The sequence below is a fragment of the Vombatus ursinus genome, unplaced genomic scaffold (assembly GCF_900497805.2).
Source record: "Vombatus ursinus unplaced genomic scaffold, bare-nosed wombat genome assembly UNPS02011767.1, whole genome shotgun sequence".
Lineage (NCBI taxonomy): Eukaryota > Metazoa > Chordata > Mammalia > Diprotodontia > Vombatidae > Vombatus > Vombatus ursinus.
The window spans coordinates 5,159,112-5,222,721 of NW_020951545.1; the positions used below are offsets into that span (position 1 = coordinate 5,159,112).

General features: G+C 36.5%; 1 protein-coding gene across 1 annotated transcript; it reads left to right on the forward strand.

Moving 5' to 3' along the window:
• The first annotated feature begins 20,104 nt into the window (after positions 1 to 20,104).
• TMEM64 (transmembrane protein 64) lies at positions 20,105 to 54,725 on the forward strand. The gene is made up of 3 exons (XM_027856970.1): positions 20,105 to 20,914; positions 42,253 to 42,408; positions 52,372 to 54,725. The coding sequence occupies exons 1-3, from the start codon at positions 20,105 to 20,107 to the stop codon at positions 52,561 to 52,563; spliced, it is 1,158 nt and encodes a 385-aa protein (XP_027712771.1). The 3' UTR covers positions 52,564 to 54,725.
• Positions 54,726 to 63,610: the final 8,885 nt, after the last annotated feature.

The window sequence follows — 63,610 nt, forward strand, 5'->3', positions numbered from 1 at the left end:
GTGTAGTAAATTTGATGCAACATTTTAATCAAGGTTCAGTGCTGAACAGAAACAATTGTTATGCGATATAAACATGCTGAAGAGTAGTATTTATATTATACTTCCAGATTCTATAATGTGGTGAGTTATTAAACTATATCTCTAATTGCTGATTCATATTCAGCTATGATTTGCTAAGATTTCCAAATCTCCACAAAATCAGTCTTTTCCCATCTTATATATATAGAGTTACTTTCCTCCTCAGTACTTCAAATGCAGGATTAGAAATCTAGAGCTCGAAGGAAGCCATTTAGCACAACCCTCTCATTTTACAGATAAGGACACTGGGACCAAGGCAAATTAAGTGACTTACCCAAGGTCAGACAAGTTCTAAGCATCAGAGATGGAACACCAACCCAAATCTTGTGACGATAGACCCAGTGTGTTTTTTCTACTATGCCACACTGACTCAAAATCCACTGTAACATTTTTATGTACTTGTTTTTCCAGCTAATCATGGCCAATTTCCATTTAAATTATAGATCTTTGTAGTACTAGATCCTCCATCAACTTTGGGTTGTCATAATATCTGGTAAGCACATTTTTCTTGTGCAAGTTTTAACAAAAAATATGGAGTAGAGGCATCTAGGTGGTACAGTGTACAAAGAGCTAGACCTGGAGTCAGGAAGGCCTGGGTTCAAATTCAGCTCAGATGTTTATTAGCTGTGTGACTAACTTAACTTATTCCTTCCTATAATATACTAAAGTCTAATTAGTAATAATAATAAAATAATAATAGCTAGCACTTGTGTAGCACTGTAACATTTGCAAAGACCTCTACAAATATTCTCATTTTATTCTCACAACCCTGGGAGTTAAAGGCCATTATTATCACCATTTCACAGATGGTTAAACTGAGGCAGAGAGACAAAGTGACTTACCTGGAGTCACACAGATAAGTATCTGAGGCTGGATTTAAATTCAGGTCTTTCTGAATCCAGATCTAGTGCTCTATCTACTATGTTACTTAGAAATCCTATTTTTTTTATAGATATGAATTGAAGTTCCCTGTGAAGTTTTAGCCTGAGATATAGGAGTTAGGGTTATCAAACTGCAATACAAACATTATTATATTCTATTTCCTAAAAATATTACTAGCCTAGGATCACAATTAAAGGCAGCTTGCAGAAGTGAGGGCCATCTATCCTGACAGTTCTAAATACTTATTAAAGTTTAGTCAACATGAAAAAAGAATGTTCACTTATCCCCTTTTGAAAAATTGATTAGGACTATGGCTTCCACACTTTTTTGATCATGTACCCTCATCAACTAAAAGTTTTGAGCATGTACTCCAATTATATGCATATACTTATTAATAAGTTATACACAGGTAGTACTGTAACATGTGCATTATAAAATACACAAAATATACATTAAAAGGGATGAGATAAAGATGAAATAATATTTGATCCTAAAGCCAACAGAGAACACCTGAAATTCGGTGAGTAGAGGAGCAATATGATCAAAACTTCACTTTAGGAAAATTAATTGGGAGTTACATGGAGGATGAATTGCAGAGGGGAGAGACTTGAGGCAGGGAAAGCAATTAGGATGCTTTTGCAATAGTCCAAATGGGAAGTGATGAAGCCCTAAAACAGGTCTGTGGTCATTGAAGTAGAGAGGAGACAGATATGAGAGATCTTGTTGAAACAGAAATGGCAAGATTTTGAAAATGACTAGATACGTAGCATGAGGAAAAGTGAGGAATCAAGGACAATGCTGAAGTTGTGAACCTGGGAGATTGTAAAGGTGGTACTGTCATCAATGAGAACAGGGAAATTCAAAGGAGAGGTGGGTTTGTGAGGAGGGGGAGATAATATAATCACAACTTATCCAGATCTGCTCATCATATACTACTCAGTCCCATCAAAATTAACTACATAGTGGGGAGAGGGAGGCTTACTTACTGGTCCCATCCAAGTGCAGTCTGCCCACCAAGGGGTGTCTGTGTGTGTGTGTGTGTGTATGTGTGTGTGTGTGTGTATGTACAAATGACAGGATGTGGGGAGCCCAAAGGATTGGAATTTTGCCTGTGCAGCTGCTGTAAGTCTGGTGGGAGGGGGAAGAGCAGGGAAATGTTGAAGGGGGCATTGTTGATGTGTTGGAGACAAGCCCAGTTGGCCATGGGTTAGGGGAAAGTGGGATGTAACCTATCTTTCCACCCTCTGATTGGTTGTTCACACGTCTTGGGGTCAAGCCACAGACCTTTGGGTGTCATTCCATAGCTCCCCAGGGAACACTAGCCCCCATTTTGGAAACTATTGGATTAGCAAGCTAACAGGTTCATAAATGGTTTAACTGCACAAACTCTTTCACTGAATAAGTCATAAAATCCTAGAGTTGGAAGGGACTTTAGAGGCCATCTAGTTCGACTCATTCCTGAAAAGAAAAACCCTTTACAACATATCTGACAAGTGGTCATCCATCTTTTGCTTGATGACCTCCAGGGAGGGCAACCCTTTCCTCTCAAGGCAATCTGTTCCACTTTGGGATAGCTCTCATTTTAGGAAGTTTTTCATTTTAATTCAAATATAAGACTTTATATTCCTATTAAATTTCATCTTATTAGATTAGACCCAATGAGCTAACTTGTCATGGTTTTTCTGGATCCTGACTTAAGAGCCAAGACCTTACCTGTCCCTCTGAGCTTGGGGTCATCTGAGAATCTGATGAGCATGCTCTACACATCTTCATCTAAATCAATGATATCATGAAGGGCCAAGCACTGATCCCTAGGACAGTCAACTGAAAATATCCTTCACATCAAATCATTAATGACAATTCTTTGGGTCTAGTCATTCAATTAATTCTGAATTTATCTAATTATACTATTGACCAATTCATACCTGCCCACTTTTCCACAAGAATGGCATAAGAAACTTAGTCAAATGTTTTGCTAACTCTAGGCAAACTATATCTAAAGCATTCTCTTAAATGAAACATTCAGTAACGCTGTCAAAAATGAAATGTTTAGTCTCATCTGACCTGTTGTTAATAAAGCCATGATGACACTTTGTGATCACATTTTCCTCTTCTACATTTTTCAGAAACCATACTATTTAGTAATATATTCTAGGACTTTACTTGGAATTGAAGTTAAGTTCATAAACCTATAGTCTGAAGAGTGTTCTCTCTCCTTTTTATGATAATTAGGCCACCATTGTCATCCTACATCATGGCACCTCCCCTGTTTTCTATCATCTTTCAAAAATGAATGACAGACACTTAGTAATCACATACATCAGTTCTTTAAGTACCTTGGGATGTAATTCATCTGAGCCAGGTGACTTGAATTAATCAAGGGCAATTTGCTGCTCTTTTAAAACTTGCCTTATTTATTCTGAATATCCATTTATATAGAGTATCAATTTGCCATTTCCAAAAGAAATACCTAGAATTTTGTAAAATACTAATTACAAACGGTATTTGCACTCAAGGGTAATTATTTACATAGGAGTCACATGAATAGCACTGATTAATTATAAAAAGATATTTTCATCTAATGGAATGTATAAGAAGAGCTGCAAAGGAATAAGCACTACTAAGAAATCATGCTGACATGTTCTTTTCAACTGAAGTAATATATTTTTAGAAGATATTTTATTTGACCTTTTAACATTAGGTATAATCTTGTGGGTGAAATTTTTAAACACCTAGACTTGCTTATCAGAGGCATTTAGCGTATTTCCTATTATCTACTAAATCCTGAAAAATTCCCAGGTGATTGCACAAAAAAACACATTTCTCAAGGAAAATGGACCATACATGAGCAATTATATTATAAGTCTTTAATAATAACATTATTATGAACTGAGTTTCATGTATCCAGTAAAAGCAGAAGAAAAAGTTCTGGCAAAACACTTATTTGTACCTGAATGTATGAGGAACTCTGGCACAGAGGAAAGTGTATTTTGAAAGCCTCAGCTTGGTCTTTTTTTTTTTTACAAGTCTTTGCATTTCAATAAGCACTTACTCTTGGAAACTGGAGTATATTACTGTACTGTACGATCTTCACACTATTCCCCATAATCTGCATGATATGGAGCAATGACAGGCAAGCAAGAATGCTCACAACAGGTGTGGGTAATGCCAATAGTGTCCAAAGTTTAACTATGTTATGTATTAATTTATAGATAACACACTGTTTTTGGATTCCTGAAGATTTGATGTAAATTTGATTTTGTACTATAATGTGTTATAATTCACAATTGTATAAGAGACTGGTACTTTATTGACACTAGTTTCAGTAAAATAGTTCTTTTTAGAAAACCTGATTTTTTTCAAAGTCATGCTGTAGAGGAATGAGTGCTGAACTAGGTAGTCAGGTGAGATCTATATTAGAATCCATCTTTTCTTATTTCCTGTAGTACCAGGCTTGGAGTCAGGAAATGAGTTCAAATCTGTCCTCAGATACCTACTAGCCATGTGAGTTTGGCAAATCATTTAACCTCTGTTTGCCTCAGTTTCCTCTTCTGTAAAACAGGGATAATAGCATCTATACTTCGGAGTTGTTATGAGGATCAAATGAGATAACTGTAAAAATTCTTAGCAAAGCATCACATACTAAGCACTATATGTTAGCTATTATTTTTGTTATTATTATTATTATTACTACTACTTAATTATATCTTAACCTGTTTCCTTCTCAATAAGTCAGAGATAATACTTGAAGTAACTACCTCACAGGGCTGCTGTAAAGGGTACATATATAGTGTTTTAAACCTTAAAGCATCATATAAAAAATTGTTATTATTCACAATTCTTCAGTAGTTGCCTTGAAGGTGTATTTGGTGTAGTTTCTATTTTCTTCCATATTTCTTAGTGTCAGAAATGTCTTGGGCTGTCCCCAGGACCTCTGATTTTCCCTTTCCAGAAGCTGGATTAGTGGTATATCTAAGCACCAATCTTTGAAGATTATAACTGTTGTGAGGTCCCTATCTATTTATTTCTTCCCCCAAGGAAACATTCTTCAGTAGAACCTCAATTCACTACTGAAACAATATTTCCCTCTTTTTTTCTTCCTGTTCTTATTGATTTAACTGGGTATTCTCCCACTTGAGATATTTGGTTATTTCTGACTGTTTCTCTTATGTATCCTATTCCTCACTTTCTGACTCCTTCCCTTTGATAGAAATTTCTTTGGGTGTTAGTCTTCAAAGTTGTTTGAAACCTCTTCCAACTATGGACAATTTGCATTTCATTCTGTATATAGTGACTTCTTGGAGAAGAGGGAACAGAACTAGCCCCAAATGAATGCCAGTCCCCCTTTCTTCAAGTTTAGTGGAGTTTAGCTGAGCCATACATTACACTCATCCTGGCATCCTGCTCCAGTTCTTTGAGTATTGTTGTAGCACACACTACTGCCATGCTGAAGTCCTAGGCAGAGGAAGCTCCTGCTTTATTTTATAGATCTCTGAGGGAAAGCGAGGGGAGAAGGCAGAGTTGAATTCTCCTAAAAGCTCAGGGTTGGCTTGTGTAGCCCTGCTGAAGCCTGGTGGCAGGAGAGGGTACTGAATGAGAATTTTAGGTGTTAAGGGATTAGTCTTCTTTGCTGTGCACTGGGTTTTTATGTTGTTGGGGTTTTTGGTGTCTTAAAGTGTGGAAACAGATGAAATTGATTTATCATTTGGGCATAATTACTATTTTGGAGAGGTTTGAGAGGTTGTGAGGATCAGAGGCAATGGTGAATCCCCCATCGTGTTGTTCACATGACCCAGAAATATATTTATTCTGAGATATTATTAAATTGATTCTCTGTGAATAACCAAACTGTTGAATTGGTAGAGCAAATGTGAAAATCAGTACCAATTCTGAAACAAAAAGATAAAAATGAGAAGAAAATACAGCAATGCAATTACAACTTCAACTTGATCAATTCACAAAAGCTATTAATTCCATAGAACAGGAAATTTTAAATGAAAAAAAAATCTTAACATGTGCTAAGATCATTTTCTACAGAAGTTTAATGGATGTAAAGAAATCACCATAACAAGAAGGCTCAAAGAGCCTACAGTCTTAGTATGCAAATACTTGATCTTCTTGACAATTAGAAGGTAGTTGAGAGCAACATGAGTTTAGAGTATAAGTTTATTGTCAAAATCTTATGGAAGAAGGTTGTAAAAGACATTGAGCACTATTACCTCATAAAATAGAAACAGTAGAAGGGAAAACAAGTTTCCAGAAGGCTCAATGTGAGAATCAATTAAGGCATATTGTTACAAAAGCACTGAAGGATGAAATTGGAATAAGGATAACAAATAGATTAACAATGGGAATATATGTCAAGATTTCCATAACAATCTATTTTTCTACCAATAATAGTTACCACCACATTTCAATTCTAATGTCAGGACATCAAATATATTGCACGAGGAAGTAGAAATGCTACATAAAAAACCACAAAGCTGTGAATATTAGCTAGACTAGACTAAATATACCCAAAAGAGTTTTGTGCCAAACTCAATAAAATTTTGAGGTCAACTCTTAAGATATTTGAAAGGGGAGAATAGTTAATGATTAGAAAAATTATGAAAATTATTATTCCTGAAAAAGTTGATTTAGAGAACATAAATAACTGCTGACCTTCTCATTTCTGTAAAATAAAGATTATGAACATAGTCTGCCCTATTAAGAGCATCCTTGATAAAAATGAGAAAAAATAAGGCACACTTTTCACAACATCTACACCAGGTCACATTTTTTCAGTCAAATAAATGACTGAGTATAAGATCCCAATATCATTTGTTGATTATTTTTTTAAAAAGAGCACATTAAGTCATCATAGCAAAATTCAATACATCTACCAATATTCCTTGAAAGATTTAATAATATAATATAATAATGAACCATTGGTCATTAATGTCAAATGAGGAATAAACAAAGAGCCATATACTCACTGAATGTGTTTGCCACTATCATGGAGAGATATCTAGAATAGAGTCTAAAAGGAATGGGGATTATCTATGGATGCTGAGATCCTGCAGATGTTCCTGCAAAGTGTATGGCACTGTGATTATTGTATCATTCCCTAGAACAATGAGGAACCTCCTAAAAGAGATAATAATAAAACAATCATTGATATTTATATAATCTTTTGAAATTTGAGAAACACATCATACATGCTATTTCACTGGAGCTTCACAATAGATCTGTGAGGTAGGTACTATAATTTATAGATGAAGAAACTGAAGCTAAGAGAAATTCAGTGACTTGCTCATTGTCAAATGGCTATAAATGTCAGAGGTGGGATATGAACTCAGGTCTTCCTGCTTCTAAGTTCAGTGATCTTTCTAGTAGCCCACAACACTTCAGTGGCTTAAGAGTTCAATGTAACAAGTAACTTAGGGAAAAAATAAAACAATAAAAAATTCCTTTTGTCTAGGCTATAATATGTACTTGGACTCACAATCCATAGAGCTGGCCCATAAGTACATCTAACTTTGAGAGACAACAGAGAGCAACAATGAGCTCAATTTAGAATTGAATAGAAGGAAGAGAGTGGGTTAGTCTGCATTTGGGAAATTACGCAGCACTTTAAATGAAGAGACTCAAGCTTCTTTCTGAATCATAGATTCATTTTTTAACATCAATATTCTTTCAGTGGCCCTACATGATGTTGAATCATGGAATATGGCAATCTCCAGCGTCAAAACTGTTTACCACCTGAAGAGCAATAGAGAGACAAAGTGGCTATAAATAGGTTGTAGCTTATTATTATGAGTGAATGAATGAAATGAAGAGTCTTTATTAAGCGTGCCAGGATCTATGTTATTCAGTGGGGATACAAAAACAAGCAAACCAGACAATCCAGCCATCAAGCAACTTACGTTCTAATAGAGGAAGATAACATGTATGGAGGAGTAGTTGCCAGGAAGAGTGTTATGGACAAGAAAGTCAGAGGGAATCGTGATTGAAGCAGCTCTTTATATCATTGCAAAGAATTAGAAATTTAGGATGGTATTCACTTATCAGGGAATGGCTGAACAAATTATGGTATATAAATGTAATATTATTGCACCATTACAAATGAAAAAAAAGATGCTTTCAGAGAAACCCGGCAAGTCTTGTGTAAACAGATCCAGAGTAAAGTCAGCAGAACCAAGAAAACAACTTACAAATAATAACATTGTAAAAAAACACACAACTTTGAATGACTGAAGAACCTTGATTAATGCAATGGTCACTTGTGATTCAGGGGACAAATAATAAAACTTGCTACCCATGTTCTGATAGAGAGCTGAGGGATCCAAGATGAAGAATAAGATGTATGTTTTCAGAGATGGCTAAAGTGGAAATTTATTTTGCTTGACTATATATATATTTGTTATAGGGGTTTAAAATTTTTTGAGGGTCATGGGAGGGAGAGTGGGGTCTAAAATTAAGGAAGATAAAGAAAGAAGAAAGGAAAGAAGCAAGGAAGGAAAGAAGAGAGGAAAGGAAAAGAGGAAGGAAGGAAAAAAAGGAAGGAAAGAAGAAAGGAAGGAAAGGAGGGTCAGTGAAGGAAGGAATGTCATTGAAGCCTTTAAGAAAAACAGTACACAGAAAAGAACAGAAGTGCAGAACCTCAGACAAGCTTTGAACTTTGGAAAACTTTGAAAGTTACATGTTCATAATTTATTATATTTTTAGAAAAAGCATACATAATAGAGATTTAGGCTTTTATGTATATTCCTCTTTTTCTTTTCTATTATGTAGAGGGCAGGGATTCTTAACCTAGGGTCCACAGACTCTGAGTGGTCTGTGGATAGATTTCAAGAGGTTTATGAATGGAAAAAACCCCAACATTTTGATAACCATGCTTCATTACAATTACAATACAATAATCCTATGTATTTTATTATATGCATTTTAAAACTATTATTCTGACATGTCCATAGGTTTCAGTAGACTGCTAAAGGGGTCCATGACACTAAAAAGGTTAAGAACCCCTGATATAAGAAAACGTTAATTTTATTTGGTGTTTATTAAATTCAAGGTAAAAATATATGACAATAAAAACCATAGATGGCATTGAGGTTATAAATCTGAGTTACTTGGATAGAGGTATTTTCAACTGAAATAGGAATGTATGGAAGACATGAAAGTTTAATGAGGAAGGGGATGATGTTAATAGGCTATCCAAGTTAACTCATATAAGAAGCATTTGGAGATGTAGGACTGGAGTTCAGAAGAGAGATTTCGGATGGATAGACTGACTTGGGATACAGCTGTGTACAGACAACGTAACCCACGAAAGTGAACATAATTGTCAAAGGATGGAACATAAAAAAGAAAAAAAAATCAGGACAGAACCATGGATGACATCAATGTTTAGCAATTTGGAGTTGGATGTCCTTTGATCATGAAAACAATCCTATAAGATAGGTTGTACAGTTATAAATAACTCGTCTTGTACATGAGAAAACAAAGATTCACATGAAGAGAGATTTTAAATTAGAAAATGACTGTCAAGGCTAGTGAATATTAGAAATAAAACTAGAACCCAGGTCTAATTAGTCAGTCAGTCAATGAGCAATTATTAAATACTATTGGCCAGGCACTTGTGCTACACACTAGATACACATCTAAGGCTTTTTCCCACCATATCATATATACCTCTCTCTTAAGTAACTGAGCTAGCAAACACAAAAGACAAATAACTTTTATTAGCTGGTCTCTACCCTTTCAGAAACCCCACAGATAAAATCAACATGGGCAGAAACAGCTCAGTTGATATCAACTTTGTATAGCAGAACATCTGGGGTGAAATTCCCCTATAACAGGAGTGGGGAACCTGTAGCCTCAAGGCCACATGTGGTCTTCTAGGTCCTTGGGTATAGCCTTTTGACTGAGTCAAATTTTACAGAACAAATCCTTTTATTAAGGGTCGATAAACTCCCAAATCTCAGTTTTTCACATTACACTGAGAACTCCAGGACTGGCTAACTGAATGTTTCTTATTTCTGTCATCAATCTTGGTCCTCTACTGCCAGTGTGCCACTTCAATCTACCCTCCTTCATATTGCTTCCCCAATCCCAGTCATCTAATATTACCATCTTAGAAGCAATCTGCATGTTTTCCCGTGTTCTTCCTCTGTTTTTGTTCATACCTTTGCCTGTGGCCTTGGCTCACATGTACCTGTTGAATTCTTAGCCATTCTTGAAAACAATAAAATGCCACAGGTCAACAATAATGTTTTTCCTCTATAACCCGGCACAGAACTTTGTTTTCACCTCTCAAGTCCTTTTCACCTATTTTTTTGGATTGTATTTAAATTGTCATATTCCTGTACTAAGTTGTAAGCTCCATGAGGTCAGGAGGGACCTTGTTTTATTTGAATTTTTTATCTTTCCCTCCCCATACTCTATCACAGTACCACAGTGCTTTATATACAGTAGGCATTGAATATTTTTTGAAGTGAATTAAATACATTGAATAAATGTATTATTGTTGAAAGCATTCCTAAATCAGAGTCCAATTAATTTTTTTCATATATACATGTGTGTATAGGTGCATATATATTAGCTTTAAGTTACATAACTGTTACCATTTGTGATTTATATTTTATTAGGTTAATCAGGACTTTCTTAATTCTTATTTTTACCATATTTCATCTAATATTAATGTAAATGAACAGGAGATAGAAAGCATTTTGAGGTGTAAAAAGGATAATTTTGATTACATTAAATTAAAGGTTTTTCTACAAATGAGGCCAATGTAGCCAAGATCAGAAAGAAAGCAAAAACCTCAGAAAAATTTTTTACAGACAATCTCTCAGATAAAGGTCCCATTTCTCGTATAGAGACTGTCTAATTTATAAGAATATGAGTCATTCCCCAAATGATAAATGGTTAAAGGATACAAACAGGCAGTTTTCTGATGAAGATATCAAAACTACATATAGTCACATGAAAAAAAAATGCTCTAAATCATCATTGACTAGAAAAATGCAAATTAAAACAACTTTGAGATATCATCTTATACCTATCAGATTTGCCAAAATGACAGATGCCCTACAATGGGGGAATGGCTAAACAAGTTGTGGTATATGATCGTGATGGTCTACTACTGTGCTATAAGAAATGATGGTCTGGTTGAGTTTATGAAAAATATGGAAAGACTTCCATTAAAATAATGAAAAATTAAATGAGTAGTACCAAGTGAACATTGTTAGAAAATTTGTCCAAAGAACTTTGAATGACTAATTTATCTTGAGTATAATGAATACTAAAACCAAGTATAAAGGACATATGAAGAAGATGCTACCCACCTCCAGAGAAAGAAGTGATAAATAGAAGTATAGATAGTATGATTTTACGTGTGTGTGTGTGTGTGTGTGTGTGTATCTGTGTTTAATTGTAGCCTTCTCTAGGGCAGGATGGGGAAGGAAGAAGAAAAAAATTAAAAATGCACAGCAGAGAACAAAAGAAAACTTGGAAGGAAGCACAAAAAAGCAGGGTAGCTTTAAAAACAATGTGTAATATTTATCAGTTTTGAAAAAAATAAACATGGAAGTTCATGGTTATATAGTGAATCCTCTCACGTTGTGCTGTGTATATGGAAATGTTCTCTTTTTTTGTCTTTTTTGTATATAAGTTCAAAATTAATTAAAAAATTAAAAAAAATATTAACGTAAATGTAGTCTTAAAAGATTCTTTGATGCCAAGATTATGCTCTTGATTTTTTTTCCCTATTGTCAACACAATTGTTTAACTATTGACTGTTTTAAGAAAAACAATAAAAAATGCATCATTTGATTCTGTTAAAGCTTGCTAACAAAGGCTGCACATACAAATGGTGTGCATTGAACCTGGAAAAGTGATAAATTGTTTCATTCTTTATAAAACTGTTTAATCTTTTGTAAAAAGAAAGACTATTATCTTTTTTAAACCATTTGTTTTTGTATTTTGAGAATACCTAACCAAGTAAGATAAACCATTAGATTATGAACTAAAGCCTCAGTACAGGCATAATATATTCATTTTCTGATCTTTGATAGGCATTAGTTTTTACGTTAAAGTACCATAAAAATTATAACAGGAGAGGCTGACTCTTTGAAATGCTATATAGGCATTTGCTTGAAGACAAGTGCAAAGGTATGTGTAAAAGAGAATAGTCAAAGCATACAGATATGTCTTAATGTGGGCATATACACAAACATACATATCTGTATGTATATATTTATTATGTACATATGTATAGATATACATGAAGATATTTGTATTTGTTTATGTACACATACAAATATGTGTTACAGATAAAAAGGAAACCTTGATTTAACCATATTTCCCTCTTTCCACTGAAATTATTGTTCAAATAAAAGCCCACATTAAAAAAAAACAAAAACAGGAAAGCATACAGCGAGATCAGCCCAGACATTCTCTCTCGAAGTGCACAGAGCCTAACCCTAACATAAAGTGCAGTCAGGAAACTGGTTAAAAGAACGAACAAACAAAAACCACGAATATAAACAAGTTGGAAGCAAATTCCTATTTGAAATAATTAAGGTAAAAAATAATATAAGGTTTCATATGCATTTTAACGTAAAAAAACCCCCAAAACTTTAAGGGCCACATCCTGACCAGTAATACTCATGTGCAGAGATTTCAGACTTCAATACAAGTTACCTCTTTTGCTCTAGCCAATATATATTTTTTAACTTCTTGAGTTGTTTTTCTTTTTTTACTAGGAATATCTGTACATTGGTATCTTTCTTCAGCATTCATCTCTTTTCTTATTACTTATTTCTTGCCTAATGCCTATCTTTCATCTAATGACAAACATTCTGCCAAAGACAGTTTATTTCTAGATCCATGAACAACAGAAGTAAAAATTCAAGAGGTATTTTTGTTTGTTATGTCTTTCCTATTTTGAATGATCCATGATTTCTTCAACGTAAATAACCTCTCTTTTCCTTGCCTTCTAAGCCTGGGCAATTCACATTCATATCGTCCCAACATTTCACAGAGAATTAACCAATATGTTGGAAGCTTTACTTTTTTAAACAACCCACATTTATAAAGCAGTTTAAGGTTTAGAAAGCACTTTCAATCAGTAAGTCCCTAGGCACTGGAGATTCAAATAACATATAATGAAATAATTCCCTGTGGTTTAATATCACAATCTCACAATGTGAGATAGGGAGGGTAGGCATTATCCCAATCACTCTTTTTGCTGTCTAATTATTATTTCTCATTCTCATTCCATGACTGGCCCATCCTCCTTTTTCAGGCATACAAAATTTCAAAAAACGTCCTCGATACTACTTCTTGCACATGTCTTCATAGAAGTAGTATGGCTTCATCACTACGAATGTCAGAACTGGAGACAGAAGACCTGTGATCAAATCTTGACTCCAGTACTTATTAGCTATGTGAACACGGGCAAGTGATTCAACGTATTATTATTGCTGACGGTACCAATTCAAAACCCAACTTATTATGTGTGCTATGGGAGAAGGGCAATGGCAAAAGAGAGAAAGGCCTCTTGCAGAACGTAGGATCTGAGTTGCGACTTGAAGGACAGATAGAAGAGAGAGGAGGTAGAACATTCCAGACATAGAAGATAGCTAGTGCAAAGTCATGGAGATGGGATATTAAGTGTCACATGTCTATAATGGCTACTGTAAAATATACGGAAGAGAGTAATGTGTGTTATTCAGTCATTTTTTAGTGTTGTCTGACTCTTCATGACCCCATTTGGGGTTTTCTTGGCAAAGATACTAGAGTGGTTAGCCATTTCCTTTTCCAGCTCATTTTACAGATGAGGAAACTGAGGTAAACAGGGTTTGCCTAGGGTCACAAAGCTAGTAGGTGTCTGAGGCCAGATTTGAATTCAAGATGAGTCTTCCAAATGTTAGGCCTGGCACTCTATCCACTGTGCCATCTAGCTACCCAATATATAAGATGACTAGGGCAGCTACGGAGATAGAGCACCAGTCCTGGATTCAGGAGGACCTGAGTTCAAATGTGACCTCAGACACGTAACACTTACTAGCTCTGTGACCCTGGGCAAGTCACTTAACCCCATTGCCTAGCACCTCCCTCCCCCCCAAAAGAAAAAAATATATATGTATATACATATATAAAAGATGACTAAAAAGGTAAGAAGGTGCTAAGTTGTGAAAAGCTTTTAATGCCAAACAGGGAAATTTACTTTTTTTGCTAGAGATAATAGAAAGTTGAGTTTATTCAATGTGCGTATGGGGGGTTATATGCTCAGGTCCATGTTTCAGGAAAATCACTTTGGTGGCAGCATGAAAGATGGTTTGGAGTGGGGAAAAATTTGAAGCAGGGAAACCAATTAGAAAACTACTGCAATAGCCCAAGAGAAATATGATGTCAACCTAAACTATATTGGTGGCTATGTGAGTGGAAAGAAGTGGACATGTACTAGAGGCATTATGTAGAGAGAAACTAAAAGATTTGGCAAGTGATTGGATAGGTAGGTGACAGTGCGGAGCTGATAATATTGTGACTGGAAGGATGGTAACACCCTCAACTGTAATAGGAAAGTTTGGATATGTTGAGTTGGAGATAGCTATGGGACATTTATTTTGAAATGTCCACTAGACAGTGATTTGAAATTAAAACACAGGAGAAGAGAGTATAATACTGGATATACAGGTCTATGAGTCATCTGCATTGAGATGATTATTAAACCAATTAGGCCTATGAGATCACCAAGTGAGGGTATAAAGAGAAAAAGAGGGCCCAGGAAAGAAGTTTGGGGTATATTCACATTAAGTGGATGTGACAGATGAAGATCTAGCAAAACAGACTGAAAAGGAGTAGTAAGACAGGTAGGAAAGAGATTCACAAAAGAAAGCAGGTTCACAAAAATCCAGAGAAGAGAAATCATCCAGTGGGAGAGTATAGTGAAGTGTCAAACACTGCCGAAGGGTCAAGAAGAATGGGGATTGAGAAAACGCCATTAGAATAGGCAATTAAAGAGACAGAAGCTGTTTCATTGAGTGACAACATGGAAAGCTAGAATGCCGAGGCATTAGAAGAGGGTGAAAGAAGGGAAGGCACCAAGAGTAGGTGGCTTTTTCTAGATTAGCTGAAGAGAAATATAAGGCAATAGCTAACAGGGATTTTTATTTGCATAGTATTGGGTGAAATCAGATGCTTACTGGACTCCTATCACTTCAAAGAGGATATGACTTTTAAAACCCTACTAGTAAATATTTTTTGAGTAGTTTATCCCTAGTGCAGAAATTTATAAATGCATTCATAAGGGATGACTACTGGATTAGCATGCCATTGCCAATTCTTCTACTTCAGGAGCTAAATATTGATCCAGTTGCCAAATACTGTGATCATCTCTCCCTCCCCTTACTAAGTTATGCTGCCTCATATTCATTTCATATAAGCAATTAATAGTTACCTTTGATTACATTTTTGCTTTGTAAAACATCAAAATTAGGAAATAAAACTAACTGGGAGTTACTAAAGAACTTTTTGAATGCTTCCCTTCCTTAGTCTTTAATAAAAATGTTTATTTTTCATAATAGAGTTTGTGGTGGTAAAGTGTTTCACCTCCCTTAATCAAAAAATATATAAAGCTACATGGGTAGCAAGCCAGTGTAATGGAAATGGCTAGTCATAAATTTACACAGATCTGTAAATTTTACTAGTTGCTGCTGCATTATTTTATGATTCCAGAATCATGTGACTTCCTTACAACAAATTAGAAAGACCTCATTTCTTTGTTGTTCTGGTTTTATTGCCATTGTGATTGATAATCTCTCCTTCCATCTCTAAAATTCTGTAACATCACTATGTAAAACTAGTCTATGATTATTTTCTACTATGAGATACAACTGCTGTTATTTTTTATTAGTTGATATGAAATTCTCTTTTCCCTTTTTTCCACAAATGTAAGCCTATCATTTCCTTTTAGTTACAGGTCAGAACTCAATTCATCTATGTCCAATTTGTAAGGGAAGGGCCCAATAAAAGGGAGAGACTGGAAAGGGTTGTTGCAGGGGATAAAATAAAAGGTAAAGTGAAAGCTTGGATAGGAAAATAAAATAATTCAAAGAGAAACAAATTATAAATTACGTATGGTAATTAGTGAAATAAGACAAGAGGGAAGGTTAATGGAAAGTAGTTTTTCTTCATTTAGATTAGGTTAGCAATGAAATGTCATCATCATTATCAAGCATTTAAGTGATTACTATGTGCCAGGCACCATGTTAAGCTCTGGGGACACAAACAAAGGCAAAACCATGGTTTTTGCATTCAGGGAGCTCACATTCTAATGACAGCCACAACATGCAAACAACTCAGTAAATACAAGATTTATACAGTGTAAATAGGAGATAATCTCAGGGAAGGCACCCATTTGGGGTTGGTAGGAGAGAGACTCTGAAAAGGCTTCTTTCAGAAGATGGGCTTTGAACTGAGTTTTGAAGGAAGTAGCCAGTAGATGCTAAGCAGGGAGATCATTCCAGCTGTGGGGACAGCCAAAGAAAAGTATCACGCGATAGTATGTGGAGGGGAGTAAAGTATAAGAAGCCTGGAAAGGCGAGAGGGGGACAAATTTTGATATTTCCATTGTGTGAATTCCAGTGCTATAGTGAGTTTCCAGTTTGAACAGGTTTCTCCTCTGATTGAATGGTCTTAAAGGCAGGTAGAACACTTTAGACAGAATTTTGGAGATGGATGGAGTCTTCGATCTCAATTGCCATTTACAGATAAGAAACAGGCCCAGACTTGCCCAAGAACACATAGTAGCGCAACCCCATTCTCAAAGTCCACTGGTATGGGATTCAGTTTTCTTCAGTCTTCATCTAGTTCACTTTAACTTTACTCACACAGGGCAGAGGATTCATCACCAAAGAGGGGAGAATTCCATACCAATGAGCTTTGGGACTAGGGTTACAGTTGCAAGAGATCAAGTCTGGATCAGAACCTAGGTCTTTGACGAAGAAGAAAGTGGGGAAAGGTCTTCCCACTATACTTTGTATGCTACATACAGCCTAGCAGAGTGTACTATACATAATAGATGACTGTTGAATGAATAAATAAATGGTTAAGCTGAACAGGCATCATTTAAGTACAGTTCAAAGATGAAACTTGATTAGTAATTTCACAAAAGTTCAAGAGGTATACCAATTTCAATAGCCAGTTGCAAATACAAAGCACTTGTCTTCTACCAAATAAATTGAATCTTTCTACTTAAACGATTTACTTTCAAGGAAAGGGGATGTTTACAACCTGCTACTTACAGATTCAATGAAAAAAGGAAATTCAGCACTATTCTTTTGTAATTCCTTACTTACATGGGCTTCTCCCTTCTCCCTAACCACGGTAACTGGATTGTAGGCAGGTAGAATTAGCCTTTCAGGGTCCTATATTTGAAAGAACATCTTTTTTATTTTACTGCTTATTTTTTCTTGGAAAGTTTAAAGGTTCTGGAAACCTGATTAGATAAAAGATGTTGATTTCTATCCCAGTATCCTAAGTCCAAAGAATACACCTATAGTATATACAGATAAGCAATTGAGTATGGTGAAGGTATTTCATAGGATATTAGGAAAAGATGGGGGACATAATTTCCGAAACTAATCCCTAATCCGTTTTCCTAATGAACTCTAATATTTGCTTCCAATACAACTTTTTACCAAAAACATATATATCTAGCTTTAAGGAGCTGGGGGTCGAAATGGATAGAGTGTAGGCCTTGGAGACTCCAGTTCAAATCCTGCCTCAGATACGTACTGTGACTGGGTAAGCCACTTAACCTCTCTGTGCCTCAGTTTCTTTATCTGAAAAATGGGGACGATAATAACAGTGCCTACTTCATACTTGTTGTGAGGAAAAAAGTGGGTTAACACATATAACATGTTTGGCAAGCAAACTCACGTTAAAAAATATATCAACTCACCCTGAGATTTCTTTAAATACTAAGCTTCCTAACAACAATACTGTAAGGTAGGAAGTAGCAGTATTATCTTTATTCCACAGATAAAACAAAAACCTGAGACCAGTGTGTCAGTAAAGATTCCACTCCAGAGGGCAATTAAGAAGAATGGGTGGAAGTTGTAAAGACTGATTTTGGCTCGATGGAAAGAGAAACTTGACAATTGTACTGTTCAAAAGCGGAATGGACAACGTAAAAAGAGTTGAGTTCCCTGATTCTAGAGTCAAATAGAAAGTGGATGAGAGTTATTGGGATGTTGTAGTTAGAATTCTCAATCTTACTGGGATTGGACTAGATGAACTCAGATGTGCCTCCAAATTCTGCAGCTCCAAAACCAGTGTTTTTGCGTTTAATTACTGATTTTTTTTATCTGTCATTTCCTAATGGTTTTCCCTCTCCTAAAAGAACTCTTTGTTCAAACAAGTACAGTTAAGCAAAATAAATCCATTGGCTGTGTCTGTAAACATATGCCCGCACATTACCTTTATACTGATTCTAAAGGCATGTTTCACCACCGAATCCTTTGGGGTCATTACTGCCGGTCAATGATTGGACAGCCGGCTGAGACTGGAATCAGGGAGAACTGAGTTCAAAGACAGTCTCAGTCACTCCCCTAGCAAGTCACTTTAAGCCTCTCCGTACCTCAGTTTCCTCGACTGTAGCATGGGGATAATAATAGCACTACCTACCAGGGTTGTGGTGAAGATCAAATGAGGTATCTATAAAGTATTTCGCACAGCGCCTTGCACACTGCAGGTGCTTAATAAAGCTGCTTTCCATCCCTTTGTCCCCATTAAGCCATCGTGCCTCCCCTACATCACAATTTACCAAAATGTTGTTTCGTGAAAAGCTGTGACCTTTGTTGAATAACAGAAATAACGTTTGTAAAACCGATGTATTTCCATTTCCTGACCTCTCGCTCACCAAAGCTAGCGCAGGTGCCCACAAGTAATCACAGAGTTTAAAAAGCCGCGAGTTAGAGCCAGAGAACAAAGGAGCTGTGAAATCCACAAACTAGATAATTGACACCTGGGACCGAGCTGTTGGCCTTCCTCTGTTTGTTTATGGGGAACGAAATACCACAGCCTGGGGCAGCTGGGTAAACTCTCCACATTCCTCTCCACCGCGCGAGGGAGGAGGGAGCTCGGGTTGTCCACAGGCAGATAGCGACTCCTCCCCCCTCCAGGGCTGAAGGACACAGTTGCCCCACCCCCACCCCTGAGGGCTGCAGCTCATCCTCCCCCCCCCACAAGGCCATTTACAGATCAGGGAGGTGAGGTGGCACTGCTTTCCCCCACGCGCCCCGCCTCCGTCCCACTCCCTCGTAAACTTTTGGGTTAACGGTCTTGCAGCGCGCAAAGCTCCCTGGTCCGGGCACCACGCGACACCCCCCTCCCTTCCCCAAAGCCAACGCATTGCCAACCCGCACCCGCGGGCCTTCGCCCAGGGGCTCTGTAAGCCAAGTTCCACGAGGGCTGTAGGTTAGAAGCCTGAGGCGCGTGGCCCACGCCCCGGCCCACACGCAGCTCGAGCCAACTCCCCCTGCGCGCACGCGCACGCACGCGCCCCGCAGCGAGGCGTTCTGCGAGAGGGGGCGCGCGCGCGACCAGCTTTCCCCTTTTACCCCCTCACCTCTTCCCACCCTATCGCAGCGACTCCTCTCTCTCTCCCCGAGCCAGGAGGGGTATGGGGGATGGGTAGGGATTCATCGGGCTGGGGCCCCCTCCCTGCTACCCTCAGGGGCTACTCCTCAGCCAGTCCGCCCCTCCTCTCACCCTCTCTCCTCGCGTCACGGGGGCGGGGCCTCGCTGCGCCCCGTCCCTTTTCTCTTTGCTCAGCCCCCTTGGGGGGCGGGCTGGCCCCAGTCAGGAGCCGGGGGTTCGGCGGGACTTTGCCTTGTTTCCCCGCTGGGCCGGTCTGACGCCGCGGTGGCGGCCGTGGCTCGGGTCCTTGGCTTTCGGCTTGGTCTCTGCTAAGTGGGGGGGACTGCAGGGTGAAGGAATCCTGGAGGGGGGGGCGCGGAAGGAGGGGACCATGAGCCGCCGCAGCGGCCGCCTCTGCCTCACGGCCCCGGGAGTCGCGGAGGGGCTGGCGGGCTGAGAGGTCGGGATTTCTCGTGGGTGGGGTGGGTGGGGGTCGGCGGCCGCCGGCCACGGCATGTGGAGCTCCGCCGGGAGCATGCTCCAGTTGCTCCCCAGGCTCCTCAAGTACGCGGCTTTGCAGAGCCGGCGGCAGGAGCTGCTGACACGCTGGGGCCCGCAGAGGGCGGGGGGAGGCGGTGACCCTGCGGACCGGCTCCTTCGGGGAGGTGGCGGCGGCGGCAGCGGCAGCGGCGGCGAGAGCGCCGGGGCCGGGGCCGCGGCAGCACTTCTCAGCCCCTACCAGGAGCGCAACAGTTTGCAGTCGGACTTGGAGCTGCCAGCCTCGGGCGGCTCCTATCCGGGCAGCAGTAACAGCAGCTGCAGCGGCGGACCCGCCGCCGCCGAGGTGAGGACCTGGCGCTACTGCTGCCTTCTGGGCACCTGTTGGTGCAAGAGCTTCCTGCTGGTCTGCGCCCTGGCCGCCCTGTGCTTCTCATCTCTGGCCCTGGTCCGCCACTATCTGCAGCATCTTCTCCTGTGGGTCGAGAGCTTGGACAGCCTGCTGGGCGTGCTTCTCTTCGTCGTGGGCTTCATCGTAGTCTCCTTCCCCTGCGGCTGGGGCTACATCGTGCTGAACGTGGCCGCCGGCTACTTGTATGGCTTCGTGCTGGGCATGGGGCTCATGGTGGTGGGGGTCCTCATCGGCACCTTCATCGCGCACGTGGTCTGCAAGAAGCTGCTGGCCCACTGGGTGGCCTCCAAGATCGAGGGCAGCGAGAAGCTGAGCGCCGTCATCCGAGTCGTGGAAGGGGGGAGCGGCCTCAAAGTGGTGGCCCTGGCCCGCCTGACCCCGATACCTTTTGGGCTTCAGAATGCAGTGTTTTCGGTAAGTTGCCTCCCTCCCTCCTCCCTCCCTCCCTCCTCCCCATAGAGTCAGAATCATCTTCACTTTATTATTTTAGGTGTTTGCCCCGAGGTAGCTTTCATTTGAGTGTTTACTGGTACCCCAAAAGAGGATTCGAAATAAGTGTGTGACCCTGTGGAATCTCTTCCTTGAAGGCGAAGATACAGGTTGGGTCAAAAGTCTTTATTAATGCCTAAAAACGACACTAAGACTTTTGGGACACTCTGTATAGTCTGGAATGGAAGTGATAAACTAGAAGCATCACTGTGAGGCAAGTCTTGCTTGCTTAGCACAGTGCCTAATACTAAGTGTCTAAAAAAGGCTTGTTGACTGTTTGGGACGAGGAGTTGGGAAGATAAGAGTGAGAAAATATGCTTTGGCCACTTACTAGCTTAACTGACCTTGGGCAAGTTATTAAACTGGACAAGCCTTAATTTCCTCACTTGTTAGATGAGGATACTACTACTTTCTAGTCAACAAGCCTTTTTAAATGCCTACTGTGTGCCAGGCTCTGGGGATACAAAGAAAGGTAAAAAACAGTGTTTGTTCTTGAGGAGCTCACATTCTGTTGGGGGAGACAACATGCATTTATACTGCAATTACTAATTACTAGGTACATACAAGATACAGGATAGACTAGGGGTACTTGGAATTACTGCGTTTTGAAGCTGTGAGAATCCAATGGTTAACCATGTAAAGTGCTTTGTAACAAGTCAGCATAACCCCCCCACCAAAAAAAAAAAGTTGTGTCAAATAGATCTTGGATATTTGATCCTATAAATGGTAAGAGAGGAACACAAATGTCTTTTGAGTACCATTTTTCCTGGATTTATTTGGTAAATATCATTTAATGATAGGAAGTAATTCAGTGCTTACATATTTTAAAAAGTTCACACACATGTGTGTGTGAACTTTATATATATGCATGTATATGTGTGTGTGATGCCATCTTTTTTTTACATTCCTACTTGTATCTTTTGCCTACATTTTGACATTTGTTATTTAAAAGTACTGAAGGGAAGTGTTTGTTTAAAACAAAATTTTAGGTTTGTATTTAGGACTGGACCTGTAATTTCATCAGTGTCCAAGGAGATTTTGATGAGCAGCACTTGAAGACAGGGCTTCCAAACTCCTACACCCGCTCTCAGTCCACTTCTGTATTAACAAAATTGAGAAAACACATTGAATGATTTTAGTTTCCAGAAGCTAGATGCTTGTTGTTTGACATTTTGGTTTCTTAGAAGTAAACTTGTTTAAATTCATAACATTTCAAATGCCATTTTTGCTTGTTCAGTAAATATTTTTAAAAGTTCTAAAACTTGGGGCGATACCTAACAAATAACCCTCCAATACTATGAGATTTTTGTTTGCTTAAAATAATGTGAGCCCTACAAATATCAGATAGGAGTACATTCTCATAGGAGGGCTCCCCTCCATTTGAAAAATAAAATCTCCCCTTTTATTTTAAAATAAAATCTGATGTTTTGCTTATTCTGTTTATTTTAGTAGCTAATGCTTTTATCCATGCAGGTATGATGAGTACAGATAAAGCTAGTATAAAGAGCACTGGATTGGAAGGCAAACATAAATTCCAGTCATAGTTTTGTGATTTTTTTTTTCAGGACCCTCTGTGCTCAGTCTCCTGATCTGTAAATTGAGTAGGCCAGAATTAAATCTCTGAAGTATCTTTCAGTGATGGAATTCTGGGATTTCAAAATATGTAATTTATGCAAAACATGTTGATTTTACATCTTAGGAATGATTATTTTATGTAACTGAGGTAGACATTCAAAGTTGTAAAGTTCAAAAATTTTAAAAATATATCACATAGCAATTCTAGTACAATTGACTAATTCTGAAAGGAGGAATACTGTAAACTTACTTGAAAACTATCTTGTTGGTTTTACATGAAAAAAAAGATTCTTCATGCTATTCCTTCTTTCCCCATGAAATTGTGATCTTTTGTTAAAAAAATTATCCAATTACTTTTTAGTTTATTTGCATTTCGTGGTATTGTTTTTTGATTAGTATCTTGAATCACATGACAGGCTTGGGAGAAGCAGTAGGTAAAAGGCCTTTAGTGAAATGTAGGGATAGGAAATAGATTGGTGATTTTATTTGTGTAGGGTACTCTCCTGAGTAAGAAAATTCTCTTTACTGAGATTAATAGGCACTTTTTCTACAACTTAGAGTTTTAGAGAGTTGCCTAAGGCACTGAGAGGTTAAATGAAGTCACAGAGCCAGTATGTTTGTGGCAGGACCACCCAAGTCTTCTTCGGTTCAGGGCAGGTCCCCAATCCACTTTTACCACATTGCCCCTAGATAGTAGGCAGAAAAGAAAGATAATTGTTGCACCATGCCATGAAGTAGTCTCCTTCTCCAACTGTACCTCTCTTCCGTTTGATTCCTGCATTTAGAAATGAAAAAGGTAATCTTTGACATTTCTGGAGTTCCTTGTGCTGTCTGGAGAAAGAATAGAACCTAAGCTGCTTTATTTCTGACACATTAAATTGAATATTAGTGTACATTATTAGTGTAGATTACCTGTCTATACTGTGGAATCCACATCATTAGAGTCTGTAGGTAGAAATCAGTTAAGTTTTCATTTTAAGAATGATATGCTTTCTTCATATTCATTACTTTAGAAGGATTTTTTCAACTGACACAGAAAGCAGTCCTACATTTTAGTTGATGGTTGTGGAGAGTTACTGCAGTTGAAAAAGTTATCAACTCTGTATTTGGCTTGGCTGGTCTTTAGACAATAAAAATAGCAACAATCACCAACTAGGTCTACTTAAAGTTTGGTAGGATTTTTCAGAGCTTGCTTTATCGAACTTTTGTTACCTTGGCAGTTACTTCTAGAACACAGTGAGACTTAGGAATAGGGGATGGGAATAAGCATTTATATAGTGCCTACTATGTGTCTGGTACTGTGCTAAGCACTTGACAAATGTCTTATTTGATCTTCACTACAACCCTGTGAGGTAGATGCTGTTATCTATTCCTGTTTTACACTTGAGAAGACTGAGGCAGTGTAAGTGATGTGCATAGGGTTATACAGGTAGTAAATGATTGATCTAGATTTGAACTGTGATCTTCCTGACTCCAGACCTCATGCTCAATCCACTGTGGAATTTAGAACATTAGTGTAGATCTTTTCTATTTAATGTGTAGATAGGGGTAGTGGGAGTGATGGTAGTCATTGGTGGTGGTCATAATAATTTTTTCCTTGTCTTTCTTCCCGTTTTTAAAACAGGATAAATAATTACTTATCTAAAATAGTTGAAGCATTATTTGGTGCATTTGATAGCCTCAACAGTGTCTTTCTAGATCCATGTGTATCTTTGATTCTCTAAAAGTCAAAGGTAGTAATTTTTAAAGTATCTACTATAGATACTATTTTCAGGCTCTTAGGGATTAAACAAATTAAATGGTGAAGCACTTTGCTTACTTTTACTGCCAAGATTTTTTTTGTTTTGTTTTTAGGAGCAGGCCTTTTAAACCCATTATTGCCTTTAGCACTAGAAGCAGGAATGGGATAGTCTTTAAGAAGAAAGGAGACTGAGTTTAGGTGGTTGTGCAGTTTCACACTCTTGTTTAGAGCTTTCTCCCTCACCCCTCTTGGCTCTGCCTGAAAGCATCCAGTGAGTTTGTTTGAATATTCACTAGGTTTTAGAAGATATTTTTTTCTTAGCAATTCACCTTGAAGTGTGATATTTTCTTTTTAAATACAGATATTTTCTTTTTAAAAGGAGATGCTTTCCCCAGGTGATTCCAGGATCAGACATTTTGGGGGAGAAGGGACCTTAAAAGCCCTCTAATCAACCTTATTCTACTTAGGCCTAGAGAGTGATTATATGACTTGCCCAAGATCTTACAGGTATTAAATAGGAGGAGTGGAGTATGTGGAAATACTGGGTCCTCTCTCAAAGTCAGTGCTTTTTCATTACCCCATTTCATGCTAAAAATATTTTTTAAGTACAGTAAAGATGGGAAGAGGAAGGAGGTAACTAGTGCCTTTGCATAGTTACAGTGCCTTTGCTGGCTACTACTTTTGCCCAGAAGTCAGGAGTCATCATACTTTATTCTGCATTTTTGAAAGATTTCAAACCCTTGATAGATATTCAGAACTTTTTATTTGAATACATTTGCATTTTAGAAAGTTTTACAGTTTTCTTAAAATTTATGCTTGAATTATTTCCCGTACCATGATGATTCTTGTCATTGAAAAAAAAATCAAAATGAGTTTTTGTAATAAAGGCACGATTTATTTAGTATATTTTAAAACATAATTGTCCAGTACGTCAACTTTTTATACTTGTGGCTTGTGTTAGTCTTAAGTGCTAACATGTGTACATCAAAGTTGAACTAGTTTTTATAAACCAGGAATGAGTGCAGTAATAGACTACTTAGAAATGAGATTTCCACCATCCACACTTTGGAGCAAAAAGGTACCTCCTCCCTGTCCCTGTAAGCTCTGTTGTACTTTTATTTGACGAAGAGCAAGATGGTTTTCTCTCCCAAGCAAGATGGAAAGACCAAAGGGCCATGAGAGGCATCCTCAGCAACAGCTTTGATAAGTAACAGGACAACTAAGAAGAGATTGGGGGAGAGGGGGAAGAGACGACTGAAATCATATAATGCTAGAATTAGAAGGAACCTCAGAATTCATCTAAAGTAGACTAAATCTTATGGGAAGCATGAATTCATCCCCCTTAAATCATTCCTGATGAATGGTCAACCCTCTTTTATAAGTAGTCCTTCACCCTCTTCCTTCCCTCCCCCAATCCTTGAGTCTTTCACTTAAAGAAGAAAAACTGAAACTTTGTACAATAACTTTATTGGAATGTGTAACTTAAAATGAGATTTTGAGTTTATACTGTTTTTATTATAATTTAAAAATAATGCTTTAAAATTCAGATGTTTTAGCTTTATTTGATTACTGATATGAAAAAGTCTTTTTCTAAAGTAGAATACATTTTTAAAAAGAAATTAGATGTATTGAAAGGACTCAAGTCAAGGCTATTTTGATGAGTTGAAAAATATAGTCTGTAAAAATGGGTTTATATTGGTTTTTTTAGTGCTGTTTTGAATCTTTTCTTTGAATATAGTAAATTATCAATTAGAAGGACTAGGACAATCATTGTTTCAGTTCTTCAGTATGTATCATTATTTGTGCTTTCCACATATTGAATTGTACCCTCACCTGCCTGTGCTTTGCCCAAAGGGATATAAAATTTTGATTGCTTAAACCTCACAAGATATCTTAGGGTTTACTGGTTGGATTTCTTTTTAAGGACCATGCCTTAAACTCAGATCACTCTGACTCTCATTGATTGGCCAACAATAGGCCCCAGCCCAAGCCTCACTTGGTGATTGTTTGGGCTCTGATGGCTCGGGATGAGTGTAAATAGCAATTGTTTCTGTTTTGGCCAGAAACCTTGAAGGTTTTTGAGGGTCTTCCCCTCCAAGATTGATTTTTTTTTTGACTAGGTATAAAAGGCCACTCTTTCCCTCATTTCTAATCTAGCCTTAATCACTGAATGGGTGTTGCCTCAGACATACTGAGACCTGGAAAAGACCTCAGCTTAAAAGACCAAGGCCTCCTCCTGCTGAATTCTGGGCCATCTCCAGTCATCCTGATGTGTATCTTGCCACGGGACCCAGATGACTTTACACAGCTCCATCTCACTTAAATCCGATTCACTTGTAAGTCATGATACCACCTTCCTGATGTTGTGGTCCTCTTAGAGAAAGAAGGACAAACAACAGCAATCATTATTTGTATTAAGGGATATATATGTATAAACATACACATTTCTCATATGATTGTCATAATAAATCTCTGAAAATAGTCAATTCTGATTTAACCTAATTTTTTCACCATTGGAAGTTGCAAAATCTACTACATCAAGTCATTAATATTAATAAGATATTTAGTAAGACTGCAGGAACTGTAGGAAGATAAGGACAAAATCTCCAGTTATAAATAGTGTTGTTCCTCTGAAAATGTTGGAAGAGAATCTACTAATCATAATTTGTCCAAATTACTCTGAGGAAACACTTAATTTTTTATATGTCTGTATAGAAAAACTAAAATATTTCAACATCTTAAAGAGTATAGATAAAGTTGTATGAAGTTTCTGTTCCTAGTGTTATAGTAGTGTTTTTGAATGCTCTCGCAGTATAAATTGTCACATCTCAATTCATAGAACTTGGAAGACATATTTTTTAAATTATATAAAAAATAGTGTTTACTTTCACAGCCTAGCCTACAAGAACATATTTAATCTACACCTAAAAGAGTATTAGGTTTGCCCAGATTCCTCTGAGTTTTGAGCTCCCTGAACTGTGAGAACTGTGTAGTAAGTAGGTTGGAAATTAAGGATGAATGAAGAGGCTGTAGTGGTTGGGCAGCATAGGCAGATTACTTTCATATAAGTTAGTCATTAGAATTAAGAACTTAAGCAGAACTTTGGAATTATGTATCAAATCCGAGCTAAAAATCATGTATTCTGAAATAGGAAATTGTTCCTTTTTACTGAATTAATTACTTTCCCCTTCATCTGATTTGACTGCATGATATAGATAGCAATAATGCAAATTCACATTTATATAGCACTCAGTTTTACAAAATTTAAACCCCCAACTCTGTGAGGCAGATAGTTAAAAGTATTATTATTCTCTTCTTAACAATGATTGTCCTAGTCCTTCTAATTGATGATGAGGAGACAAAGGTTCAGAGAAGTTAAGTAACCAAGTGTCCAAGGGACACAGTAGTAGTGAGTAGGAGGGCCAAGACTTGAGATCAAGCTCTCTGACTCTACAGTGCTCTTTTCTGGTCTATAAATGGTTACAGTAAAGGAAACATGGTGAGTGGGAGAATTCAGACCCACATTATTAACATAACCACTTTTGACCTTAACCTTTTGTGTAGCTATAATTTTGAGGAAGTTTTTTCCTTGCATAGAGGAAAGAATGCTAGATTTGAAGTTGCAGAACTATGTTTTATTCCCAGCTCTGTCCTCAAAAAAGTCACTTAATTGCCCTGGAGCTCATTTTCCTCGGTATGAAGTGAGGGGTTTGGATTAAATGACTTCTGAGGGTACTTTTGACTCTAAATATTTGATCCTGTGTCCGTAAGCTTTAACCAGCTTCTTTATAGATTTCACCCACTGATCCAGTTATGCTTTTTGGGGCCATAAAACAGTCTCAACTGTTTGCCATGTGATATATCTCTTTATATTCTTGAAGAAAGCTAATATTTATATTGTACTTTAAGGTTTACAAAGCATCTTACATACGTTGTAATCCTCGTTATTATTACTATCCCCAGTTTTTACAGATGAGGAAATTGAGGCTGAGAAAGGTTGTGACATGACTTGGGGTCACACGGCTTGTAAGTGGCAGAAGCAGACTTTGATCTCATGTCTTGGCTCAAAGCCCAGTGCTCTTTCTGTTATGCCACCTAGCTTGTTCTAAGTTAAAGATACCTAATTCCTTCAAGGTAACTTTTTATCAAACTAAATGCATTATATCATGTCCACCTTTAAAGCTGCTTTATGGAATTTTTGTTCAACAGATACACATTTTAATGATATTGTTAAGGAACTTTGACATAGGAAAGACTTGTGGCTTGCTGAAGGTAATGAATTTGAGTTTAATTGAACTGGGACTATAATTAGGTGACTTTTTTTTGTAAATAGTATTTAATTTTTTCCAATTACATATCAAGATAGTTTTCAACATTTGTTTTTTTTTTGTAAGATTTTGAGTTTCAGATTTCTTTTCACCCTGCCTCCCTCCTGTCCCCCCCTCCTCAAGACAGCAAGCTATCTGATATAGGTTATACATGTGCAGTCATGTAAACGTATTTCCACATTAGTCATCTTGTGAAAGAAGAAACAAAGTAAAAGGGAAAATCCACAAAAAGAAATGAAAATAGTATGCTTTGATATGTGTTCAAACTCCATAGTTATTTCTGTGGATGTGGATGGCATTTTCCATCATGAGTCTTTTGGAATTGTCTTGGATCATTGTATTGCTGAGAAGAGCTAAGTCAGTCATAGTTGATCATCGAACAGTGTTACTGTTAATGTGTAAAATGTTCTTCTGGTTTTGCTCACTTCCCTCAGCGTCAGTTCATGTAAGTCTCTTCAGGTTTTTCTGAAATACACCTCATAATTTCTTATAGCACAGTAATATTCCATTACATTCATATACCACAAGTTGTTCGGTCATTCCCCAGTTAATGGGCATTCCCTCAATTTCTAATTTTTTTGCCACCAGAAAAAGAGCTGCCATAAATATTTTTGTACATGTAGGTCCAATCTCTTTGGGATACAGACCTAGTAGTGGTATTACTGGATCAAAGGGTGTGTACAATTTGATTGACCTTTGGATATTATCCCAAATTGCTTTCCAGAATGGCTGGGTCAGTTCATATCTCTACCAGCAATGTAGTAGTGTCCATATTTTCCCACACCTTCCCCAACATTTATCATTTTTCTTTTCTGTCATATTAGCCAATCTGATAGGTGTGAGGTGGTACCTTAGAGTTGTTTTAATTTGCATTTCTCTAATCAATAGTGCGTTAGAGCATTTTTTCATAAGACTATAGGTAGCTTTAATTTTGACCATTTATCAATTGGGAAATGGCTTATATTCTCATAAATATTATCTGCAAAGAGTGATATTTTTGTTTCATCATTGCCTGTTCTAATTGTTTCAATTTTATTCTTCTCTTATTGCTAAAACTAACATTTCTAGTACAGAATTGAATAATAGTGGTGATAATGGGCATCCTTGTTTCACCCCTGATCTTACTGGGGAGGCTTCTAGTTTATCCCCATTACAGATAATGCTTGCTGATGGTTTTAGATAAATGCTACTTATCATTTTAAGGAAAGCTCAATTTATTCATATACTCTGTAGTGTTTTTAATAGGAACGGGTGCTACATCTATTGAGATAATCATATGATTTCTGTTGGTTTTGTTATTGATATGGTCGTTTCTGCTAATAGTTTTCCTAACATTGAACCATCCCTACATTCCTGGTATAAATCCCACCTGGTCATAGTATATTATCCTGGTGATAAATTGCTGTAATCTCTTTGCCAATAATTTATTTAAAGTTTTTGCATCAATATTCATTAGGTAAATTGGTCTGTAATTTTCTTTCTTTGTTTTGGCTTTTCCTGGTTTAGGTATCACAACCATATTTGTGTCATAAAAGGAATTTAGTAGGACTCCTTCATCTATTTTTTCCAAATAGTATGCGTAGTATTGGAATCAATAGTTCTTTGAATGTTTGGTAGAATTCACTTGTAAATCCTTTTTCTTACTGAATTCATTGATGGCTTGTTCAATTTCTTTTTCAAAAATGAGGTTATTTAAATATTTTATTTCATCTTCTGTTAATCTAGGCAATTTATATTTTTGTAAATATTCATCCATTTCACTTAGATTGTCAAATTTAATGGCATATAGTTCTGTAAAATAGCTACAAATATTGCTTCAATTTCCTTTTCATTGGTAGTGAATTAACCATTTTCATTTTTGATGCTGATCTTTTCATTTTTTTTAAAATAAAAAACCAATGGTTTATCTATTTTATTGTTTTTTTAAACAGCCCTTAGTTTCATAGTTCAATAGTTTTCTTAATTTCAATTTTATTAATCTCTTCTTTGATTTTCAGGATTTCTAATTTGGTATTTAATAGGGGATTTTTAATTTGTTCTTTTTCTAGCTCTTAAAATTGCATGCCCAATTCATAGATCTACTCGTTCTCCATTTCATTCATATAAGCATTTAGAGATATAAAATCTCCCCTAAGAATTGCTCTGGCTACACCCCATAAATTTTGGTATGCTGTCTTCTTATTGCCATTCTCTTCGATGAAGTTATTGATTCTTTCTATGATTTGTTGTTTGACCCACTCATTCTTGAGGATTAGATTATGTAGTTTCCAATTAATTTTTAATCTATCTTTCCATGACCCTTTATTTCATGTAACTTTTATTGCCTCATGATCTGAAAAGGATGCATTTAATATTTCTGCCTTTCTGCATTTCATTGTAAGGTTTTTATGCCCTAACACATGGTCAGTTTTTGTGTAGGTGCCATGTACCACTGAGAAAAAAGATATTTTTTTAAATCCCCATTCAGTTTTCTCCAGAGGTCTATCATATTTAAACTTTTCTAAAATTCTGTTTACCTCCATAACTTTTTGTGTTTATTTTGAGGTCAGATTTATCTAGTTCTGAGAGGAGGAGTTTGAGGTCCCCCATTAGTATAGTTTTACTGTCTGTTTCTTCCTGTAACTCACGTAACTTCTCCTCTAAGAATTTGGATGATATACCACTTGGTGCCTACATGTTTAGTACTGATATCACTTCATTGTTTATGGTACCTTTTAGTAAAATACAACTTCCTTCCTTGTCTCTTTCAATTAGATCTATTTTTGCTTTTGCTTTGTCTGAGGTCAACATTACTACCCTAATTTTATTTTATTTCAGCTGAAGCATAATACATAATATATTCTGCTCCAGCCTTTTACCTTTATGCTGTGTGTGTCTTTCTGATTCAAATGTGTTTCTTGTAATTAATATATTATAGGATTCTGGCTTTCAATCCATTCTGCTATTTGCTTTCATTTTATGGGAGAATTCATCCCATTCATATTCACAGTTATGATTACTAACTGTGTATTTCCCTCTGTTCTAGTTTTCCCCCTTTTTATGCTTTTCTCTCTCCTTTCACTCAGTCCCTCCTCATCAGTGTTTTGCTTCTGAACACTGTCTCCCCAGTCTGCCCTCCTCCCTCTCTTCTTTTTTCTTTCGCCTTTTCCCTCCTACTTCCCTATAGGGTAAGATGGAGTGTGTGTTATTCTTCTCAAGCTGTGTATGTTATTCCCTCTTTGAGTCAAATCTGTTGAGGATAAAGTTCAAACAATGCTCACCCCCTTCCTTTTCCTTTTACTGTAATATGTCTTTCATGCCTCTTCATGTGATAATTTATTCCATTCTGCCTCCTCCTTTCCTCTTCTTTTAGTACAGTGCTTTTTTCACCCCTTAATTAATTTTTTATCATTACATCAAAGTCAGCTTATACCCACATCCTTTGTCTAAGTATACTCCTTCTAACTGCCCTAATAGAGATAAATTTCTTTTTTGGGGGGGGTCATGCAGTTTTGGTTAAGTGACTTGCCCCCACGGCTCTTAAGTGTCTGAATTCAAGTCTGTCTGACTCCACTGTGCCACCTAACCTCCCTAGAGATACAGTTCTTAAGAGTTACAGGTTATCATCTTCCCATGTAGGGATGTAAACAGTTTAACCTTATTGAAAACCATGGATTTTTTTTTCTTTCCTGTTTACATTTTTATGCTTCTCTCAAGTCCTGTACTTGAAGATCAGATTTTTTGTTCAGCTCTTGTCTTTTCATCAGGAAAGTTTCGAAGTCCCCTGTTTCATTAAATGTCCATCTTTTCCCCTGAAAGATTATGCTCAGTTTTGCTGGGTAGTTGATTCTTGGTTGCAATCCAAGATCTTTTGCCTCCTGGAATATCATATTGTAAGTTCATATTCAAATATATTCTAAGATCTTTTAATGTAGAAGCCAAGACCTGTGTAATCCTGACTCTGGCTCCTTGATATTTGAATTTTTTTCTGGTGCTTGTAGTATTTTCTCCTTGACCTGATAGTTATAGAATTTGGCTACAGTATTTCTTGGAGTTTTAACTTTGGGATCTCTTTCAGGAGGTGATTGGCGGATTCTTTCAATGACATTTTATCCTCTGGTTCTATGATATCAGGGCAGTTTACCTTGATAATTTCTTCAAAGATACTGTTCAGGCACTTTTTTTTTTTATCATGACTTTCAGGTTGTCCAGTAATTCTTAAATTATTTCTCCTAGATCTGTTTTCCAGGTCAGTTGTTCTTCCAGTGAAGTATTTTACATTTTCTTCTATTTTTTCATTTTTTCAAAATTTTGTTTGATTGATTCTTAATGTCTGACAGGGTCGTTAGCTTCCATTTGCCCAATTCTATTTTTTAAGGAATTATTTTCTTCAAGTGAGCTTTTGTACCTCGTTTTCTATTTGGCCAATTCTACTTTTAAAGGTGATGTTTTCTTCAGTGGATTTTTCTTCCTATTTCGTCAATTCTGTTTTTGAAGGAGTTGTTTTCTTCAATCAATTTTTGTGTTCCTTTTCCAAACTGTTGACTTTTATCCATAATTCTCTTGCATAACTCTCATTTCTTTTCCCAACTTTTCTTTTCCCTCTCTTCCTTGATTTTTAAAATCCCTTTTGAGCTCTTTCAAGAGGACTTTCTGGGCTTGAGACCATTTCATATTCCCCCTTTGAGGCTTTGCTTATAGGCTTGTTGTCCTGTTCTGAGTTTGTATTTTGATCTTCCCTGTCACTGTAGTGGCTTTCTGTGGTTAGGGCTCTTTGTTTTTTGCTCATTTTTTTTGAAACTTGAGCTCTACTGCTTGGGTACAAGGTGCACTGTCCTAAGCTTCCTGAACTGAGGGCTAGGAGCCTGGTCACTGGCTTTCTCTGCCAGGGCCTCTGGAGTTGACAGTTTGCCCACTATGCTTGGGTGGCCAAGCCTAGTCACACCTGTTGTGCCCTAGGTTGTGGGACTGGCATTTTTGCCTTCTGTGCTGGTGTTGGAGGCCTCACAGGTGGCCTGATGATCCAGAACAACAGTGTCTTCAGTGCTTATTTGTGCTGTGGCTAAGAGTCTCCCTTAGGCTTGCATGGTCACTGCCTGCCTTGGACTGTGCTCCCCTTTTACCCTAGTGAGATAGACCTTTTAAGTGATCGTGGGCTGGAAAAATTGTTTCACTCCATCTTTTTGTGGTTTCTGTAGCTCCAGAAATCTTTTGGAGGCTTGATTTAATGTTGTTTCTGAGGGAAACTGGGGAGAGCTCAGGCAACTTCCTGCCTTCTCTCTGCCATCTTGGCTCCACTGTCTCACGAACTTTTAATAATGCCACTTTATGGTTGTACAATGCATTATACTCCTCAAAACACTACCTTAAAGAATTATGGTCTTAATATTTAAGTGTTCTTTGTAAAATGAACTAAGTTTCTTAAAACAAGTAAACTCACTTTAATAATTGTGCAAATAAAAAGTAGAGGTGCTTACAAATCATTCTGTTGCTTTTTTCTGTGTCCTGGAAGAAAGCAGGCTTTAACTTCAAGTGACTCACTCAACAGTGAGAGATCTAAAGATAGAGATTTCTCTGCTGAAAATTTTCTGTTGCCAGCTGCCTAAATATCATATTCAGAGATGAAGACAGGATGTTTCTCTTGTTGAAAATTAAGTACTGATTTAGGGAGGTATCGACTATTATTGTTAGGTTCTATTTGCTACTGTGTACTGCAGTGAATCAGTTCCTTGTGACTTGGATGGGAGCATGGAATGGAATGGAAAAACATTTATTAAACTCTTACTATGTACTTAACTGTATATGTAATCTTAGGACAGTGAACAAATAATCAACATTTTATCTTAAGCCTCCATTTGAGAAGCTTTGATCATAGTATCAATTCCACTGGGGTAGATTACATTGCCTGTAATGAGGATTGTAAGATTTCTTCAGAATTGGGAGATACACATGCAATTCCAGTGTCATTGTTCCAATAGATTCTAGGGTCAGGGATGTTTTTCCTAGAAATTCTTTTGTTTTCATGATTAAATGGATCTGCAGTTTCACCTGTAGATGTTGGCTCTGTTAACAAAATAACAATAAACATTTATTGAGCATCTGCCATGTACCAATAACAGCTTTTTCATGCCTTTTCACATCCTGTGTAATTCTTTTCCACAAATCTTCCTTTGGCAATCCACCCAATTCACTAGAAGACTTTTAGAAAAAAATGAGATTATCATCATAGCACTTAAGCACTCTATCTCTGACTTTCCTGGTTTATGACCCACCCGGTATGCTTCCAAACAACAGCTTTAAAAATTGTCCAAGAGAATTCTTCATTGGTAGTGTGCTACAGAGTATCTGTACCTGTTTGTGCCTTTTGGGTCACTTGTGGATTTTATTCTTCTAAGACTATAATATTCCATGATTCATATCCGTGTAACCTTGTTAGGTAATGTTGGTTTTTGTGGCAGTGTGTAGTTTGAAATCATTGAAAACCTAGCTTAATTTCTCAAATACAGTTCAGCTAGATCTCCTCTCAGCCCAACCCATTGTCTAAGAATGCTTGTTTAAGATCAATATATTGACAGAATAACCCAAAAACTTCCTCTAGCCACAAGTGTTATTGTAAATAAGTATTTCCTCCCATTCTGTTTTCATTTGTTTGGCATGTTATGGGTTTCGCTAAGGAGCTTAATTTTCTAGGGCTCCAATTAGAGACAAATATTACCTCTTCTCTTAGAAGAGAGATTTTCATTTCTTTGACTATCCAGAGGGCAGCACTCAAAATAATGGGTGGAAGTTACAGAGAGATATATTTCAACCTGATATAAGGAGAAACTTGCTAAAAATCATAGCTATCCCAAAGTAGAAGTACCTTGGGAGATGTAATGAATTTCTTTCTCACTAGAGGTCTTCAAGCAAGGTCTAGTCGACCGTGTTTTGAGGTTGTCCTAAGAGGAATTCTTGTTTAAGTACAAATTGTGCTGGATCATCACCTCTATGGTCCCTATCAACTATGAGATTCTGTGATAGTATAGCATAGTGTCTTTTTTAGACAGGAACATTTAGCAAATGTCAGCATCAATGGCAAAATCTTATTTTAATTTTGCTTAGGATATCTACTAAGGATATCAAACTGGTGAACACACCTCTGGAGAAAATATCTTTCTATGTTGTACATCTTATTTCATGTCAGTACTCAGATCATCGAACAAGGTTATTTCTTTGATCACATCTATCAAAGAGTTTGATGTAATTTTAATGTAATACATGAGATATTCCTTGAAGTGAGACTTAAAGGATGGATTTTGTTCTACTGAGTCAAATGTTTTTAAAAAGTAAATAATATAGTGGAATATTATTGTGTTAATGCTTCTCGTTGATTAATGTTACTTTCTAGATATAGTCTGCTTTAGAAAGTCATCTGTGAGACTTCACTTATTTTCTCTTAATCAAAAATATTCTTGATTATTCATAGAATGTTTTCAGAAAGATTTTATTGAAATGAGAAAATAGTCATATAGGCATGTCTTGTCACTTACTGAAGGTTAGAAACTGCTATCTGTAGAAATCTTATGCTTTTTGAGATATCTTGAAAATTGATCCCTAGGTAACTTTAAAATTATATTACTTCTATTAATATTTTCTTCTGCATTTCTTTATCTCCTTCAGTACCATTTTCACTTTCTCATATATTATATTGCATACTGAGGTATTAGAGGTCTGATGTTGTGTTTCATCAGTGTTGATCACTATAAAAATGTCTGCAGATCTGTTATTTTTTGGTCTTTGCATTGGGATGGTAGACAGGTGGGTAAGGTGTTAAGGCTGGAAAGATAGGAGAAAGCCATATTGTAAAAGGCTTTGAATGTCAAACAGAGAATTTAAATTTGATCCTACAGGTGAAAGGGAGTCACTGGAGTTTATTGAATAGGGGAGAGTGAGGGGGATGGTGACATGGTTAGAACTTGTGCTTCTGGAAGATCAGTTTGACAGCTGAGTGGAGGATGTCCAGAAATAGGAGACTTGAGGCAGGGAGACCCACTAGCAGGCTATTGCAGTAATCCAGGGATGGGGTGAAGAGAGTCTGCACTAGGGTAGCAGCAATGTCAGGAGAGAAGGAGGTATACATAATAGATATTATAAAGGTAAAATTGAGAGGATGTGGCAAATGTTTAAACATGTGGGGCCACAGAGAATTATGGATGACACCTGAGTTGTAAGTATGGGTGACTGTTATTCTCTGATTTCATTTGTAATTTGGGAATGTTATATAGTGGAGTCCTGTTTAGATGTAGGTCATAGTAAATGAACTCTGAAGTTCCTTCTGACTTCAAGTTCCTATAATTGTGTTTTGAAGATGATCTAGCTTGATCTTATCATGAGAACCTCTCTACAGGCTCATTCTTCATAATTGCCTGCTACTGTTTTTAGCTGATATTGCTCAGTCTTTCATTCTCCTCCTTAATGTGTTTTTTTTTTAACAAATAAACTTTTGTTATAAATCGACACTGTAGTTGGTCAGTTCATGCAGATGAAGTGCTTGTTGGCTAAGGCTTCCAGACCTTTTTGGCCTCCATGTGGTGACTGCTTTGCATCAATTAAACTTCTCTAAGAAATAATGGTAGTGTCTTTACATTTGTTTTTCTAATTTTTTAGAGTGATCATGCTATTTAAATAGCTCCTGTTAGAGAGTGTATAGTTCATAGTATCTCTTCATCTGTATGCTTTTTAATTATTATTTTCTTTTCTCCAGTTAGTTGAGTATTTGCATATAAGCATCTGATTATGAAGTGACTCCTTTATCTTTAATTTTTTAAGATGTATTCAGTTTCTTTTTTTTTTAATGATATCATTCTATGCTTGACATCTGTCACCTTCTGATTTCCTTCTTAGAAGTTAATGTTCATCGTGGAAAGGTAACTTCTTTATCCTAAACCACATTTTCTAGTATAGTAGTTTTCTCCTGTCTCAATTATTTTTTGATTATAGAATTTGGCACTGGAAGGGAAAGTTGAAATGATCTAATTTAGCTTTCTCATCTTACAGTTTAGGACCTTAAAGAACAGAGATGATAAATTATTGGGTCAAGGCCACACAGGTAGTAGCAGAACAAAAAATGTACGTCAGGTGTTCCAAATCTAAATTTGTGTGTTGCTGTTACTGAGTGTCAAAATGTATGTTAGCTTGGTTTGGTAAATCTGGTCAAATTTTGAAGCTTTTCTATTTCATTCTCAAGCAACAAATGCACTGACACTTAAGCTACAGATATCTTTGTGATGTATTTCTGCTTAAACTTGTAAGCAGGCACTATAAAGTGATATGACCAGGTGTTCCATGAAATCGTTTCCTGTTAACGTTTGGTACACCATAAAATCAACTATACCAGTCACTTATACTTACTTACCTCTTCAGGGAGAACATTACAAGATATTATTCTTTTTACCTGTATATTTTTGGTACTTGTTTGTCTGATTTATAGCAGTAATTAATGCCTAAGTGTACGTGACTCAGTTCTTCTAGTAGTTTGTCAATTCCTTGATCATGGCCAAAGATCACATACAAAAAGTGCTGAGAGTTAAATTAGTCACAGGATCCAGAGCTGGCAAGGAACTTTAAGGCATGATCTAATTCAACCCCCTGTTTTTACCATTTTACAGTTGAGTCCCAGAGAAGTTACATGATTTACTCAGGGTCGCACAATCATTAAGTGGTGAAATTAGGATTTAAAACCAAGTTAACCAAATGAAGCCTTCTTTTAACTAAGCCATATTCCCCAAGTCTAGAAGAGATATGACAGAAACACAGATAACTGCAATATATAATATTATATAAATTCACTAAAGTTATTGAACAAAATTCTATATTAGATTGGGGAATGGGATCAAGATTTTACCCAGCACAGAAGTTCACGATTCTTGTGTGTGTCGGGGACCCCTTCTCATAATAAGGTTTCTAAATGCATAAAATAATTTCTCTTTTCCCTCTGTTTCATTTCGCCTGATGATTTAATCAGCTCTCATGAATTCAGTTGTCATTTCTGCAGATGATTCTCAGATCTATTTATCCACCTGTGACCTCTAACTTGACCTCCATTTTCACATCTCCAACTGCTTGCTTCTACAAGTTGCTTCACAGCTTCGACTTTATATTGAACTGAATGTTCCATAGATATCTTAAATTCATCATTTCCAAAACTGAACTAAGTCTTCTCCTAACTTCTGGATTACAGTCAAGGGTACCCCTATCCTTTTAGTCACTCAGGCTTGCAAAGAAGGAATTGTCCTCTATTCTTCACTCTCATCTCTCCTGTGTGCAATCAGTGCCAGATTCTCTCAATTCTATCTTTTGTAATGTCCTGTATACCCTTTCTTTCCTCTGACATTGCCACCACCCTGGTGCAGGTCCTCATCACCTCGTGTTTGGACTACTGTAGAAGCCTGCTGGTTGGTCTCCCTGCCTCAAGTCTTTCCCTATTTCTGTCCATCCTATACTTAGTTGCCAAATTGATCTTCTGAAGGAAATGGCTGATAATGTCATCCCCCTATTCAGTAAATTCCAGTGGCTCCCTTTTACTGTTAGGATCAAATATAAAATCCTCTATTTAGCATTCAAAACCTGTTATAACCTAGCTCCTTCCTGCCTTCACTGATTTCTTATATTCCCCTCCCTGTATTTGGCAACCTAGTGATACTGTCCTCATGGCTATTTTTCACACATGATACTTAATTTAGGCTTTAAAGGATATATAAGAATTCAGTAGGTAGAGTTGGAGAGGGAGAGGGTTTGAGATATAGGAAAACAACATAAGGAAGGTCGCAGAGTCAGGGGAGTATATTCAGGAAACAGTATTTAAATTTGGCTGAATCCGGGGAAGCATGGAAGGGAGAAATATGACTGGAAAGATAGGATCAGGTCAAAGAGTACCAGGAAAAAATTGTATTTAGTAGGTACTGGGGTGATGCTGAAGATTTTTGAGCAATGGGGTAACATGACCAGATGTATGTATAACAAAAACTGTTCTAGAAGCAGCTTGAAGAAAAAAAATTAGAGAGGATGACTTTGAAGTTGGAAAAAATCTTCTAGGTGACTGACTATTATAGTAGTCTAAGCCAGTGATGATAATGAGAACTTGATTGCAGTATAAAAAGATGAGACAGTTCCAGAGGTTGGGTTGATTGGACTTGAACTTTGGATGTGGCAAGTGAGAGACATGGGAAAGTGAAAGATAATCTGAGATTATGAGTGTGGGAAAACAGTTGAATGTACCACAGGTATAAATAGTGACCTCAGGAGGAGCACATTATGGGAAAGTTAATAATGCTTTTAGTTGTATTGATTATGAAGTACCAGAAGAATATCTAGGTAGAGAGATCCTGTGGTTAGTTAAAGATGTAGATCCCTCCCCGGAAGAGAGGAACATAGCAGTGGTATAAAAATGAGGATGCCAAGTGAAAGAGTATAGTAGCCAAAAGCCAACTTGAACTTAGTCAACATCTTGAAGAACATGTATATTAATAGAAAGACAATGAGGATTTGCAAAGGGGAGGGAGATCTTAGAGAAATAAATGTTTTTGAAACCAAGGGAAAAGAGATAATGCAGCATAAAGTAGTGATCTCTCATATTAGAAGGTATAGAAAGATCAGGAAGGATGAGGAATGAAGAATTGGTCAAATAGGAGGTCATTGAAGGAGGTCATGACTTTTTTTTTTTTGGCGCGCTTTTTTTGGGGGAGGCAATCGGGGTTAAGTGACTTGCCCAGGGTCACACAGCAAGTAAGTGTCAAGTATCAGAAGCCGAATTTGAACTCAGGTCCTCCTGATTCCAAGGCCGGAGCTCTATCCACTGCACCACCTAGCTGCCCCAGGGTCTTGACTTTTATTAGGCAATAGGATAGTGGGGATGGAGAACAGATTACAGTTGATGAAAAAGAGGGTTACTGATGAAATGGAAGAATTGGATATAGGTAGCTTTTCCTAGGTTTAACAGTGAAGGAGAGAAGAGAGATGAAACTGTAGCTGAATGAAGAAAGCTTTAAGTGGCATCCACAACAGGGGAAATAGTCCCCTCTATTCTGCTGTGTTCTGGTATATGTGATATTGTGTTTAGTTTCATGCTCTACTTTTTTTCCTTTCTTTTTTAGACAATTTATTATTCAACATTGTTACTTTTTAAAATTTTGAGTTCCAAATTCTTTCCCTCTCTCTGGCCCCTCCCCCACCCATTGAGAAGGCAAGCAATGTATCAGTTATACATATAAAATCATGAAAAACATTTCCATATGAGCCATGTTGTAAAAAAAAAAAAGCAAGAAAAATAAAGAAAATAGAAAATACTATGCTTCAGTTTGCACTCAAAGTTTTATCAATTCTCTCTTTGGAGGTGGATAGTATTTTTCATCATGAGTCCTTTGGAATTGTCTTAGATGATTAAAGGATTTGTTCTGTAAAATTTGGATTCAGTCGGAAGGCTGCACTTAAGGATCTAGAAGGCCACAGGTGGCCTCAAGGCTGCAAGTTCCCCATCCCTGAACTAGGATATCAGGCTTTGAGACAGCAGATATTTAGTCTTTTGAAGGTCTGGTATCTGCAGAAAAAGCACAGCTAAATCACCTTAGAAAAATTGATAGGCTGTGTGTTTAGGAGAAGGAATGAGTACACATTTGCTATTAAAATTATGCAGGATAATGTTTTCAGTGATTTAATGTAAATATTTTAACTCTAAGGATCAGTTCTTAGGTGAAGTCTAGGGCCAATTCATTTTCAGTGATTAGAAGAAATAAGCTTTTAAGAAATTTTTATGTAAAGTTCTTCAAAACAGAAAGATATACAAAATGTAGAGGATGAGAAAAAATTTTCTTTGGTCACGCTGTCATATTTAAAGGTTTGACAATTCATTTTGTTCCTTGATTGCCATTCTTATGTTATGATGTCTACTTAAGAGTTTGTTTTTAAGTGTTAGAAATCTATTGTAGATATAATTCGATCGTTTACTATTGATTTCATAGATGAATGTTAATTATATGTTGTAATAGTTAGCTACAAATCTGCTTTCTGATATTTTAGAATTCAGGCACTAATTTTTTTATCTGAAAGATATATGTTATAACTTTTAGTACTATATGGATACAGACTAATAATGTTCATACTCATTTCATTTTTGTAGCAATGTACGTAATTAGTTTTATTAAAAAATTGTTAATTGAGAGGTAGTGTTACATTGTGAATAGCAAGCTGGTTTCCCGAGTCAGGAAGAGGAGGTGGGTTCAGGTACCACCTCTGATACATATAGGCTGTATAACCCTGTATAACTTACTTAAACTCTCAGTTTAACTTAAATTTTATACATAAAATTTCCAAGAGTAGAAATTGTAGGGAAGATGCTGATTCGCATTGTTAGAGGAAGCTTCTTGCCAGCCATTCCCTAAACTGATTTTCTAATTATTTCTAATTATTAGCTTTATTGGACACATAAAGATAGTTGTAGTTTAAATGACTAGTAAAGTTTCTGTACATTTTAGACAACCCTTGGCTTTTTTTTAAGAAATCAAATATTTTTATGTGAAGATATTTTAGCTTGTGTCATAGAAAGTTTTTGTTAAATCAGATTGATATTAAGTAATGTATTCCTCCTTTTTAATCTGCTGTTTTAGATTACAGATCTTTCATTACCCAACTATTTGATGGCATCTTCAGTTGGACTGCTTCCTACCCAGCTCCTAAATTCTTATTTGGGTACCACCTTGCGTACAATGGAGGATGTTATCGCAGAACAGAGTTTTAGTGGCTATTTTGTTTTTTGTTTACAGGTAAGTTTGGGTGAATAGTTGACCTTTTTAGTGTTGATTTTTTAAAAATTTGACTCTCTGATAAAAAAAAGTTTGACAAAAATCTTCCTCTTTGTTTTCTTGCTTGAGCAAGATTGTAATGATATTACAATACATTAAAGTATTAGTAGGGCTCAATTGTAATCATATTTAAACCCTGTGCAATACATATATTTATGTGTCTATATCTTTGGGCAAATATTGTCATTCTTTGGGGATGGAGAAGAAAAACAAAAAACAAGGCATTACCGTGAAGTGAGATGTGATGGAGTTCTGTTTGCTTTTGTGTTTTTTCATAAGTCTTGGAAAGTATTACAATACTTTATATGTAATATATTCCATTCTAATTCCAGTTGGAGTTCTGGCACGGGTATGTAATTAGTTTGGAATTTTTAGAGCATTTTTCATTCCATAAAGTGTGGTGATAGAACTGATTTTTTTGGGGGGGGGGGGGGGGGGGGAACAGGGAAGGTGGTGATAGTGCATAGAAACTGCAGGTGTGGACACTCCTTCCATCGATGTAGATCTGCAGCTGCTCTGCAAGTTTAGTCTTTGAGAGTTGACTGGAACATTGAGAGGGTAAGTGATTTTGACCAGGGTCACATAGCTAGTATGTGACAGAGGGAGAATTTGGACCCACATCTTGTTGACTCCAAGGTTATCCATCCCTCTATTAACTAACTTTGATTGTATCACTAAATAAATAAAACAATTACTTTAATTTTATTTAATTTAATTATTATTCATTGTGAATGAACAGCACAAATAAATTCAGTTATCTTTAAATTGCACACAGGAAGAGTCCATGGGATGAGCTGATAAAACTGTAGCAATGTTATATTATATTACATTTTCAGATTTGCAGAGGCAACAACTAAATGCCTTTGACATATATGTCAGTTGTAGTTGGTGCTATGCTTCATAAATTCTCAGAATTATTGATATCAGACAATTTGATAATTAAGTATGGAGCTAAAGTTAATTTTCTGTGTGCTTCTGATATAAAAGTTTTGTAAGAAGGCCTTGGTATATTCACATTTATATCTTGATTAAAAGTTAAGTCAAAATGAAATGCTGGTTTTGAAATAAATTCATGTTCTTGTTGGAGTTTAGGAATTTTGCTGTTCATTATAATTTATTTGGATATCATAATTTATCAGCAGAATTTAATTTCATTTAAGAAAAATGAGACTTTGGGATTAGAGTTTGCCATTATGTAATTTAACGTGTTCTACTGGAATTTTGCATAAATGGAAAATAAATTCTCATTAAGTAGAATTTCTACACATTTACAGTTTAATGTTAATTGAACCTGTTAGCCTTGAGATCCTACAAGATTTAGAAGTACATTCTGAATCATTAAAGAAAGATTCAGTTATGTTTAGAATTATATAATATTCAAACTTTAATAAATTACTAAGCCACTATAACTTAAATACTCTGGTCAGAATACTTCATTCTGCATTGACTGAAAATTCTTAGAGTATTTGTAAGTTAGAATTTGTTGCGTTTCTATTCTGGGTTATTTAATGGAGCTTTAACAGCTTGAAAGAACGAATGTTCATTATTTGTTAAGAGTGCTGGTTTCCTAAAATATGAGAAGGTGTCTTTCTTTAGCTATTCTTTTGTCTCTTTAAATGAAAACTGGCAGACTTAAGATACCATTGAGGGTAATTAAAATGTAACAGTTTCTTTAGAAGTGATCCTGGGTGGATACCAGGGCTGGGGAGGAACACTTGGGGTTCAAATGGAAATGGTAGTTCAGTCTTAGTCCAAACATTCAGAGAGAGACTGAAAGGATGTTTTATTCATTGAACCAAGTAAAGCATGTTGACCCTAAAGATCTTTTTTTGTTGTTGTTTCCTCCAGAACCTAGTATCCTCTGTTTCCTGCCATAGCCCATCATTAGCCACTGTAAATATTCAGAATACCTCTGAGGTATAATTGCTGTTTGCCTTTTTATCTCATTAATAGGTGTAATTGAAATGAGTTTTCAGTTTTTATTCATTGCTGCCATGGAAGGACTGCAGCAAATTGCAGACCACAGATGTGTGGTTTAAAGATCTTACTTTACTCTTGCAAAGCAAGTTCCCGAAATTAGTATTTGTTAGAATTGTTATTCGCAGAATTCTTAGAGATAAAAGGAGCCTTAAAATTTGCTAGATAATATATAAAGCAGGAAATAAGGTTTTATAAAAATTCTGATATACAAATAATTAGATGTTATTCAGGTCCTGACAATTATTGCCATACTTGCTTAGTAATATTATTCTTCAGAGTAGCAAGCCCCCTTGTATCCTTTGTGGCAGAAAAGGGCCAAGTCAAGTACAACACTCAAATCAATCAACAAACACTTATTAAGTGCCAAAGATGTGCTAGTCACTGTTAAGCAGTGGGGATGCAAAGAAAGGTAAAAGATGGTCCTTGCTCTCAAGGAGCTCACAATGGGGAAGACAGCACAAAAATCAACCATATACAAACAAGATATTTAAGGGTTAATTGGAGATAATCAATAGAGGAAAGGCACTAGAATTAAAGGATATCAGAAAAGGCTTTTCATAGAAGATGAAATTTTATATGGGATTGAAGGAAGCCGGAAGGCAGAGATGAGGAGGGAGAGTATTCCAGGCATGGGGGACAGCCAGTGAAAATTCCTGGAGTCTGGAGATGGAATGTCTTGTGCAGGGAATAGAGAGGAGGTCAGCATCCCTGGATGTTAAAGTGTAAAAAGACTGGGAGGGGAGGGAATGAAGCAGCTTGTGAAGGATTTTGAATACCAAATAGAAAATTTTGTATTTGATCTTGGAGGCGATAGGATAAACTCCACTGGGATTTATTGAATTGAGTGCATACATGGTCAGATCTGTGCTTTAGAAATATTAATTTGAACTAGAATGGGGAGAAACTTGAAGCAAGGAGACCAGAAAGCTCATTATTGAGGAGCAACAGTCAGAATCACATGAGATTTAGTTACTGCTGTAAGGGAGCAGAGAACTAGAAATATGATATTCAGAAGACAAAGGATATTGTGTTATATAATTCAGTGAACTTGTCCTCTACTATCTCCTGAAGTTTGTCCAAGCTCTTGTTCCTTGCTTCCATAACATTATCTGTCCATCTTATCCTCTGTTATCCCCTTCTCCTTTTGCCTTCAATTTTTCCCAGTATCAGGGTATTTTCCAATGAGTCTTGAAATTCTTTGGCCAAAGAATTTATGCTTTAATGTTTGAGCTTCCAATGAATAGTCTGAATTAATTTCTTTAAATATTGACTGATTTGACCTCTTTGCTGTCTAAGAGACTCTTCAAAATTCTTCTCCAGCACCACAATTTAAAAGCTTGATTCTGCACTGTTCAACAGTCTCTCAGCCATATATTGCTCCTGGAAAAATCATAGATTTGACTATGGACCTTTTGTCAGCAAGGTGATGTCTCTGCTTTTTAAGTATGCTGTTCAGATTTGCCATAGCTTTTCTTCAAAGGAGTATGCATCTTTTAATTACATGCATGCAAGTCAATGTCTTCAGGGATCTTTGAGCCTAAGAACATAAAATCTGACTCTACTTCCATTTCTTCTCCCAGGAATTGATGAGACCTATTGCCAAGATCTTAGGGTTTTGTTGTTGTTGTTTTTTTTTATGTTAAGCTTCAAGCCAGCTTTTACACTTTCCCCCCTTTCATCCTCAAGAGACTTAATTCTTTCTCACTTTCTGCCATCAGAGTAGTATTGTCTGCATATCTGAGATTGTTGATATTTCCCCAAGCAACCTTAATTCTGGCTTATGATTTGTCCAGGCTGGCATTTTGCATGATATATTCTGCATGTAAGTTAAATAAATAAGGTGACAGTACACACAGTCTTGTTGTATTCCTTTTCCAATCTTAAACCAGTTAGTTGTTCCATGTTTTGTTCTACTTGTTGCTGTTTGACCCGCAAATAGGTTCCTCAGGAGGAAAGTAAGATGATCTGGTATTCCCATGTCTTTGAGGACTTGCCATATTTTTTTTGTGATCCACATAGTCAAAGGCTTTAGTGTAGTCAATGAAACAGAAGTAGATGTTTTCCTGGAACTCCTTTGCTTTCTCCATAATCCAGTGAATGTTGGCAATTTGGTCTCTAGTTCCTCTGTCTCTTTGAAAACCTGCCTGTACTTCTGGTAATTCTTGGTTGATATATTACTGAAGCCTCGCTTGGAGAATCTTAAGCATAACCTTGGTGGTATGTGAAATGAGCACAATTTTTCAGTAACTTGAATGTTCCTTGTCATTGCCTTTCATTAAGATTAGGATACAAACTGATCTTTTTCAAACCAGTGGCCACTGTTGAGTTTTCCAAGTTTGCTGCCATATTGAATGTAGCACTTTTATAGCATCATCTTTTAGGATTTTAAATAGCTTAACTGGAATTCTGTCACCTCCCCTAGCCTTATTGTTAGTGATGCTTCCTAAGACCCACTTGATTTCATTCTCCATGATGTCTTACTCTAGAGAGTTAACATGCCCAACAAAATTTACAGGGTAAAAAAATGAACCCTTAATGAAATAGAGCATTCCAATTAATCAATAAACATTTATTAAAATCCTCCTGGGTACCAACAGTACACATATTGTAGGCTATAAACACATTATCATATTGCATTTTACATTTGTTGAAATTATACCTACATATAGACATAGATAAGTAAAATATCCATTAAACTATCTGTCTCTGTATACAGATGTAATTTCTCAAAATAAACCAATACATAAAATACTAACTTAAGGATATATCTAATGTTCATTGTAAGCTAGAATACAAGAAAATATTCTCCTGCTATCCACACAAATATTGAGGTGTAGACATTTAATTTATCAGGTCAGTCAAGAAGAATACAATGACAAACACAATAGATGTCTTCTGTAGTTTGTGTTTATATTAAATATAAAGTTATCTGTAAATTATATTGGCTGTATCCAAATTCATTAAAAAACCCCAACCTTTTAGAACCATTCAAAGCCATTAGAATTAGACTCTGATTTCAGATTAACTGAACGAAAAACACTTTTAATTAGTTATATTCATTTTTTACTAAACTACTGCTTGCCAAGAACTTAGAGCCTGACTCAGTTTTGCACTCAAGGCTGTTTGGCACCTCTTCATCCCTTTGGGGCAGCTTACCTATTGTTCCCTAATTCAGAACATAGGGGGAACAATTGAGATAGAGAAATGTCTCTATGTATGAGACTATGAATGAGAGCTAACAAGTAACTAATACTGGGTTGCTCGTGCCTGCTCCTCCAAGGTCAGATGTATTCCTTGTTATCTTGAATTAAAATTCTAAATACATTTTTCCTTTGAAACAGTATTACAATAGAAAGAATACCATTACTATTATATTTGAGTTACATTAGACAACAAATAGAAGAAGCACCAGACTTGGAATTAGAAGATAAGGGTTTAATTTGTTAGCTCTGTTGCTACTGGGAGTAGAGGCAATCTTTGATCTTCAGTCTCTTTGGCTCTAAAATGAGAAAATAGTACTTGTACTAACTACATTGCAGAGTTATTATGTGGGAGGTGCTTTGTTTCCCTGTTATATACATGTAAACAATTATTATTAACCTTTTGTCTTAGAAAATGGAGGCTTAAAAGCTATGAAATTGTTTTAATGAGAAAATACAACCACCAAATGACTGCTAAGTTTGGAGACTGCCTTTCTCTTCTAATTCTAATTCTTTTATTGTTTTAATGGTCTCTTTTTGTTTTCAGTGTTCGTTGTTTTATTGTGGTTTTATGGCCCAATTTAAAGTTGATTGAAATTTCATTTTGTTTCATGCTTAGCAATGTGGTATCTTGTCCATTTGCAAGTAGGAACATTATGTTAATGAGCTGTTTCTCACTTCATTGTAGAAAACTAATGAAATCTTAGTTGAAAGTGTAGGTAGTCATCTAGTCCTACCTTTTTACTTAATACAGAAAACAGAACAAAACCCCCTTACAGTATCTCTAACAGATACTTACTTAGCACCTGCTTGAAATGTGTTCAGTGACGGGCATTTGTAACTTAACAAGGTGGCTAATTGTAGTTTTGGAAATCTTTAGGAAGTTTTTTTGAGGTGACATCTGCATCCCTATCATTTCTACCCATTAGTGCTAGTTCTATCCTCTAGAATTAGAATAATTATAATTCTCCTATCACAGCTCTTCAGATGTTTTAAGACAACCATTAACTTTCCTTCCCTTTCCTGCCCATGTTTCATTTCTTTAGGTTAAATACTCCTAATTCCTTTGGTTTGTCTGCCTTAGTAATGTACTTTCAGACCCTATTTCTGTCCTAGTAGCCTTCCTTTGGATGCACTCCATTTTGTCCTTACGGAACTTGGAGTTGTACATAATACTGCAGGTATTGTTTGACTGGCACAAAATAAATCTTTCATCTGATGACAATGCTTCTGTTAGTACTGTTTAAATATTCATTTATTCTTTTGTTTAATGTTTTGTCTCTTATATAAGAGTCTATAGTTGACTAAATGCTCTAAATTTTTTCTGTGAAAGTCTCTTAAACTTATTAAAATATCCTCTCATTATCTTTTATAGTTTTTTGTTTGTTTTTTGCCTCAATGCAGTTCTAATTTATTTCTGTTAAATTCCGTACTTTTCATATTCATCTATTTTTCTAGGCTATCAGCATCTTCAGGTTATTCTCAGATTTGGTAAGCATGCCTTTATTTCATCCTGATAGTTGATAAAAATGTTGAACGGGATAGAATAAACAGAGCCTAGCCTAATGGTTGTCCTTCAAGAGGACCAAAATGACATCACTATATTAGAGTCGAATTACAATGCTTCCAGCTGTGGCTGATGAGACCAATATGAGCTCGGAATGCTTTACCACAGGTCTGGCACAAATAGTTCCTGTGAACTTTTAGGGTGCATTCTCTAAATTTGCGCATCTCGTGTTTCTCTTGAGCTACTTCAATTCTGCTTTGCTTATAGAGCACAGCACCTTCTCTGATGAGGGCATGCCATGCTGGGCTGTCCTGTGCCAGTGTTTCCCATGTCACCCAATCAATTCCAGAGTTCTTAAGAGAAACCTTGACAGTGTCCTTATATTGCTTCTTCTGACCACCATGTGAGCGCTTGCCCTGTGTGAGTTCTCCATAAAACAGTCTTTTAGGCAAACGTACGTTTGGCATTTGAACAATGTGGCCAGCCCATTTTAGTTGCACTCTCTGCAGTAAAGTTTGAATGTTTAGCAGTTTAGTTTGAGAAAGGACCTCAGTGTCTGGTATCTTTCCCTGCCAGATGATCTTCAGAATCTTCCTAAGACAATTCAAATGGAGGTGATTCAGTTTCCTAGCATGGTGCTGGTATACTGTTCAGGTTTCAGGAGCCTGCAACAATGAGGTCAACACAATGTCCTCTGTAGACCTTCAGTTTGATAGTCTAATACCTCTTCTCTCCCACACTTTCCTTCAGGACCTCCTAAACAGTGAACTACTGTGCGTCAGCCCTCCTCCTATAGCCCACTATTAGAGACACTCTAATTTGATTGATCTAAGTTGCCAGTCACATGGTTTACATTTGTCTTTTTTCATACAAGGGTATTGGGAGATATACTAGAAAGATCACAGGCTTTAGAGTCAGAAGACCTGTATTCAGATCCTCACTCTTTTACTTATTACTTGTATAAATCACTTAACTTCTCTGAGGCTCCTTTTCCTCATATGTAAAATGAGGAGTTCAGATGTGAAACGACCATTAGGTCCTTCCAATCCTAAATTTATGACTGGAATTTAAGGTTAAATGAAGACAGTGTTACTGGTATTTATCTGGTTCAACAATCTAGCAATTTTTTCCAAAAAAGGAAATGAGGTTAGTTTGGCATGATTTCTTAGTGAATCTCATGGTTCCCAGTAGCTACTTTCCAGAGTGCTCACAAATAATCTGTTTAATGTAGTAGTCCAAATATATTCTTAAATTTGTCAGGGACTGGCATCAAATTCAATTATTTAGTTTCATGATTCCATAATTTTAATCTTTATTTGAAAACTTGACATTTGCTCGTCTGACACCTCTTCTATTTTCTGTGGTTCTTGAACATCTAAGGCATAGGATTTAATCACATGTCTAGCCTCCACTAATTGTAACGGCAAAATTTAGTTTAAAAAAATCTCCTCACTTATAGAAATACATCATTCCATATAAGACATTTTTTTAGCACAACAGAACAGTTTAACTTGGGGATACATGTTACAGTAACAGTGGATGCCCCCCATGGCTGAGTCATGAGTCCTCTTCTCTTTCAGTACTGTTTTGTTTGGTGATCTCATCATTGTCCATTGATTCAATTATCTTCTCCCTGCAGATGATTCTTAGATCTATTTATCTAGCCCCAATCTCTTTCCTGATCCCCAGTCTTATGCATCTCACACTGAATATCCTGTAGACATCTTAAACTCATCATGTCCAAACTTGAACTCATTATCTTTCCCCTCAAACTCTCCTCTCTTCCTAACTTTCCTATTACTGTCCAAGGCATCACCATCCTCACAATCACCCAGGCTTGCAACCTAAGTATCATCCTCACTCTCATATTCCACAGCCCACTCGCCCACATGTAGCCAGTTGTGAATGCTCTCAATTCTATGTAAGTCCCCTTCTCCCTTCTGACATTGCCATATCACCCTAGTGCAGGTCTTTATCACCTCATGCTTATACTATTATAATAACTTCTAGTGGATTTCCTTACCACAAATCTTTCCAGTGCATCATCTACTGAGCTGTTAAAGTGATCTTTCTAAAGGGCAAGTCTGACCATGTCACTCTAAGCTCTGTAAACTCCAGTGTCTCCCAATTACCTCCAAGATCAAATATAAAGTCATCTGTTTGACATTCAAAACGCTTCATAACATAACCCATTCCTTCTCTTTCAGTCTTAAACCTTACTACCCTCCGTGTATTATGCTATCCAGTAATACTGGCCTTCTTATTTGTGGGACATGACACTCCTATCTCCCAACTCAATGCATTTTCACTGCTTTTCCCCAATCCTGAAATTCTCTCCCTCTTCCTCTCTGCCTCCTGGCTTCTCTGAATTCCTTCAAGCCCCAGCTAAAATCCGAACTTCTACAAGAAGCTCTCAGCCATTCCTCTCTTGCTAGTGCCTCCTCTTATGATTATCTCCAATTTTTTCTGTATCGGACCTGTTTGTATAAAGTTGTTTGTATTTGTCTTCCCTTTGAATTGTGAATTCCTTGAGATCAATGACTTGTTTTTTTTTTTGTTTGTTTCCTTTCTTTATTTCCCCAGAATTTTGCACAATGCCTAGTACATAGCAGGTACTTAATAAATGCTCATTGACTTGTATAAAATATATGTAATTTGGATGGGCAAAAGGGAGCTGTATAAGTTTGTCTTATTCACAATTTAAAAATAACTCGTGAATATTGGTTGCTTCTACCCTCAAGGAAAGCAGCTAAGAAAGGTGAGAGTATATCACCACAACAATAGTAACATATAGTACATTATACATATTTACTTGTAAATTTTTATAGCCATATACAAATGTTATCTCATTTTATCCTCACATCAAGTCTGGGAGGTAGGTAGGTGCTATTACTATCCTTATTTTACAGTTGAGGAAACTGAGGCAAACAGATTTAAGTGACTTGTTCAGGGTGATATAGCTAGTAAGTTCCTGAGGCTAGAGTTGAAGGGTCTTCCTAACTCCAGTGCCAGCACTCTATTCACTGTGCCACCTACTAAAGAATAGTAATAGTAATAGTAATAATAATAATAGTTTTCCCCCTTCAATATTATTCTGTGATAGTTTCAAAAAACTCTGCCTATATTAAACATTTGTAAAAAGAATTTATTTTTCCTTTGAATTTAAATACTTAAAAACTTTGAGCATTTTCCTTATAAGCATATTTTCAATTCTTAATGTTTCTCTTTTATTCACAGATTGTTATAAGTATAGGTCTCATGTTTTATGTAGTACATCGAGCTCAAGTGGAATTGAATGCAGCAATTGTAGCATGTGAAATGGAACTGAAAACTTCTGTTGTTAAAGGCAATAAACCAAACACCAGTGGCTCTTCATTCTTCAACAAGAGGACTCTAACATTTTCTGGAGGTGGAATCAATATTGTATGAGCCAAGTTCAAAAATGTACATAATTATTAAGAACCTGATGTGTTGCTAAATGCCTAGCAATCACTTCAGTAGTGTGCCAAGTCAGGTTAGAAATTAAAATTCAAGTTGTATTACGGCACAACCAACTGACCAGTTCTTAAATTGCACAATGGATTTTTGTTTTGTTTTTAAGTGGAGGACCATTAAAGGGTAAAGAATTTAAATCTAGTTGTAATTTTGACTGCACCTTTTTACCATTTATTATGCCTGTTAATGGCCTGTAGGTCTGCACTTTAGTGACTTTGTTTTGTTTTGAAAATTATTTTATTTCTGTGTACCTTTTAAATGGAGAAATAGCCCAATATTTTTCTTCATAGCGTTTTTATTTATAAGTCTGTGAATAGTTATATGTATCTTTCTTATTGATAAAGAACCATAAAAGTATGCAATTTAGTGTACAATATTCTTGAATGTCCTTTGCTTTGGAAATATTTCTGGAACTGATAAACAGTATTTTATATATTATGGGACCATTTGGCTTCCCCTTCCCTTTTTATTTTAAAAAACAGACATTAACTTTTTGTTGAATGTATTTTTGTATATCATCAAATCGTTGCAGGGCCATTTATGCATATTCACAAGCTTATATCCTACATTGTGGGACTGAAGTGCTCTTAAGATATCTTTTTTATTTACACTGTGTAATATGCAAAGCAAAAGGGAAGCTATAGCATGGTTGACGGACTGTGTGACTTCAATAAGGTTGGTTTAGAATTGAAACTCATGATCTAATTGTGTTACAGTGACATATTACCCTCACAAGTTCTTTCATAAAAGGGCTGTTACATTGCAATTCTACTTTTAAAAACTTTTTTTAAATACATATTTTTTGTTTTTAGTTTATAAAATATATTTAATTAGGCTTCTAAAAGGAGAAATTTCTCCCCTTAAAAATGCTGTAATTACTAATACTGCAAATACAACACAGGTGGCCTTTAAAAAAAAAAAGCAATGCCTTTTTTTCATGTAAAAATTAAGCTTTAAATAAACTTTATAGTTTTATTCAAGTATATTTTCCCCAGATTTCAGCTTTAAGAAAGTAACTATATTACTGTTACATGTCCAAATTTGGGGACATTTTCCTCTTTAAAGAACAAGTGTTTTTGATGGTTGTTGTTTTGGTAAGACTCAGGAATTCTGAAATGTGAAATTGGAATAAACATGGGATCTTGGTTCTTCATTATATAGCCTGAATTTAGTATGTATTCTATGTATAGCACTTATGAGCATAGGTACAATATATTGTTTTTAGACCTGTTTTTATACAGTGCGTATACCTTATTACCCATTTATCACCTTACGTTTTGGCTTGATTTTGAATTTATAATTTGCTATTTACAAAGTGATTGTATATTTTTGTGTTAACTTAAAATTATGTTTTTTATTTGCTGTAATGAGTCAGCCATCTTATTACAGTGCCGCCTTCCATTTGTTTTGGCCTTCAAGGCCAAAATTCTGCCACTGATTTAGCAAATGTACATTCTAAAATGATATTTTAGAGGCACAGGTTCTAGCCTGATTTTGGGGATGCATTTAATAATTGTAATATTTTTCCATTTTACAATTTCAGTTTTATTTCATGGTTCATATGTTATGTAGCTCTCCCATTTTGGATCTTACAGAACTGGATAGAGCTAATAGTGAAATTAAAAGACAATCAGTGCAAATGCTCCAGAAGCATACAGAATACAAAACTGGCTTCTGATTTTTATTTTATATTTTCTTGGATCACTATTAGAAGAGAAAATTAGTTTTCTTATTATTTGATCAAAATCATTTAGTAAAAAGCGATATTATTCAACCAATGTGAGTGACAGTATACCCTGAATTATGCCCTAGTTTGACTAATGTGGTAAAAGATTTAACCATGTGTTTTTGTTGGTTGATTTCTTTAAGTAAAAAAGGTATGATCACATTAATGATTGTGTACATTGCTAATTGTTTAAAAATTCAGAAATATGTATTTTGAAGTACATTTATTTACACAGCATTTTGTAACTTGAGTAACTTCAAGTTTTTGGTAGTTTGAAATGAGTTCTTCCAGTTGCATTTTGATTGGTACTTGTAATACTTGTGTACAGATTAAAGCATAATGTACATTTAAAAAGATTTTTCTGTATCCTGCCAATCATAATTTTATATAATAAATTCACTCAAATTCCTTAAAGAAAAATAGCTTGGATTGAATGTTTTTAAAATCTTGAAGTATCAAGGAATTTCTCTTTTACTCCATTGTTTCTATCCTCTGCATAAATCTAAACCGCTTATATTTTATTTTGATGAACACAGCAAGATTTCTTTCTTTCTTTTTTTTTTTTAAATGCAATTGGGGTTAAATTAAGACTTGCCCAGGGTCACACAGCTAGTAAGTGTCAAGTGTTTGGTCTGAGGCTGGAATTGAACTCAGGTCCTCCTGACTTCATCAGTGCTCTATCCACTGCGCCACCTAGCTGTACCCACAGCAAGATTTTTTTCAGGCTAGAGTCTATAGCACATAAGTAAGTGTTTATTACACCTGCAACCCTGATTTCAGCAAGTCACTTAGCTGTTTGCTTTAGTTTCGTCACCTATGAAATGAGCCAGAGAAGGGAATGGTAAACCACTCCAGTATCTTTGCCAAGAACACTCCAAATGGAGTCACAAAGAGTCGGATACTACTGAAACAACTATAACAAATTGTAGCAGAGTTTAATGAAAGCAATTAAGAATGCTGTTTTTGCTTTAGTCTTAAAAAATCCCATTAGGATGGGAATAGTGAAATCTTTTTTTTTCCTTTTTAGGCAATTGCTATTAAGTGACTTGCCCAGGGTCACACAGCTAGTAAGTGTCAAGTGTTTGGGTCTGAGGCTGGAATTGAACTCAGGTCCTCCTGACTTCATGGCCAGTGCCCTATCCACTGTGCCACTTACCTGCCCCCAGGAATAGTGAAATCCTGCTTTATTATGGTTAATCCTGAGTTTCTAATAATATTAATGTAATTATTGAACAAAAATCATAATGACAGTTAAATTTTAAGTCCCAAATCTCTGAATTGATTACTGACTACTACTTTAAAAGATTTTCTCATTGCTGAAGGTAAGATACTTTGAGCAGGTAAGTCAGTAAAATTTCTTGATAGTTCATTAATGGAAACCACCCCCCCCCCCAAAAAAAATAAGTGACTAAAGCTTTTGTTTTCTTTTTAGTAACTATGCATATGCAGTCAATTTGAAATTTAATCATTTAGGTCTTATCTAATTTTTTTCATATTAACTAGTTATCTTATTAATGAAGAAATAATATGAATTAAAGAACACATTTATATTATCCTCTACTTTTGTGATAGCTTACTGAATGAAAGAGCAGTTTTTATAGAAAATATCCTGATAGATGAGAGGCAAGGGAAAGATTTAATGGTGGGCATGTTGGGCCAAATAGAAAATCTAATCCTTGAACTATAAGTATGATTAGAATTGGAGAAGCCTGTTATTTTAATGCCTGCTTATGCGTTCTGTGACATAAAAATAGTGACCAAAACTGTCATTAATGTTTTTAACTGTGAAAACAGTGAAGGTAAAAGAGGCTTTTTATCTTACCTCTGTATCTGTAAATCTACATCCATTGAAATTACTTTGGATTGTGCATTAGCCTGCTTAACTGTAGCTGCAATTTCCCTTCCGAGTTAATATTTTTTTTTCTGAGTTTTCCATCTACTTTTACTATGGAATCATCCTGTCAGATCTATGCCCAGAGGAGACATAATTAAAACTGTTTGTGTGAGTACCATCTAGTTGACTAAGAAGCAATTCTGAGCATGTTTCACAGTACTACATTCAAACAACAGCAAGGATAGACAGATGTGTCCTGATTAATGGAGGCAAGTCTCTTTGGTGCTGGGCTCATTGTTGAGAGTCAAGAATCTTAATAATTTGTTGTGTTTTCCTAACTTTTTTTTGGGAGGGGGGTGCTGTGGAGGGTTAGAAGGGGGAGGCAGGTGGAATAAGAATGAAGAAGTAATGATTAATCCTATAATCAAGAAACAATCCCTTGATTGTGATAGATTAGGCCAGTTATTAACTACCTTCAACTTGACTTCCCTGGGAAAGAGGTCAGGGAAGATGTTTACTATTTGCCTGCTATGTAGGGAATATTAAAAGAAGCATTTTGAACGAACTGTTAGAAGGCCTAGTAACTCCTTTCAAAGAGCTATGATTTGTTAGAGGGACAACACATACTCAAACCGCTGAAGAATAGTTTTACAAAACGAAGTACTATATTGTGGATCAAACTCGGCACATGGTGGATGCAGCCTACAAGTTTTGAGTCTCTTTCTGAAGATGGTAAGGTTCATAAAGTAAGAGAAAGAGCTGGGCAATTCAGGTGGTGGTGTAGTATTTGAAAACAAAGGAAGTGTCAACAATTCCTTAACTTTATGCAGTTTGATTTGATGTCTCCCCTGTGGTTCTATATTTTTCCTGCCTTTAAATCCTTGCAGGGATTCTTAACTTTTTTGTGTCCTGGTCTTCTTTGGCAATCTGATGAAGCCTGTGGACCCCTTTTCAGAATAATGTTTTTTAAATGCATGTAAAAATTCATAGGATTATGGAAAGATTGATTGATCTTGTCCAACTGCCTCTTCATACAAATGAGAAAATAGGACCAAGGAGAAAAAATGACTGGCTCAAAGATCATACATTGTAATGCAAGTGTCCAGGATGGGATCTCAACCCAGATCCTTTTGATGAGAGAGCCAGTGTTGTTTCTGCTGTTCCATGCTGCTTCCTAAAGAAGTTGATTATAAATGTTTTTTGTGCTCTTAGTACTCTTAACTGATTTTTCTACATTTTTTTTTCATGCAGCCCTGTACATAATGAAAGTCAGTGAAAACAAAGAATTAATTTGCTTGAATTTTGACTTCTAATAGAAACCTTTAAGGCATATACTACATCAGAGAATATGTGATTATAATAGTGGAAGTAGTACTAGACCAGGAATCAGGAGAGGTGGGTTGGACTTTGTCTAAAATGCCATCAGTTACTTAGTGAATGGATTCTTTTTTTTTTATTAATAAACTTATTTATTTTTAGTTTTCAACATTTACTTCCACAAGATTTTGAGTTCCAAATTTTCACCCCATCTCGCACCCCGCCAAGATGGCATGCATTCTGAATACCCCTTCCCCTAGTCTGCCCTCCCTTCTATCTCTCCCCCACTTCTCTTATCCCTTTCCTCTTCTATTTTCCTGTAGGGCAGGATAGATTTCTGTACCCCATTTCCTGTATTTCTTATTTCCCAGTTGCATGTGAAAACATTTTTTTTAAACATGTGTTTTTAAAACTTTGGGTTCCAAATTTTCTCCCTTCCTCCCTCCCCACCCACCCTCCTTGAAAAGACAAGCAATTCAATATAGGTTATACATGTGCAGTTATGCAAAACACTTCCATAGTAGACATGCTGTAAAAAATTAACTCTATTTCCCTTAATCCTATCCTGCCCCCCATTTATTCTGTTGTTTCTTTTGACCCTGTCCCTCCTCAGAAGTATTTATTTCTGATTAACCCCTTTCTCAATCTGCCCTCCTCTCTATCATCCCCCTACTCTCTTGTCCCCTTCCCCCCTCCCCCCATTTTCCTGTAGGGTAAGAGCGATTTCCATACCCAATTGAGTGTATATGTTATTCCCTCCTTAAGTCAAATCCTATGAGAATAAGATTCACTCATTTTCTCTCACCTTCCCCCATTTCCCCTCCACTATAAGAGTCTTTTCTGTTTTTTGTGAGGTAATTTACCCCATTCTACCTCTCCTCCTTCTAGTATACTCCTCTCTCACCCCTTAATTTTATTCTCCAGATATGACCCCTTCATCTTCAACTCACCCTGTGCCCTGTATCTATCTATCTATCTATTTATCTGTCTATCTCTCTATCTGTCTATCTGTCTATCTGTCTATCTATCTATCTATATACATACATATAATTTTTACCCCCAACTACCCTAATACTGACAAAGGTCTCATGAGTTACAAATATCTTTCATGCAGGAATATAAGCAGTTCAACCTTAATAAGTCTGTTACGATTTCTCTTTCCTGTTAACCTCTTCATGTTCCACTTGAGTCTTGTATTTGAAAGTCAGATTTTCTATTCAGCTCTGGTCTTTTCATCAAGAATGCTTGGAAGTCCTCTATTTCACTGAAAGACCATTTTTTCCCCTGAAGGATTATACTCAGTTTTGCTGAGTAGGTGATTCTTGGTTGTAATCCTATCTCCTTTGCCCTCCGGAATATTATAGTCCATGCCCTGTGGTCCCTTAATATAGAAGCTGTTAAATATTGTGTTATCCTGATTGTGTTTCCACAATACTTGAATTGTTTCTTTCTGGCTGCTTATAATATTTTCTCCTTGACCTGGGAACTCTGGAATTTGGCTACAATATTCCTAGGAGTTTTCCTTTAGGGATCTCTTTCAGGAGGAGATTGGTGAATTCTTTCCATTTCTATTTTGCCCTCTGGTTCTAAAATATCAGGACAGTTTTCCTTGATAATTTCTTGAAAGGTGATGCCTAGGCTCTTTTTTTTGATCATGACTTTCAGATAGTCCAATAATTTTTAAATTCTCTCTCCTGGATCTATTTTCCAGGTCAGTTGTTTTTCCAATGAGATATTTCATTGTTTTCTAATTTTTCATTGTTTTGGATTTGTTTTACAGTGTCTTGATTTCTCATAAAGTCACTAGCTTCCAATTGCTCTATTCTAATTTTTAAGGAAGTATTTTCTTCAGTAATCTTTTGGACTTCCTTTTCCTTTTGGCCAATTTTGCCTTTTAGGGCATTGTTCTCATTGACTTTTTGGGCTCTTTTGCCATTTGGGTTAGGTTATTTTTAAGGTGTTATTTTCTTCAGTATTTTTTTGGGTCTCCTTAAGTAAGCTGTTGACTTGTTTTTGGATGATTTTCTTGCATCACTCTCATTTCTTTTCCCATTTTTTCCTCTACTTCTCTTACTTCTCAAAATCCGTTTTGAGTTCTTCCAAGGCCTGGGACTGATTCATATTTTTCTTGGAGGCTTTGGATGTAGGAGCTTTGACTTTGTTGTCTTCTGGGTGCATGTTTTGAACTTTTTTGTCACCAAAGTAAGATAATATAGTCTGACTCTTTTTGTGCTGCTTACTCATGATCCTGGCCAGTTACTTGAGTTTTAAACTCCTTGTTAAGGTAAGACTCTGCTTCTGATGTGGAGAAAGTACTGTCCCAAACTTTGGGGGTTTGTGCAGCTACTTCTAGGGATCTGTAAATTTTCAGTTCTTCCAAGGTGGTATGACAAGGGGCAAGGTGATTCCTCTCCACTGCCACAACAAGCTGCTCCACGCCAGCGCTCCTCCTTGCCACAGGACTGGCCCTCAGAACTGTGACCCAGATCCAGTCACGGGCAAAGCAAGAGATTCCTGCCTCAGCACTGGCAAAGAGATCCCTGCAATCCCCCTCTGATCAGCCACTCGATTTCCCCTCAGTCTGTGGGCTGGAAGGTCAGGAGGCAGCCACTGTCCCAGGGGCCACGCTTGGAACTTGCAGCTGAGACCTAGCTCCTCTCTCACTGCAGTCACAGACTTTTCCCACTGACCTTCTAAGTTGTTTTTGGCGTTCATGGGTTGAGAAACCGCCACAGCTGCCCGCGATTCAGTCCTCTGAGGCCTGCTCCCGGCTCGCTGTGGCCTGTGCGCCCACACCAAACTGTGCTTGTCTCCCCGCCTGGCGCAATATACTTTTCTAATCAACCATCCAAGCTGTCTTGGGCTAGAAATTTGTTTCACTCTGTCTTTTTGTGGGTTCTGCTGCTTTAGAATTTGTTTAGAGCCATTTTTTACAGGTATTTGGAGGGGTTTGGGGGAGAGCTCAAGCAAGTCACTGCTGTCACTCCACCATCTTGGCCCCACCCCGTGAATGGATTCTTGATTTACTACGTGTGGAATTTTGTCAAAAGCTTATTACATCTTTGACTATTTTCCATCTATAAAATAGAAAATGTTAAAAATGCCTGGGAGATACATGTAGTGCCTAGGGTATCCTCAAGGCAATGTAAGACTTGGGTCAAGTCACACTGTGGACTTCAACCCCAGTGTTTTCAAATCATTGAAATCAATTTAACATTTTAAAGGCAAAAATAGATCAATAAAGGGCAACAACGGTGCAGCCAAAGGGGTGTGCATGGAAAAGTAGAGTACCATCTGCTTTGCTTTGGTGATTGCTGGTGACCCTCAACTTAAGTTTCTTTGAAACCACCCCAGATGGCTGAAACGTAGGGATTTTGTTGTTCATTCATTGTCTGATTCTTTATGACCCTGTGGACTTTAGCACACCATTACTGTCCATAGGGTTTGCTTGACAAAGATATTGGAGTAGTTTGCCATTTCCTTCTTCAGTGGATTAGAGCAAACAGAGGTTAAGTGACTTTCCCATGATGTAAACAGGTTTGAACTCAGGTCTTCCTGACTCTAGGCCCAGTGCTGTATTCACTAAGCCACCTAGCTGCCTCAACCTAGGAATAGCTTCACTTTAAAAAGATAATAAAATTTTGTTGTAGGTAAATGGTAAAATACTTTGCAAATATGAAATCCAGTAGACATTCTTATGAATATTAACTAAAATAATTTTAAAAAATGGATAAGTGTTTTCCAGATCTCTTTTTTCATTTGACATCAGAATGAAGGAAAGTGTCTAGAAAATACATGTACAAATTTTGTTACATTTGGCAAAATTGCTTATTTGATGGCAAAGGAAAATATAACTTTCTTTTCAGTGTTGAAAGTGAAAACTTCTTAAAAGTATTGAAATGACATTTAGAAGAAATTAGGAAGGGAACCAACCAGTCCCTGTATATAGATTTGGAGCATTATGTCTTCTGATGTACTATTAGGTCATTATGTCAGGTTATACGGTATTTCCTGATCTAACATTTGCCTCAAGTTCTTAAGAACCTTTGAACTTTGCTCTGATCTTGAGCCAGCTGAAAGGACCCTGTGGGTAGATTTTTGCTTGAACTAACAAAATCATCAGTACATCATGTATTGTGTTTGTTACTATTCTCTATGTGCATATGGTCATAAAAATGTTTTCAAGTTCAAAGTGCTCATTAAGTACCCTAGAGCACAGATTGAACTGCCAAATATACTTTGAAATGAGTTTTTGTGATGTCTTTTGATTTTTGCATTTTCATAGTTTTCATCAGTATCTCTCCCCCTTCCAGAGAGCCATCCCATGTAACATATATTATTTCTTCAACAAAAAAAAAAAGAAAAAAATAAGCCCAACAGATCAATATGTTGAAAAAATCCAGTAACATGTGCAACGTGAAACACTCATTGACCTCCCACCTCTGTGAGAAGGGTTGTGTTTGTTGGTAGTGTCCATTTGTGTCTCTTGAGTTATGCTTGGTCTTTTTAGTCTTAATACATTCACTTTTGATTTTTTTTGTGTGTAATTCAATGATTACATTGATGTAGTCATGTATAGTGTTTAATTGGCTGCTTAATGCTGCATCGGTTCATGCTTCTGTATTTCATAAATAATTTTTTTACAGCACAGCAATATTCCCTTATATTCATGTACCTCAGTTTGTTCAGCCATTTCCCAGTTGATGGTATCTAATTTGTTTCTAATTCTTTGCTATCACAAAAAATGCTACTGTAAATATTTGAGTGCATATGAAGGAATTTCTTCTTATCAGTGACTTCCTTGGGGTGTAAGTCCAGTAATGGAATTTCTGAGTCAAAGAATATGGACATTTCAATCACTTTGCATAATTCTAAATTGCTTTTCAAAGTAGCTGTACCAATTTTCAGCTCCACTCACAATGCATTAGTGACTTTTGCCATTGTTTGTCATATTTGCCAATTTGCAGGATGTGAGGTGAAACCTCAGAGTTATTAAATTTGTGTTTTCCATATTATTGATGATTTGGGGCATTCTTTCACATGGTTATTAATAACGGTACAATTCTTATTTTGAGAAATGTTTGTTCTTATCATTTGTCCATTTATCTACTGAGGAATGGCAATTAGTCATACATAAACAAACATATAATTTTTATTGTGAATTTTTTTACCACTATAGTTGTAAGGCATATGATTAGTATTTTTAAATACATTTTTACACAATAGTTTTATCTTAAAAAGAACGTTTAACTGATGAGATTTGTGTAGGTAAAAAAAATCTATTTTGTTGTCAAGACTGTTGTTGAGGAGAATTGCTTTAAATATCTGTAAACATTTAAATGAAGTTATTTTTTCCCCTGGTGCCCTAACTATACAAGTGGGAACACCAAAGCTTTGTCTGAGCTCCAATGCTTCCCTATCACTTTTAGAATCAAATACAAAATCCTCTGTTTAGCTTTCAGAGACCTTTATAATCTAACCTCCCTCATCCCCACACATATACTTTTTAGTCTTCTAAACTAAATAGAAATGTGCTTTCTGTGTGTGATTTAACTCAACATGACAGAATCCATCCAAGTAAATGCAGGGCCATCTTTTCTCCCTAGATAGACTAGGGCTCTAAGTTCTTGAGGGACAAAACTATATACCTTTCAGTATATATGTAGTTTTTTGCACAGCATATATATACATACACATATAAATGTATTTAATTGTTTCTATGTCTTAGATAAACCCTTATCAGAGAAATTTGATACAAAAGAATTTTTCTCCTTTGTCGTCTTCTCTTATCCTGAGTGGATTAAATTTGTCTGTGTAGAAGCTTTTCAGTTCTACATAATCAAAGTTATCTCTTTTATCTGTTGTAATTTCCTTTATCCCTTATTTGGTTGAGAATACATCTCCTACTTACAGCTCTGAGAGATATATGATCTATTTCTTTTATAATTATTTTATAGTATGATCTTTGATGTTAAGATAGTATCTATGTAGAATGTGTTGTAGAATATGGTATAGAATGTTGATCTAAGTCCAGTTTCTGCCAGACTGCTTTCCAATTTTCCCAGCAGTTTTTAGTCAAATAAGGAATTCTTTCCTAAGTAATT

Excerpts from the sequence above, each read along its gene's own strand:
- TMEM64 (XM_027856970.1), top strand. The coding sequence starts at position 20,105 with ATGTGGAGCTCCGCCGGGAGCATGCTCCAGTTGCTCCCCAGGCTCCTC. Across the intron at positions 20,915-42,252 it reads TTCAGAATGCAGTGTTTTCG|ATTACAGATCTTTCATTACC; the intron begins GTAAGTTGCCTC and ends CTGCTGTTTTAG. Across the intron at positions 42,409-52,371 it reads ATTTTGTTTTTTGTTTACAG|ATTGTTATAAGTATAGGTCT; the intron begins GTAAGTTTGGGT and ends TTTTATTCACAG.